Source organism: Neopsephotus bourkii, unplaced genomic scaffold, assembly GCF_033783945.1.
Source record: "Neopsephotus bourkii isolate Nb327-2 ecotype Australia unplaced genomic scaffold, CSIRO-AGI_Nbou_v1 NB_1824, whole genome shotgun sequence".
In the NCBI taxonomy this organism is placed as follows: Eukaryota; Metazoa; Chordata; class Aves; order Psittaciformes; family Psittacidae; genus Neopsephotus; species Neopsephotus bourkii.
The window spans coordinates 9,805-79,260 of NW_026902297.1; the positions used below are offsets into that span (position 1 = coordinate 9,805).

The 69,456-nt window shown below is 44.9% G+C and overlaps 2 protein-coding genes across 4 annotated transcripts in view; both read left to right on the forward strand.

Moving 5' to 3' along the window:
* Window positions 1-15,151, forward strand: part of LOC133206929 (carbonic anhydrase 5B, mitochondrial-like) — a 22,389-nt gene extending 7,238 nt beyond the window's left edge. The window contains exons 1-7 of one of the 3 annotated variants that reach the window (XM_061343263.1): window positions 1,058-1,271; window positions 2,662-2,859; window positions 7,745-7,863; window positions 9,584-9,679; window positions 9,846-9,908; window positions 11,761-11,916; window positions 14,779-15,151. In XM_061343263.1, coding sequence (XP_061199247.1) covers window positions 1,169-1,271; window positions 2,662-2,859; window positions 7,745-7,863; window positions 9,584-9,679; window positions 9,846-9,908; window positions 11,761-11,916; window positions 14,779-14,958 — 915 coding nt within the window. In that variant the 5' untranslated portion in view covers window positions 1,058-1,168 and the 3' untranslated portion in view covers window positions 14,959-15,151. Of the gene's footprint in view, window positions 1-1,057; window positions 1,272-2,661; window positions 2,860-7,744; window positions 7,864-9,583; window positions 9,680-9,845; window positions 9,909-11,760; window positions 11,917-14,778 lie in introns of those variants that run through there. The other 2 variants (XM_061343262.1, XM_061343264.1) reach the window with 2 other exon arrangements.
* Window positions 15,152-23,107: 7,956 nt separating this feature from the next.
* On the forward strand, window positions 23,108-60,543 carry SLC7A5 (solute carrier family 7 member 5). The gene is made up of 10 exons (XM_061343261.1): window positions 23,108-23,980; window positions 37,126-37,251; window positions 49,244-49,349; window positions 50,084-50,128; window positions 51,458-51,581; window positions 52,691-52,794; window positions 53,552-53,648; window positions 54,001-54,150; window positions 55,269-55,446; window positions 57,333-60,543. The coding sequence occupies exons 1-10, from the start codon at window positions 23,380-23,382 to the stop codon at window positions 57,386-57,388; spliced, it is 1,587 nt and encodes a 528-aa protein (XP_061199245.1). The 5' UTR covers window positions 23,108-23,379; the 3' UTR covers window positions 57,389-60,543.
* Window positions 60,544-69,456: the final 8,913 nt, after the last annotated feature.

Here is a 69,456-nt window from a genome sequence, read left to right on the forward strand (position 1 = left end):
CCTGAGATTACAAGCTGTTTGCACATCTAATGATCTGTTTTCTCATCATGTAGCCGCTAATTGCCAATCACTTGCCAGATTTCAACCTCTTACTCAACTCAGGAGTACTCTACATACATTATACTGTGAATGCAATGGAAACTTCTTACAAAACGTTGTAAACTAGAGCAATCACTTCTTTGTTGACTGTATTTAGTCTTATCCCCACTTCAACAGAACATTCTCAGTGCTACATCAGGTTCCTCATGAAAATTCAGAAGTACTCACCCTAAAACACCCCCCGAGGGTAAATGCAAATGTGCAAAGTGATTTTAAGAAAGTAACCAAGAAACAGGATTCACCGGAGGTGGCCAGATGAAGGCCAGGAGCTGAGGTGTGGTGTTTGCTCCTGGCTGCTCAACAGCCACAGCAAAACTGAGGACTTCCATCTCTGCACTTTCACTCAGTCCTCTTCTACAGGCTTTCCTTTGTGTTCCTCACTGGGAACTGTAACAGAGAAAAAGGGGCAAGGAGTAACCAAGGTTTTAACCTGTTTCATCCACCTGCCTCAAGCGGTTTCACACAAATCCCAGTTGAATCTGCTCCTTTTAACCATCCTGGGGTGGGCCTGTTTCGGCCTCCAGCCTTTGGGGCAGATGCAGTTGGGTAAAATGGCTGTCATGTTAACCTTCCCCAGCTTTCCCGTGTGCAGTTTGGACAGGGACACCCGTATCCCTGGGGGAGAGGGATCGCGCTCCAGCCCACCTCCAGCAGGGTGAAACCAAAACCTGCTTGAGTAAAACTAACTAGACAAGAATAAAAGCTAACTCCCACTGAGGTGCGCAAGCAAGCTGTGTCGCTGTCACCCTCAGGGCAAACGCATTTTTGAGGTGAGTCAGGCACAGGGATCAGCCTGACCACGGGAAATGGCGAACACACTCACACAGAGATGTACTATCTCCTCCATAGCGTTATCACTGGTAAAATGCCGGTGGAACCCAGTCCCCGCCTCTGAAGGAGAAGCAGCCGCCGGGTCCCCGCCGCCCGCACCGTCTCCCCTCTGCCAGCGACACCGCCCGCTCCCCTGAGGGGATTGCAGCGGCCGGGGGCCGGCCCGGAAAGGGCTGCGCCGCTCTGGGCCGGGCTGTGGTGGGCGGTGGCACCCGGCTGCTCCGCGGTCTCCTCAGCGATGCTGCCGCTGCTTCGCCGCGCTTGGGTGGCCGCCGTCTCACGGCGGGGGACGCGACGATGCAGCCTGGGCGCCTGCTGCTCCTACCGCCTGCGAGACGTCCGTGAGTGCTACGGCCCTCCCGAGCCCCTGCCCTCAGGGGGGAGCCGCTTCCCTCAGGGGGGCCGCGTGGCTCCCTCAGGCCCGCGCTGTCCTCGCCCCTCGAGCGGAGCAGCTCCCGCCTGCTGAGGGGAGCACGGTGTCCCCCCGCTCCCCTTGCTCTCCCCGCCCGGTTCATCGCCTCCTGCCCACCGCGCTGAGCCCCGTCGGGTTGCCCAGCGCTCGGGCATGGGCAGCGACCATGTTCCTCGGTCGCTTCCTGGTCCCGAGGGGGCTGCCGATGCCTCGAAAGTTTGGATGAGGCGGAGACACCAACTTCGGGTTGGCTTTGTCAGTGGCCGGTCCTCCGCAAAACCTGAGGAAATGGCAGTAACAGTAACGGGGATGTGAGGCACTTCTGGGGACTATTTTGTTTGCCTTACCTGTGTGTAGTGGCCTTTTGCGGGCCGATAAAGTTTGCTCCTGGCTGAGGAGACCGAAGGGGGGGGGGGGGTGTTTAGCCACCCCTTATGTGAGAGGTTTGTTAAAATATTTAATTTGCTTTTATTTTCCCCTTGCAAAAGACCACAAGCGGTTGTAGGTAATGAAGTAGGCAGTAATGCAGTGCCTGAAAGCCTCTCCAGTTTGGGTTCAGTGAGTGGGCATAGCACAAAAACCCTTTACTGGTGTTTCATCAGTGTGGGGCAGTAGGTGAACAAGTGCTCCCCATCCACACGGATCTTGATTCTGCTTTGAAATAGAATAAAATCCTGCAGAAGCTGTATTCATGCAGCTGTATCCAAGCAGCCCTCAAAATGTGTAGTTTGGAGTTTTACAGGTGTGGGATCAGCTGCAGGTCCTGATTGTATAAAACAGCCTTGGTCAATATGGGCATGGCTGCTTCAGGGCGCTACACCCTCAGCAGTGGTGTAACCTGTAAGCACATGTAGGCGAAAGACGAGCACCTTCAAGGGGGTATTTTTGCTTTCTCATCTGAGTTGTCCTGCGTCTGGCGCAGGCTGACGTCAATTGATGGTACTGGTGTATGAAGAAAGCTGAAGTGGTGTGCTGAGAGTCAGGCAAAGTTATAAAGCAGAAGCCACTTTAAAATCAATCTGCTGTAAAAGAAGAGTTTTCTGGGAAATAAGGGGACAGAATTTCTTTGAAAAGCACTTTGCAAATGCAGTAAGGTGTCATCAACACAGTTGTATGTCAGATTACTGCACTTCCCTGTGTGGCTTTGAGTCATGCAACTGGAATGTGTTATTGTTTTTACTTTTCTGTGCATCAGCTGACTTGAATTAGCTTTTGGAGCCAATATGCCAAAGCATCTTCCCTTGCCAAAAAGTCCTGAGGTATTCAGTTGGAAGTTCTGTATTGTGCATTAGAGCCTGACTCTCTTCATCATCTTCCAGTGCATCCACTCTGGCAGAGTCCGCTTACAATTCCTGGAGGCACCCGACAGTCTCCTATCAATATCCAGTGGAGAGACAGTGTTTATGACCCCTTCCTGAAGCCTCTGAAAATCAGCTATGACCCAACAACCTGTCTTCACATCTGGAACAACGGCTATTCATTCCTGGTTGAGTTTGATGATTCTACTGATAAATCAAGTAAGAAAAACTCAGAAAAATCTGTTTAATGTCTTTATTAATGCTTAGAGAGGAGAAATACTTGCAAGTTGTAAAACCTCAGGAGAAGTGTTGGAAATGAATGTATAGTGAAAGAATGTTTTAGCATTTACAGTGGTGGGAACTGTAATGCAAAAGTTCTATGCAGGCCTTACTCTTACTAAGTATGTACTACCATGAACCCTGCACAAACCCTGTGTTGCAGGTTAAGAGTTACTCACATTGCACAAGCCTTAATCCCCTACCTTTTTTATTAGGTCTCGTAATATCACAGCTTTGCTACATGAGTCAAGCTTCAGTTGTATGTATCTACTTAATTTTAAATGAGATTCCATATTACACTTTATTAAATAGTGAAGTATATAAAATTTTAAATACTAATCTGCCACTTATCTCTTTTGCAGTGTTAACAGATATATTTAATGCATTTGAAATAACCGGTAACAAAGTTACTTAAGTTTGGAAAGCATACACACTTATCTCAATAAGCTCTTGGAAAATTGAGTAATACTAAGTTGCTACCATAGGGAACAGAAGGTGCATGTGTTCCTGTTAATTTTAGCATAAGCAGGAGTTCATGCATGAAAAATCAAATTATGCATTCCAGTAATTTACTGTGAATAAGCATTCTGACCTGAGCAGCTACATCTTCTTTTAATGCTCAGCAGAGTGAAGCGACTTAAAATGGAGAGAATTCTACCAATTTCCAGATGTTTGTGTCCATTGTTCCTTTTAAAAGTTGACTTTACCAAAAGATATTGCTCGTGTGTATAAAGAAGTAAAGGTAGGTGAACTGGTTGCAGTTGGTCAGGGATATTGTGAAGCACACGATTCATGTTGATCACTTGTCCTGGAAGGAAAAATTGGGGGACTTGGGGGAAGTTTGAACCTGTTTGATTAGAACTGTTTATAAGGTGGCTGCTTACCATGAGAGATGCTGGAAACTTCATAAGGGATTTAGTAATGCTCTTGGGAGGGAAGCTTTCAGCGTGCTTTGTCTGTACAATACCAGTATTTTTGGTTGATGTTTTGAAAGAGGCTGATGAAACAATACAGCAAAAATGGTAGTGGTGGAATGCATGGAGCTTTGAGGCTTGTGTGATATTTGGGTTTTTTTTGTTTTCTTGTTTATGGCTGTTCACTCAGAATACTTGTTTCCAACCAGAGAGTATTCTTGCCCTTGTTCATTCGAGTGCTGTTGTATGTATGAAGAAATCAAGTATTGCTCTTGTGGTTTTTACAGTACAAACTGCTACTGCATTAAGTGAGGTAGGTCAGAGGAGAGACTAAGATGGAGACATCACTTGTTAGCTCATCATTGATTTTAACTAACTTTAGGTTGGTTTTCTTTAACTTAACAGTCTTTTTAAATTTAACAGTCTTTTACTTGATATAGCCATATCCCAGTATCTGTTGAGGATGCATTCCCGAAGTGTAATGGTTTGCAGTTTGATGGATAGCAAAGTTCCTTTGTTTTGTTTATTTCTTTGTTTTCCCTGCCAGGACTGATGTAATGGAGGGGAATTGCCTGCAGAAGTTAACAAATACACAGTGTTTAAATGCACAGAGACAGTGTTTTGTGACATAGAGGCAAGCCTCAGGACTGTCAGCCAGAGGGGTGCTGGCCTTTCAGAGCCTGGCTAATTGGAGCGCATTACAGCTCTGAAAAATCTTACCCACTTCACAGTATCACAGTATGTTAGAGATTGGAAGGGACCTCAAAAGATCATCGTCCAATCCCCCTGCCAGAGCAGGAACACCTAGATAAGGTTACACAGGAACGTGTCCAGGCGGGTTTTGAATGTCTCCAAAGAAGGAGATTCCACAACCTCCCTGGGCAGCCTGTTCCAGTGTTCCGTCACCCTCACTGAGAAGAAGTTTCTTCTCAGGTTTAAGTGGAACCTCTTGTGTTCCAATTTGTACCCATTACCCCTTGTCCTTTCATTGCTTCATCTGTAAGACTGAACATTTGAGGTAAAGATTTAAGTGTAAGCATTCTTGCTGCCTCTTTCTGAATGGCTGGCTTATCACCATCATCTCCCTCGAACTGAAGTCAGTGAAGGGTGATGATAGCTAGTGGAGGATGACATGAAATGATCAGTGACAGGTGACAGGACTGCAAAATGACAGAGAAAGAACAGATGTTGCTGTATAAATGACCAGGTTTTCAAGTGCCTACCACTCTCCTCTGTCTTTTCTGTCTTTACTTGCTATTTCTGATTTTTCTTTCTGCCAGCTTCTGTCTAACAATAATAGAAATCCAGAGAAGGAAGCATAGGAATAAAGAAAAGCAACAAAATTGAAACAGAAGATGAAAAACACAAAATGAAGTATGCATCCAAGATAGACAAAAATGCCCAACTCCTGAGATGAGGCAAATCAAGACTTGGGCAAAAAATGAAGGTAGTGCTGCCATGAGGTGTTTGATTATGAGCAGATCAGGAAGATGGAGAAGAAAAGAGGGTTTGGGAAAGGTATGTACTGAGTGTGGTCCTGTCTGTGTGCACAAATGCCATCTGCTGCAAGGAAATGAGACAAACAGATCCAGGGTTACAGTAAAAAGCTGATGTGATTATTTCTGCTGATTGTTGTTAGAGTTCCATTAGACTTCTGTTTTGTTTTGAAATTTTCAAAACTGGTGAATTGAGAAGAAATGAAATGGGAAAAAATGTTTGTAAAGGGACTGTAAATTCCTGTTTGTTTCCTGTCACTTTCTGGTGTCCACTACAGGAACCTGATTTTCTACAGGGGTCCCCTGTGCCTAACTTTACTCACGAGGCAAACATTCAAGTAAACATGATTATTAACATGAATGTAGTTGCTTGTGGGTTGGCATCCTCACAAAATCAGGAATGGGTAGTCTTAGTGCACAGAGACTTCTAATTCTGAAGGACTTTGCAGTGGGCCACATCTTCATCCTATCCCTTTAAGTTACGTTTCTGTATTGTGATTTTTCAGTGATGGTCAGTATTGCACTTCTGCTAAAGGCTCAGCAGCAGCAGATGAAATAAATGTCAATTAATTGACATTAGCTTACTCTTTTATCACAAACAGGCCTACTTAGTTAGAATTCCAAAAATACTGGCTGGTTTTCATTAAATAAAACCCAAAAAACAAAAACACCTGACCTGGGTTCAGCAGTAGCAATCATTTTTTCTCTTTCGTAGTAGCTGGTGCAGCACTGTGTTGTTGACTTTTGGCCTGGGAACAGCACTGATAACACTGATGTTTTTAGTTATTGCTCAAATGTTTGGTCTGGCCAAGGACTTTGTGAGCCTCATGCTCTGCCAGGGAGGAGGCGAAGCCAGGAGGAAGCAGAGACAGGACACCTGACCCAAACTAGCCACAGAGGTATTCCATACCACAGCACGTCATGCCCGGGATGTAACTGGGAGTTACCCAGAAGGGCACTCACTGCTCAGTTGTGCTCGTTTTGGCAGGTGGTATCGTATTCTCTTCCCTTGTTATTTCCCTTATAATTATTGGTGGTAGTAGCAGTGGTTTGTGTTATACCTTAGTTACTGGACTGTTCTTACCTCAACCCGTGGCAGGTACATTCTTTCAGTTCTCCCCATCCCTCTGGGAGCTGGGGTGGGGGCAAAGGAAAGAAAGAGGAGGGGGGAGAGAGAAACTGCATGGCTGACTTGCCAACAGGGCTTAAACCACGACAACACCCCCCCCCCCCAAAAAAAAACAACCAAAAAACAACCAAACACACACACAAAAAAAAAAGAAACAAGAAAAGTTCTTAATAGCTTCATTGTTTTTGCCTTAGCATTAAAGTGATTAACTTCTTCTCAAATAGTGTGAGATTATGTACTTTATACAGTGGTCTGCTGTAAAATTTAACCATGATACACAGTTAAGTGAAAATCAGCAAGTGGGACTTTACAGCTGCATATTTGTTGTTAGCCCTTTGGAAGTAATTATGGTCTCTCATTTACCAGGTGCTGTCCTGTAGTAACTAGGAAGAAGGCTTTGCAGCATGTTCCTGGCTTGATTAGGAAGAAATGAGTAAAACCCAATAGTACATAGAAAGACTATGCCTAGAGTTTTTAATTCATGTATTTGCAAAATGATGAGAGGCCTTCTGAAATCAGGAGAGCAGACTCAATGCTTACCTGTACTCTTGGCTAAAAAGTGCATTAAAGCTTCCAGAAACTCAGAATCTTGTGCATAGATACTTTATGGAGTGTAGCTTGAACAGTTCACAGTAGGCAAAATATTAATACATTTCTGGCTGTGCAGAAAACCTTTAACATTGGTTATGAAGCTGAAAGTTGTATTGAAGCAAAATAGTATATTTGGGCTTTTGTAACTTGAAGAACAGCAGAATTGAATGTTTGACACAGTGTACTGATTTTTCTGGCAAAACTTGATTTTTGAAGGCTTGTCATGGAAAATTTCAGTGTTTTTCATAGGTGCTGAGGCTTTGCTGGGATGTCATTTAGTAGATGTATTAATTGCTTTGTCATTAGACATTTTTCTTTGGGATAAGGCAGTTCTCATATGCCTGCTCAAAGAGGATAGATCATATCGTGTAATCATCACTGCCAAACTGGATGTGAATGGGGGAGAAAATTCCCTTGAGGGGAGATGGATGAGGAGACTATTTAGCTTATCTTCAGTTTGATGTGGTTGATTCATACTGCAGGGGAAACAGTGGTGTGTTTGCTTGTACAACTTTGTTGTATCAAAGTAAAGTGTACAAGTAGCCAAGCATTAGGGGACTGTTCCAGTTAAGGCAAATTGCTCCACCTGACCTTTTTACTGAGCAAGTTTATTTCAAGGAAGATCTTGCTGTGTTAGTTGTCTGGACAATTCTAAATCATGTTTATTAATATGTGTGTCTTGTTTTGGTTTTTAGTAATTGATGGAGGTCCCTTGGAAAACCAATACAGGCTAAAGCAGTTCCACTTCCATTGGGGAGCTATAAATGACTGGGGTTCAGAGCACACAGTTGACTGCAAATTTTACCCAGCAGAGGTATGAGATAAAATGCTGAACAATGCAAATGCTTGTGGGGACTGGAGGCTAGGTGTCAGGCTGTCTGTGACTGTACCGCATGCTACAAAATTCCGAGTCTTAAGCATTAAAGCTTACTGTTAAAGGTCAGACCTGATAGGTGCCAGAGCTCATCCACCATTTTATTAGTAAGTTCACATTCACTCTGTTTTCTGGAGAACACAGTCTTAAAATTGAACATTGGCCCCATTACTGAAAGTTTCAGTTAATGTTTTCTTCTCCCTGAATGGCCCTGGGGGTAGCTGCTGGACAAGCCAATGGCAGACAGTGAATTATCATTGATATTCCAGCTCTGTAGGGATGGAGTAGCACAACTCTGCTTGGCCTTCCCCCTTTTAAAGGAGAAAAGGATGAAACGGAAAGCAGACTGAGGATGCAATTGGGTCTTAATGAACTCCCACATCCTAGCTGATGTGATGCAGATCAGGTGGGCAGCAATTACTGAGGTAGGTGTGCAAGCTCAGATCTCAATAAAAAGAATGTAGGTGCTTTACCTCTGAGCTCTGCCATAAGCTGCAAGTTCACATTTTCTTGGGAGTACAGTGAATGCCCTGCATCTCAGCTGCTGTCTGTAGTGGGCCTCAAATCTTCAATCCTTACTGCTTTAAAATCACAACCATTACTAAATGCTTCCAGAGATACGAAGCACATACCGAATACTCTTTTAAAAATACATATTTAAAGAGAAAATGAAAGATTATTTGTCTCCCCCATACCTGTAAATCAAAAGGCCTAATCCTGCTTTCCATGTATACAATTGTCTTGTGTAGACAGAGCCTCAGCTAATGTTAAAGGTTATTTCCAGTTATCAACAGTTTTTTATGTGTTTTTTAAGGTGCTAGAATAACATACAGCAGAGTTCTACGGTAATATAGCAGTTACCATTAACACTTTATTTGTGTTTTCAACTCCTAAGCAATCATTAGAGCAGCACAACTTTTGTGAGTAAGTAACTACTGAGGCAGAAAGAGAGCCAATAAAAAGGACGGAGCCAGTGGGGATGAATATAGTTGCTCAGAGAGGAAAATACGACAGATATAAACACAGTAATATGCCAAAGATGAATTTTGAAAAATGGTGATTTTTGAGAAGGTGTTTCTCTTCTGTGAATGTGTTCAGAATTATGCCAAGGTATTTGTTAACAGCAAGTTACCGTCCCCAGCTTCTGAGGCTGGTTCTGGGTATCTGTTCAATAGACAAAACCCCTTAATGGAGTTCTTGCATTGGACTGTAAGTAATGGCTTATTATGTGCATGAAAGTGTTCTTTAGCAGAGTAGCATGCTCTGTACCATTCTTGTTAAGAAATGAGTGTCTTTCAGTTTCAGGTATACTAAGCCTTTTTTGTGCTTTTAACTAGCCTTCCTATAATTAGTCTCCCACAGACAAAATCCCTTTCATATTTGTGAAGTGCGGTTTACGGGTCTTTGGCTATTATTTAAAAAAGAAAGAAAAAAACCCAACAACCAAAAATAACAAAAAAACCCAACCAACAAACAAAAATAACAAATAAAAAAACCCACATTCTTTCCAAACACCACTTTGGTTCTCGTTTTTGTGCTCTATGAGTTCTGAGGTAGTTCACTGCAGTGTCTCAAATTGCCAAGGACCAAAGAGTAGAGTTTCTTGATGCCATTGCTGTGTTCTGTGCACGTGTTAATTTCTCATTCATTTATATTTCAGTTGCATTTAGTACACTGGAATGCTGTTGTGTACCCAACATTTGAAGAAGCTGTAATGGAAGGTAACGGCTTGGCTGTTATTGGAGTGTTTTTAAAGGTAATTTCACTTTGTGTAATAAGCTATAACAATGCCTTTTTATTTTGTTAAGACCAATTTAGGACTAAATACCTCTAGATTGTTGTTGTTTTCAAGAAATACTGGTTAAGGTAGATATGTAGAATGTCAGCTTAATGATTCTCTAACTCCTATCTGTCTTCTGCAGCTAGGAGCACATCATGAAGGGCTGCAGACACTGGTTGATGCCTTGCCAGCAGTTAAACACAAAGTAAGTATTTTTAAGTGTCCCACCCGTTGTCACTCAACATAGCTAATGCAATCATTAAACATAAAGAGTACTTTGAGAAGAGCAAAGCAGTAGTAGTAAAGGCTTTCTTCCTTAAATGTCAGTAGGGGGCCTGATTGTCACCTTGGATAAATTGTTTACTGTCCTGAGGTGGGAGGAAAGCTAATTTTTAAGGAAGAATTGTACACTTTAAGCTTTCCAAACTCTTGTTTTAAGAAATTATGCTCCTCAGATTTTATCTCCTTAGAATGGCAGGCACATGTTTAACGCTGGCCCTCACTGACGCTTCACTGATGCCTGCCCTTCCACTTCCATGAAAGCAGGTGCCCTTGGATTAGTTTTTATATGTCATTTAACTGGAAAGAATTTGCTGTGCTGTGTAAAGCAGTAGTCTATTTCTTGTGGAATTAAGGCTTTCTGATTTTTGTCTGGCGTTTGAGGAGATTATTGTTTGCTTATTTTAAACGCTCTTAAGTTTTCTGCAAAGGGGAATGGCACTCTTTCTTCACAGCTGATTTCTGATTCTGCCAGGAGAGGGAGCGCTGCGTCTCTGTAAGTGCTCAGTAGCAGCTCATGCTCTTCCAGGGGCCCGTGCGTTTTTGAAAGCACACGTTGAAAATACACATCAAGAATTTTGCTGGCTTGTAAGTGCATCCAGTTGAAGTCGCTGTGCCATTATTTATCTCAGGAAGGATTTTCCAAAATCCAAATAAACCGAATATTTATGGCAGTGACATAAAATTCTGCCAGATAAATGCCAAACAAGTCAGTTCTGGGCTTAAAAGACCTATGCCCATGATGAGAATATAGTATTTTACAGCATGCGAGTTTGAAAGAAACTAAAGCCAAGGTCTTTAAAAGAAAAATACAATATCAAATATAATGCTCTTCAAGACGCATGTGGGCTGCTCCAAAAGGGATCTAATTCCCAAAGGATCACCCAGCAACTCATCAGCACTTGGTTTGAAATGTATGAAAACCTTTGTTCCCTAGTTATCACTGCCTTAAGGACAAAACAATGAGGAACATTACCCAGCTTAGGAGGAGGAAGGTCAGATAATACCCATTCTGATGTATTTGCATCTTCCTCTCACATGCAGGGTGAAAGGTCCCATCTAAAATCTCTTGTCCAACACCCTATTGTTGAAAAATCCTATACTGTAGTATTTTTTCATTCTCAATGGGAAACTGATAAAACCTGTCACAGTCTTCCCTTTCTGCATTGCCTGTATATCCTGGAAGTATCTCAGAAGTAAAACATTCAAGTAGGAAATCATGGGCTCTGAAGCTCCTGCTGTCTGGTGTCTCACTTGTGGAGGTGAATGTGGAGACATGAATACTTGATATGATTTCAGTAAAACTTCAGTCATTCTCCTTTATCCAGCTGCCTAAAATCATGTGGTGAAAAAGGCACTATTGTTTGCAGTCTATTAAGCGTATCTGGCAGAGCAACCTGAACTTATTCCATCATTTATTCTTTTATTCTTTTTCTTGTTTGCTTCTAGCTCCCACAGAGACACAGTCAGTTGTTCCTTTGCACTCCTTGTTCTTCTGCCCTGAATTCCTAATGGCTTGTGGGGACAACATAAATACTTAAATTTTGTCTACTCAGTAGCTGCCTCTAGCACCTCAAACCCAGCTTACCAATTTTGCACAAGTTTATGGGGGTTTAAATTATTATGTTATTAGATAATTATTAATAGTCACAATACCTATTTTTGCATATGCATACATAACATGTACAGTATTTAATATTGTTTTGAATCATTTAATATTTTTAAGTTTCTTTTTTTGCCTCAAAATACAACTTTTAATTTTTTTTTTCTTGGATTAGGACACTGTTATCGAGTTTGATGTCTTCGATCCCTCCTGCTTGATACCTTCATGCCCTGATTATTGGACCTATGCGGGCTCTTTGACTACTCCCCCACTTACTGAATCAGTCACATGGATTATTAAGAAGCAGCCCATAGAGGTTGATGAGAATCAGGTAAATCTCATGCTTACATTTCAAATCGTACCATATACCTTTTTACCTCCCTGCCATGGAGGGCAAGGTGCACAGAAGTAGTTGCTTACCAGTACCAGTAATTCTCTATGAATACAGAGATTGGTGGCTGCTTCACACCCAGTATTTGAATAGGAATCCTGACATAAACAGCAGCTGATATTGAAAGACTTAAGATCTCTCTAGTAAGCAGTTGAAGATACTTCTCCAGCTTTCCAATACTTTTATCTTGATCAGTGATAAGCAATGCCTTATGGTGGAAGCTGCCCGTTAAAAACTTTGAAGGTTATTTGTTGTCACTCTGTTTGCTTTCCTTACCAGGTTGCAGCTCTTTTTATGGTAGGGAGTGAGAAGAAAGGACATGTTTTCTGAAATTCCAAAATCTGACCTTGTGTACGTGTTCTCGATAGTCATGTTGTGCATTTGCACAGGAATCTTGTGAAGACTGCAAGAGCTCATCTGCTGTTCTTCTCTTGTGTGATGTCTGAAAATACAGAAGTGATGGTGGGTGGGTGGCTCACATGCCATTCTGATGGCCATAGTGAGTTTCCACTGGATTTTCTCCTTTGCCTTTTGGACATGTTTTCAATATATTTGGCTATACCATCCTTGAATTCCCCCCCTTTTTTTTTTTTAATTCCTTTTTAAAATGGACAGACAAATTTTTCAGGAAACGTTTGTATTACGGAAGTTATTTCAAGTGTAAAAGTTTGTTTACAATTGCCCGTCCTTAGACTAACCCTAACTTGACACCATAGGCCTTCTGTTGCTTTTAATTTCACTACTTCATGTTTCAATGTGATGGTATTCCTTGGTATGAAGTAGATGTAGGGACACGTAGAAAATGATCAGAAGGAGGACTCATTGGAATTCTACTACTTTTGTGGGTTTTGTTGGAAGTTTTCAGGATTTTTTTTGTCTGTTCAGAGTTGTGCGGTAATTGGAAGGGCATTACAGCATAGAACAAGTCTTGGAGATTGTTGCGAAGCAACTAAAAATTAACAACCCCCAAAAATCTACTGTTATTTAATGGTTTAAGAGGCACTGAGAATTATGTGTGCAATCTCAACGGGATTCAGTGCACCCTCAGCAAGTTTGCCGATGGCACCAAGCTGTGTGGTTTGGTTGATAGGCTGGATAGAAGGGACGCCATCCAGAGGGACTTTGCCACGCTTGTGAGGTGGGCTGATGCCAACCTTATGAAGTTTACCTATGCCAAGTGCAAGGTCCTACACCTGAGTCAGAGCAATCCCAGTCACAGCTACAGGTTGGGCAGAGAATAGATTCAGAGCAGCCCTGTGGAGAAGGACATGGGGTTGTTGATCAATGAGAAACTGAACATGAGCCAGCTCCAGTGTGCACTCGCAGCCCAGAAAGCCAACCGTGTCCTGGGCTGCATCAAAAGGAGCGTGACCAGCAGGTCGAAGGAGGTGATCCTGCCCCTCTACTCTGCTCCTGTGAGACCCCACTTGGAGTATTGTGTGCAGTTCTGGTGTCCTCAACATAGGAAGGACATGGAACTGTTGGAACAAGTCCAGAGGAGAGCCACGAGGATGATCAGGGGCTGGAGCACCTCCCATATGAAGACAGACTGAGAAAGTTGGAGCTGTTCAGCCTGGAGAAGAGAAGGCTGCATGGTGACCTCATAGCAGCCTTCCAGTATCTGAAGGGGGCCTATAAGGATGCTGGGGAGGGACTCTTCATAAGGGACTGTAGTGACAGGACAAGGGGTAACGGGTTCAAACTTAAACAGGGGAAGATTAGGTTGGATATAAGGTACAAGTTCTTTACTGTGAGGGTGGTGAGGCACTGGAATGGGTTGCCCAGAGAAGTTGTGGATACTCCATCCCTGGTGGTGTTCAAGGCCAGGTTGGACAGAGCCTTGTGTGACATGGTTTAGTGTAAGGTGTACCTGCTCATGGGGGGGGGGGGGTTGGAACTGGATGATCCTGAGGTCCTTTCCAACCCTAACTATTCTATGATTGTCTCTAATTTTTGAGGCTTTGGTTAGCAATTGTTAAGTGCAATGACATGAGGCAAATTGTGAACTTACTGGGGGGGGGGTTGATACAATTTTGTATGGAGAGTCATGGTCCAAGCTAAAACTCTGAAGAATAGTCATGTATGTGATCTTAATATTTTAGTCTACATAAAGGAACAGGACAGGACAAACTGAGGACTGTTAACAGAGCAGAGAACTGAATGCATAATGGAGCATTATTATTTTCAATTGAAACTTTTTTCATTTCTGTTCTTTTTTTTTCTTTTTATTTTTGTTCCATGGTTCTTTTTCACTCTTGTTCTTTTATGGCGTAGAAAGGCTTATAGTTTACTTGACATTGTAATGCCCTTGTGAGCATTAAAGCCTGACCTGCTGCATACTTCATTTTAATCCCCAATTAGAAACCCGTGAGTATAACAGCTACGTAGGTTGTTGCTTACTGAGCTTCCATTTCTTCTGGGCGCCAGCATACGCACGTCAGTATAAGCTAAAAGAACTCCAGAAAAGGTGTAAATTAAGAAGGTTGGAGAGGTTTATTTAAAGACAGCATATGTTCCATCTCTGGAAGTCAGTTTCATCTCAGATGTGCCACATTTCAGATTTAGTTTGCCTAAAGATAGCAGATGACTGACAGTTCATCTTCTGCACTGGTATGGCTGATGGTATATCTTTACCAGCAGGTGACAAAGAAGTGCCACAGGTCTGTGGTAAAAACTTCTCAGAATGCAAATGTAATAATACCTTTGATTTTGTTACCCAAGCATGAATGATTGTGTTTTGTCGTGAACTTCAATAACTCTCCAGTTAGTAAAGTCACAAAACCGGACATTTCTCATTCTCAGCTGGAGGCGTTTCGGATGCTGCTCTTTACTTCAGATGGTGAAGAAGAAAAGAGAATGGTAGACAACTTTCGCCCTCTTCAGCCATTAATGAACCGAACCGTCCGTTCATCCTTCCAAAGCAGGCATCTCTTGAATGCTGAAGAGCAGCCCAAGGACCATGCCGAGCAGATGAGGCCATAGATGGCCCATGAAATGTCAGTCCAGACTGCAGTACCTGGTTATAACAGACTTATTTTTTCAATTATTTTTCCTTTTTCTTCAGTATATGTCACAACAGTTCCACAGCCAGACAGCCAGCTTCAGTTCTGCTAAGTGCCATTTGACTTTCAGTAGAGAAGCTGTGGAGTTTTTTAGTTTTGCTTTCTTTTTTTTTAAGAAGTAATATTAACCTGTAACAAATTGACTTGCTTTAAAACAGGAATCAGTAAGGAAGTATTGACAGCTAAAGGAAGAATAAGGGCAGGAGATCTTTTCTGAATTGTTCTGCCTCTTTTCTGAATTGCTCTGTCTTTCTTTAAGTGCTCTTTCAAGTGACTTGCACAAATCAGTAATCCCAACTAAAAACATGTAGTCAAGCAGGAAGCGTGAAGAAGTGAAAAGTATTAGGTTTGTGATCAGTGGCACAAAGTCTAATTGGGGACCTATAACTAGCAGTGTCCCCCAAGGGTCAGTACTGGGACCAATATCGTTCAGCTTGCTCACCAGTGGTTTGGATGGAGGGATAGAGTGCTGCCATGGGGAGGAGTGGCTGATACCCCTGAGTGCTGTGCTGGCCTTCAGAAGGGGACCTAGTCAGGATGGAGAGAGGAACCTTTCGAAACTCAGCAAGTGCAGAGCCCTGCAGCTGGGGAGGAATAACTCCATGAACCAGCCCAAGCTGGGGGCTGACCTGCTGGAAAGCAACTTTGAAGGGAGGGATCTGGGGAGTCCTGGTGGACAATGAGTTATCCATGAGCCAGCAGCAATGTGTCCTTGTGGCCAAGAATGCAGATGGTGTCCTGGGCTGCATGAGGAAGAGCGTTACCAGCAGGTTGAGGGAAGTAATCCTCTCTCTCTTCTCAGCCTTGATGAGGCCTCACATGGAGTACTGTGTCCAGTTTGGGCTCCTGGAGCAAGTCCAGTGAAGGGCCACTAAGATGATGAAGGGTCTGGAGCATCTCTCCTATGAGGAAAAGCTAAAGGTGCTGGGTCTGTTCAGCCTGGGTAAGAGAAGGCTCAGGGGGCTCTGATAAATGTATATCAGTATCTGAGGGCAGGGTGTCAGGATGCTTCTTGGTGGTATCAGGTGATAGGATGAGAGGCAACTGACAAACTAAACCACAGGAAGTTCCACCTGAGCATGAGGAGGAGCTTCTTTACTGTGAGGGTGACAGCACTGGAACAGGTGGCCTGGAGAGGTTGTGGAGTCTCCTTCCCTGGAGTTAATTCAAGAGCCATCTGGACACAATGTGAGCAATGTGCTCTGGGTGACCCTGCTTGAACAGGGAGGTTGGAGAGGATGACCTCCAGTGGTCCCTTCCAACCTTAACCATGCTGTGATTTTGCGATTAATACTGATCAGGTCCTTTTGTGGAACTGTTTGAGGTTTGGGAAGAGAATTAGCTTCTCTAGTCATATATACAGAGACATTTTATGTTCTTCCTTTTTGCTTTGTGCTTAGGATGGCAAGAGAAGGGAAAAAATGCCTTGCAGAATCTAACTTCTTTCCATTCTATTGACCCTATGATCCGTGTTTGATATGGTTGCCACAGAATGTCCATTCTATTTACGTCATAAGCCAGAAGACTTTTTTCTAAAAGCCTGTAACAAATGTCAAAGCTTTTAGCTTTGGCAGCTTTTTACTTTTCTGTATTACTAATGTACCAGAGCATAAGAGAATTCACCAGTATCTCAAGAATGGCAAAAATGTCCAATTGATCCCAGGAAACTGGTAACTTCAAAGGAAAGCAAAATTAAATATGCCTCAGCTGACCCTTCCAATGGGATTTGTGGAAAAAACAAAACAAAAACCCACAACAGTTTCTGAAACCTAACCCAGTGCTAGGAGAGCATGGACAAATTGCGGCATTTAGATACTTGAAAGATTTATTTTCAGTAACTCACAGAGCACCAGTGCACTCTTCAGTGTTTTGTCTTGATGTACTTTTATAAAAAATGCTACTTAGCTTCAGGACAAGTGGGGATCAGATTGTATTTATAGCACCTTACAGTAACGAAGTTAAGTGGTGGTTGAAATTTATTTGGGGATCAGACAAAATTATTGTATAAGCTGCCAGCTGTGCAGCCTGATTGAGTTACGGTCCAATTGCCACAAGTGTTACCTACCTCTAAAGCTTACTACTACTAGCCATAATTTTTTCTAGAGCACCTTTCTCACTGGCTTTTAATGCTTTACTGTGTTTAGCAGTGTGCCTGTGCATGAAGTTCATGTCCTAAATGTATGGTCAGATTTTCTGATGAGGAGCAAATCTGTCTGTAACCTTATGATGTGACCCTGATTGATTGTATCTGAGGAGTCTTCTTGGAGAACAGCTCTTATTGGTCTGCTTCTGCCAGTAAGCAAAGTCACTGCTTGCTGGTGTGATTCAGCAGAAGTGAAGCCAGGGCACCAGCTTGTCAATGCTAAATTAAGAAATTCAGAATCAATACTTTTCTAACTCCGAGTGTTCAGTTTAAAAGCACTTTAACACTTTCTAGTGTGACCCTGATGATTTTAAGTATTTTGAATATTCTTGTTTAAACAGTTAAGCGCCCAGTTCCTGCCTTTGCTGCTTTAATAGCTCTACCTCAGGCTGTTGTTAATGTTGCAACAGTTGCACCTTTCTTCTTGGCAATTTTAAATGCGGCTGCTTAACTTTAGAGTGACTCTACATGGTAAATGTAAGAAAATCTCCCTTCTATTCCAATCTATATTTACTGTGTAGTGTACCTTCAGTTTCGTTACCCCTTGCAAGCCCTTACTCTTCGTTGAACATTACCATCTTGGCTTAACTCTTGTCAAATGACACCACCTGTACCAAATGGTTGAACTATACAGTCTTTGGCATCATCAGACTTTTTACTATGTTCCTTGTCTGATGAATCACACCAGTGATGGTTTTGTCAGAGAATGACAGGTTCCAAAATAATTTTGGAAGGGATATTTACAGCTCTGGCAATAGGGAAAGAATTCTTTTACTTTCTTCCTGAATCTACATGATCTAGACATTGCTAAGCTTGAGGGTATTTTTCATCACTGTTCTTGCAAATGTTTTTCTGAGCAGGATCCTGTAAAAAGATGGCAGTGATTCAGAGCTGGCATATATCTTATCTATCTGTGAGATTTTTTGCTACTCATTATTAGTAGTTAGAAAAACTGTAATGTAAAGATGTCTTAATTTTGCTTTCCACATTTAAAAATACAGGTGACTCAGCAGCCCTAAGCTAGCTGTAGGTAGCCTGCATCAATATCCCTGTCATACATGAATGGGTCTTAAAAAGCTTCATGCAATTGCTCAAGAATTTTTAGTTGCCTTGCTAATTTCCAAAGTTTTTCTGTACCTTTTATCCACTGAGCTTGTTTCAGTGGTTAATATCACTTTCTTAGCACATGCAGATACAAAATACATACTTTGTTCTTAGGGAACTGCTACAGTGTGAATGTTTAATGCTTGTTAATGCTGTAGTTTGCTCACAACCAGAGTTCTCAATAGTTAGGTTTGTTCCACTGAATTAAATGGTGTGTAAATTTTTTTAACAACCTCACCACCATGCATCCATCAGAAATGATGTTGAACAGTCTATTTTCAGTGATCTGTTTAAAATGCTCATAGAGATTTGCTTTTAAACTATTGTGGATTTTTTTTATTTTTTTGGAGAATAGGTGCATTATCCAGTCATGCAGTTGATAAGCTGTTCTCCATACATAGTTAGAGAAAAATCACATCTGAGTATACTGACATAAAAGAAATCGATTTCAATTTCAACACAAATATCTGAATACAGGGACAACCTAGAAAAAGATTTACTGTGCTACAAAAATAAGCTTTACAGGGATTCTCTGTTACAATTATTTTGCTGGGTTTACAGTCTTTTGTTTGTTGGTTTGGTTTGGTTTTGGTTTTGTGAGTTGTTTTTTGTTTTTTTTTTTAGCTTTTATGTTCATTTATACAATGGCTGTATTTGCCTAGCAAATTAACTGCAAGAATTATATGTACCTGCACATGAGATGGTATAGAATTCTTTTGACTTACTCTCTCAGTTGTCTGGAAGGGACACTGATTTGGTTGTTGGACTGGAGCTGATACTTGTAATGATTTTGCACAATTAATTTCATCTCTGAAAGGTGTCTGAGTAGGCATCTCCCAGCTCTTCTTTTAGATGGTACAATACGAAAGGGTCAAAGCACATATATGTACTTGTCCTTGCATAGTAGTCACTTCATAGTAACTCAGTACTGTCTGAGAGGCATTCCTGTGGCAAGAAGTGCTAGGAATTAAGGAGTATAACATAGAATTTGGGAACAGCTTACTGAAAAGGGAGTAGAAGGTTTCTGAGTGTAGGTATGCCTCTCTTTTGGTCTGATTTCCAGCTGCCTTTCTGTTCAGTGTCATTCTTATCAGAAGTCTCGTTCTTAGTGACTTCTGATTAAACATTTGAACGTTTAATCCATGTTCCTGTGTTCCAGAATTTTCACACTGAATGTTTAATCCATTTAATATTCTGGAAGTTTCACACAGTGAAACATAGGTATACCACCAGCCTTTTTTTGTTATGAATGGCTTGCTTTGGTATTTTTACTGCAAGTCGGACAGGAGAGTTGTCTTTTGGCTCTGGAAGCTGTAGAAACAGAGATTGCTTTGATCTCATGAAAATATACTGGGGTTTACAGCACTGGAATCCCACATGGCTTACTTTTGAGGAAGGGTCCCTTTTTCTGCTCAACTTCATAGTTAATAGCATTTGCTTTGAAATGTGCATACCTTAATTTTGAATGTCTTAACTTGTATTTCTTGGCACATCTTTGCTTTTTTCTTTATGCGTCTTGTTTTCATGGCAGTTATTACATTGTGTATTGTAATGTATGTTACCTGAGTAATCACAATTTACTAAAATAATTGCCTTCACAGATGACATATGTAACAGGGAATGCCTTTTGTTCTCTTAGGATACAGGTCTTTTCCCTCAGTTTTTACCTGATGTAAAGAAACTTGTAGCTGCTGGATTTTGAACTGTTACATTAGTGTGCAACTGTGCAATAAAAACCACAAGAGAAACCTGTGCCTGCATCTCGTTGTGTAATTAAGATCTCCAAATTAAAAAGTAGATTTTCTGTCAAGAAAATAATACAATTCCCCCTGAGAATGAACCGGTTCATTAGGAGTGGAGTCTAATCAGATGTCAAACACTGTGATACTTAAAAGCTCTGAAAGACTCTGCTGAACTGTATTATAATTGGAATGAAAGAACAATGACCCCTCTGTTGCCGCTGTACTGATGGGAGCATATTTAATTATTTCTTACACTCAGCCAGATGCAGCATGCCATCTAAAATGGCATTCCAAATTTTGAGGATCTTTGCTGGACTCATTCATTTGCCACTGATCATTAAGCTCGACCTGTCAACTAAGCTCCTTCTTCCGTTGTCTAATCAGTCTTGATAAAACTAAGCATTGACTTGATGCGTGTAGTTTCATATTTAGTGATTGTGGCTACATGCATTTTAGCAAATAACCCCCCCCAAAACCTTTGAGTAAAAGAAGTTACTTTCAGTGATAAAAATTGGCTAATGAGGTGAAATGAGTGTTGTCTGTCTCGCTGCTTAGCCACGCTTGAAGTTTAGTTATCCTACGGATATCTTTAGCTGAATTCATTCAAATATGTTTTCACTTATTTTGATGTGAAAAGTAGATTACATTCCTGATTAGGAAATTCCCTCCTTAAAATAATTGTAGACAATACTATTATATATGGCCTCCCAAACTGTGCTGTTTGGAACCCTTTGTGATAGGCAAAGCCATTTCAGTATCAAAAAAAAAGAGCAGCACAGATTAATAGTGAGGCCAGCTCCACTTTTGTTGCTGTTTAAGGATTCTAGAAGCTTCCTCCTCTTCCATGCACTCAACAAAAAACCTTGTAAGTGCTTGTATTAGTATAGCTGAGACGTTTGGTAAAGAAATGGGTTATTTGGTTCCAGCAGGCTGTCTTATTTTGATCAAGGCAGCTTTCTGATAAATGGTTAAGAACATTCACATTACTTCTAACAAATGGCCAATTTACTTCTGATACTGGCAATTATTTGTCTTTCTGACAAATAATTCTTTCCTGCTTTCTTTTTGATGTGACAAACTTGAAGTGCCTGAGTATTAGCATATGGAGAACTGATTGTATAATCCAATAGTCTTCAAAGATGCTGCAGAATAACTTGGGGGCCTGAAGAGAGTTAATGTTCATGGTTAGAACAAATAATAATACTTAGCATTTGTGAAGAGCTTTGAAGATATAAAGCACTATGTGAACACACCCTAACACCGTGGCTGTATTTCCTCAGTAGTACAAATGGAGAAACAGTTGCAGAATTAACGCTGATGGGTTAATTTGCAAGACAGTCAAGTATGTAGTTGACTTTAAATATGGAAGTTCAGTGGCTTCTACTCCACTGCTACTTATCTCAGAATTTCCAGGTGGAAATGGTGGCAAAACTCTGAAGCTTGCAAATTCTTAATTGTCAGTCTGTTAAGAAACTCCCTTTCAGAAGAATTGGATGCAGGGAGAAAAAGGTAACTTGATCCCATTCTTGGGAAAGTTCATGCAAAGCTCTGTAAATTAGGTTACTATCAGGTGTAAAATGCCAGCCCTCAGTTAATTTGCCTTTGTAAGAATTTAGTCTAGAGGGCTAGTGAAGTAAATGCATTGATGAACAATTGTGTTCACCCAACTATAAAACTGAGTTTGAGCATTCATCCCAAAATCTCTGAAGCATACATCATATTTTTGTTCCAATCCTGTCTGCATCCTGGATATGGGTAGGTACCTGGGGTTGGAGTTTTTGGGGTGGGTTTTTTTTGGTGGTCTTGTTTTGTTTTGTTTTGTTTTTCCAGTTTTTATGGTCCTATGAACCTTTTCCCTAGGATAAAGTATGAAATCCAGTAATAAGTAAATGTTGGTAAATCTTACATTGAGAAATAATCGAATTAGGTTACAGCTGTACTGCCTCTGTGTTAAGGCTAATCTTAAACTTGCAAGCTAAAGAAAGGCTTTGGGAAAATGTTGTGATGAAGAGTTTTTGCTGGTTTTTTTTTTTTATTATTTATGGCATAGTCTTTGTCATTTCTTCAGAATCCCATTTATCTCCCTAAAAATTAGAAAAACGTGCTCTATGCAAAGTTAATTTTTGTCTTAAGCTTTCTTCCACAGTACAGATGCTGATACAACCAGAGAAGCAGTGAGCAGCTTCAGACCTCCGGGCTGTTGGGCCTACCAGCCACCAGGTGTCAGGTTCTGATCAGCGCTTCAGAGGTCCCTGGCATGGCTGGTAGTGGTCTTGATGCCAATTACTGAAAATGTTGCTAAAATGGATCAGTCTTTCCCCAGAATGTAGATCATGCATTTCTCCAAGGTATCTTGCAGGAAACCCACCGTGGTTTTGGTACTGAAGCACGTCTGAGGCTTGCAGGGAGGAGGATGGTCCAGGGAGGATGGACACACCAGCCTTGGGCTCCAGAGCTTGGGCGCATCTTGTGCGACACCAACTAATCACTTGATGAGAAACACCTCCTCAGAGGTAACCACTTCCACCTCTCACTGGGAACAATCGTTGAGAATCAGGGCTTCCAGCCTTTAGCCTCCGAATCCCACAAGGACAAAAGGGAGTTGAAATTTGCTAAGGAATTGGCTCCTTGGGCACTATTGTGATGCATCCAGTTAAGTCTCCTTGGATGCAGATCCTCTGCCTTCACTTGAGGTAGAGCAATATAAGTTGTTTTGCCTTCTTGGCAGATTGGTGAATTTATTTATTTGTATTTCTCTCTTTTGTGACCTTGGTGTTCAAAATCAGGCAGATTTATGCAGGTGATGCAGTGACAGTGCCTTGGCCTGTGACTGTGTACAGGAGGAGCTAGTACAGCAAGTGCACTGAAATCAGGTGGTACTGACAGGGTGGTTAATTGTGAAACATGGATTTTTCTGTATTCTAGGTTTACACACGCACAAACCGTTTTCCTCATAGGAGCACACAGCCCGGTCTGGGCAGGAGAAGGAATGGTCACAAACCTCCTCCTGATAGCGAGGAACCGCGGCGATGGGGGACGAGGAAAGAGGGAGAAGCGCTTTGACCCCCCCCACCCCGCGCCTCTTCGGTCACTTGGGGCGAACAAGCCCCGCGGCTGGCCGCGCAAGCTGCAACACCTCCCTTTCCCCTCCCTCTCCTCCTTCTCCTCCTCCCGGAAAGGCGGCCGGTCCCCGCTCCCCGCCTAGGCGGGAGGTTCACAGCGCACGCCGCCCACCGCCACCGGAACAAAAGGGGCGGCTGCATGGTGCCGGCGGAGCGCCGCGCCGCTCCGCCACCCGCTCCGCGTCTCGCTGTGCCGCCCGTCTCTGCTCCGCGTTCCGCACCGTGCCGCCATGTCGGGCAGCGGCGGCAACAGCAGCAACAGCGCGGTGAAGAAGAGGAGCCCGGCGGGCTCGGCCTCCTCGCTGGCGCAGCAGGAGGAGAAGCAAGTGATGGAGAAGATGCTGGAGGCGGCGGATGGCGGGGCGCAGGAGAACGGCTGCGCCCGCTCGCCCTCGCCATGCGCTTCGGCTGAGGGCGAGGGGGTGACCCTGCAGCGCTCCATCACGCTGCTCAACGGCGTGGCCATCATCGTAGGCACCATCATCGGCTCCGGCATCTTCGTCACCCCCACCGGCGTGCTGCGGGAGGCCGGCTCGCCGGGGCTGTCGCTGGTGGTGTGGGCCGTATGCGGGGCCTTCTCCATCGTGGGTGCCCTCTGCTATGCCGAGCTAGGCACCACCATCACCAAGTCCGGCGGGGACTATGCCTACATGCTGGAGGTGTACGGCTCCCTGCCCGCCTTCCTCAAGCTCTGGATAGAGCTGCTCATCATCCGGCCCTCCTCGCAGTACATCGTGGCTCTGGTCTTCGCCACCTACCTGCTCAAGCCCGTCTTCCCCACCTGCCCCGTGCCCGACGAGGCTGCCAAGTTGGTGGCCTGTCTCTGTGTCTGTAAGTACCCGCAGACCCTCTGCTCTCCTGCCTGCCCCACGTGGCTCTGTGCTCACTGTTGCCTTCACCAAGAAGGCTGCCAGAACAGCCAGCTGCCTTTAAGCACATCGCTTTGTAGGAGATGAACAATCTATTCTGCATTACACTGGCTCCCTGCCGGTTTTTTTTTTTTGGGAGGGGGGCTGTTTTGGAACAGCGTGAGTAGGAAATACGTCCCTATCCCAAATAAATTAAGTAAAAAATGTCCACAATACCAGTTACAGGCCGGCAAACCTCTCTGATCCCTCTGAATGCACTGAGCAGCGTGTGATAAATGCAACATGCATTTTGACTGTGTGCTGGCACGGGATTTCTCATGCTGTCCCTTGGGAATGTGTTGAGGCCGGGTAAAATAAATCCCCTTTCAGCACCACAGTGCTGAGGTGCTGCGGAAACCAGGATAGGCATTTATATGGAGAGGTAGGTGAGGATAACTTGCGGTTGGGAAATTATCTGTCGTGAGCAACTGGTGCTGAACATGGCCTGTGCTGCAGTGCCGGGCTGTTTTCAGCACCAGTTGTGAGATTAGATGATTCTCGGCTGTATGTGCACTGATACCATGCTTAGAAATTGGTTTGTTGGTGGTGGTTTTTTGCTAGCAAGTGTTTTATCTCATGGGAATTTGTCTTGAGGAGAAGTTCAGTCATGCTGTGATGCATTTAGGACCACTGCTATCTGCCGTGACGCACAGATAATCTCGCCTGCTGCAGTTTTTATCGTATTTCTGTTATTTTGAGGTCTGCAGTTTTGTCACTGAAGCCTCGTTTTCTGTACCTTCTGTTATTGCAGTGTCACCCCATCCAAATTCTTCATCCTTTAAATGCAAGACCATTTTCTGCCTTTCTTCCCTCATTTCCTATCCAGTCTGTGTTGTACTCCACTGGTAGTTCTTTGTGCCATTGTAAAGATGTATATCGGGAAAGGAAGTAATTTTTTTTGTGAGGGCTTTATACAACATATATTTGGTGTATGGAGTTACAGTCTGGTAATCTTTCTGGGTTTTTTGAGGTAATGTGGGAAGTTTGTTCGCGCTGTCCAAGGGGAGATTGTGTTAGATTCCTTCATCCTCTGAGGATCACAGGCATTCAAAAACTGCAGCACATGGTTGTTATGTGAAGATAGACTGTCTGTAAACGTCTTCATACACAAACCCCCTGAGTCTTTGGTAGATACATTATATGGCCAGCTAATAGACAGAGTAAGATAATAAAAGGTAGGGCAGCAAACTGCACTTTCTTTGGGCAAGAAGAAAACTTCCCTATTCCCTAAATCAATTTTCAGGAAGGTTTGGACAAGTAGACAGGCATGTGGACTTTCCAGGCAAGTTTTAATCAAAGTTTATTAAGGGAATACAGTCATCCAACTGTAGTTCTGCTGATTGGTTTCTTGCCTCAGGCAATGACTTATGAAAAATCTGTTTTTAGAGCTTTCCTGCCACTCTGCAATATGGTTTCCTCAGTGGCATGGAGAAAAGGGGCATCCATGCAGTGGCATTCACACTTTTTGCTGAGAAGCTAATGGAATTAGAGCATTGATTAGATGGACTTTGTTACTGCTTTAAAGTTTTGCTGTGAAAGGACATACTGCAGTTGAGAAAGCCTTTGAGAGCACATTTGTAATATTAAGTAACTTTTCATCTGCTGGATCTTTCCCAAAATAGGTAGGATGAGATCTCCTTATTCTCATTTTACTGCCCAGAAAACAAATGCAGGGGTAAAACAGACTTGCCTGTGGCGGGATGTGTTCCCTGGCAGGGCAGATTGCATCATGAGATTTCTTGATGCCATGGCTCATTCCCACTCCAATAAGTAATGCATCTCCAACTTTCTTTTGCTTGCAATTAGTAGGTTTCCTGAAGTGGGATTTGTTCTTGAACCTTTATCTTGAAAAGCTAAAGAAAGAATTGCCAGTTTTAGAAATCTGCGTCATTTCCATGTGTTTCTTCTTTAAACTTTACTCTCCCCTGCATTGCTGGCTGCTATTTTGTTTATGCTTTGGGTTAAGTTCTTGTTTGTGTGCTTTGCTACAAAAGGTTGGTTCATCAGGCCTTGCCTTCAGCAAGTTAGTTTTCTGTAACTTTGATTTCTGGACTTAGCCTTTCAACTGTCTGCTGCCAAAACCACATCATGAACTAGGAACAATAAATGAAGTCAAGCTGGTCCAAGGACTTAGCAAGTCACACAAAACTTCAATGGGCTAACAAGCAGCTTTGTTACATGGTTGTTGCAAACACACTGCTATCCAGTGAGATACTTAACTGTTTTTCTAGAGCCCTAGGGTAGGAAAATTGACCTATTTGTGCGTATGCTCTAGATCATCCATTAGTAAGTTATCTCAAAGAGAAGAACAGTTCAGGAAGCAACAGGGGAATTGGGGCTCTGGGCTGGAATACAGTTGACCTACAGCCAAAACCCAGTCATCTAGAACAGTACCAGCTATATTCTCTTCAGTTTGTATCTCCACATAAAATGCAATTGGCTGTGTGGTTTCTAGTAAGAGAAATGACAAAAGTTACTTGTTTCCATTTCCAGTGTCACTGGTGTTGAACAGGTCAATAAATAATGTGTTATGCAGTATTTGCCACCATGAAGTACAGAAATGGAATTCCTAGACATTAAGATAATCTAAATAAATCACAGTCTTGAAAGAAAGAAGAAATAGTTGGCGTAAGGAATTTTGTTCCCCTTAAGGTGCTGAGGAAAACAGCGTGGGTGGTAAGTAGAATCTAACTACAAATCGGTATTTTCTGAAATCAAGATTGTAATCTACAGACAGTTGGTATGCAAGACTACTCCTTCCATAAGGCAACATGAATGCATATTATGGTTGCCAAATAAAAGCATGGGAATTCTCTACAGGGAAGTCTTTACTGCAGCAAGATTGGTCAAGTTGCTGCTTCTTGTTCACTACAGACCAGCCAGTGCTCCCTAGCTGTAAGAGTTCACAGGTAATTTGCCATAATACTTTTTCAGGCTCTGGGTTACTTGGGTAACTCATAAATTTGAGCACGTTATTTTAGCTGTGAGATTGGAGAGCTGATACTTTCAAAACTTAAAAATCATAAATGCAAAAGCAAACACAAAGTGCACCTGGTATCCAAGCATTTTTGAACAGAAAAAAAAACGAGTTTGTGAAACTGAGTATTTTTCTATATGCATGAAAACAGAACAATAATTTGAATTCCCTGAAATATGATTTCATCTAAACCAGTTTTGTAAGGTCAGTAAATGGTGGAGGAACAGTTACTTGGTCCTGACATAGCATATTTGATGATGTCTGCATTACCATATCAGTAGATCTTTGCACATGGCAAAGAATTAAGCTACTAAGGATTCTGTACACGGTATCTCAAGTACACATTCAAGGCTATGTAGATAAATAAGAATCCATGATACTTGCCTCCCCTTTTTTGGTCTTCAGAAAGTGTCACAGTGAAAAATACACTCAAACTGCACTTCCAGCTTACTTGTATCTTTTTTCTGCAGTTTTCTACAGTTTATTTTGGCTTTGAATTAAAAAAATACATACTTTATCAGGATATTTAGGTGGCAAGTGTAGTTTTGGAAGAACTTGTTGATATGCAGGGCCATGTTCAGATAGCAGAAGCATCGTGTAGAAGTGTTTTAACCCTATACTAGTTTTCTTCCCATTGAAGAGACAGTGTCCAGGTAGTGGCCTGAGCAGTGATGAGGAGCAACAGCCAGTTGAGAGTGCATCCCTGGTGTCTTACAGCGCAAGTGGGTCAGATTCTCTTTCACAGCTGGCTGCCTCTCCCGTGTTAATGTTTCTTTAATTCAGACTGATAAATCTTAAGAAAAAATCACAGAGCACAACCTAATACAGAGTGTATGTCGTAGAGAAGGAAGGAAAATGTCAAATTGCCCATAGAAAGGTAACGTGCATATGCCTTATAATCACCTCTTAATTTGCAGATTTTCTACGTGTGAAATGCCTCTGAATTGTGGTATAATAAATTTCCTGTAGATAAGGGAGATGGGGGGGGTAATGCTGCTTCCAGACCTGAGGAGGTTCTTGCTCAGTGTTTTACGAGTGCCTGAACTGTTCTTCCTACACACATTCTTACACGCAGCCCGCGACACACCCCCTGTGTGCTACCTAACAGATTATAATTTACTTATTTCTTGACAATATAATCTGCACCATAAGCTTGAGAAACCCTGCCACTTGCATCTATTTTTACTTTTGATCTTCAGTGTCATATCAGTGATTTGACTGTTAGTGTCTGAAGCCTTTTCTCAGTTATTAATTATATATGCTAATCTGGCACTAATAACCCCCATATTGCTGCAGCAATATCTGCTACTTCCAAAGCAGCGGTATTTTAATCTTCTTTAATATGTCTTTAGACTTCCTTTGCTGCTTCTGAAACATTTTGGGCACTCCTGCTGCAAGCATGGAGTTGCAGTAAAACAAGCACATATTTCTCATTTGTCTCTTTTGTTATGAACAGACTAATAGTGGAAGAATTAGTAGCAGTCAGTGCAGAGTTGAGTCATATTTAATAGCTGTCCATGTCATAGAGATGTGTAAGTGCCTGACACCCCCCTGAGGAAATTGTGAGTTCAAGGAGGAGAATTATATTGAATCCAAGGATTGGCAAAAGCGTATAAGTAGATGCCTGGAATGCTTATCAGATCATAGCTCTAGCCCATAAGTGAATATTCAGTGTCAGCGTTTCAACTATAAATTGCCTATGTTGAAAGTAGGAACATCTTTATTTGGTATTAAGGTTTTGCTTTAAATATGGCAAGATACGATGTTTGACCAGCTGTTTCAAGTGAAGCTGTAGGTAGATTTTCAGTTCATCAGGCATTAGACGGTAAGCAAGGCCAACACAAAATACATCTTATTCTTGTCTGTTTGAGATGGGTTTATTCTGCAGCATTGCTACTTGGAATTAATCTGCCAGGGCAAGCAAGGTGTGAAGCTTTGATGATTTTTGGGTTTTCTGGTTTTTTCTCCTCCAGAAAGGTGGATTAAGTGATTAAGCTGAATCAGAGTGGAAAGAAGGGGTCTTTGTAGAATCCCTGCTGTATGGCTGATGTTGAAAGACTGAAGTTGTTGTTTTAAATCCGCATTTAATTAGAGTAGCATTAATGAAAACAGCTCTGACACTAGCAGGACTCCTCTGAAATGGATAAAGATTTGGAGGACATTTGAACCGCAGCAAGCAAGTACTGCATTTCTTGGCACCCTTCTCTTGGCTCTCACAACAAATGTCTCATTAAATTTTATTGTATTTGAATGACTTAAATTACCACTGAGATCTTTCAGAGTCATTCTGTTCCGACATGCTCAAATTGGGAAGGCTTTTTCAAAGAAACTCTCCATGGTCAGTTTAATTCAACCCAGCATCACTAGGTATTTCAAGTATTCAAATAGTTGCATAGTCCCAGTGTTGGATGTGTCCAAGAGATCAAATGTAATGGACGAGAAAGCAGCTTCGTGCCAACCAGCAAACAGAGCTGAATTCTGACCCTCTGCATGGCAGAGGTGGCGTGATTCAGACTAAGACTGTCTGGAATTTCATATAAGGGGACATGGTGGGAAAGATGTTTAGCTTGTGATAGTCATGGGGTCCTTTAAGTTTGCTGGGAACTGAAGAAAGATACCTCATTCTTCTTTTGCAGTCTATATTTACTTTGTCTTCTTATGGCAGAATGACTTGTCTTGAAGAACTGCTGCGTCATGTAATCTAGAATCATTGACAGTGAAAACACAAGCTTCTTTCTAAGGCGATAGAATAGTAACTAACTCCTACCCACTACCTGGGAGTTAGCTCCTCTAACATTGATAATTCTTCATAGTAGTAAAGTAAATTCTTTTTAGTAATAAGTTCACGTATGACGCAGCTTGACTAGTGTAAACTGTGTCACTGTTATTACAGAAACTAGGTACCAAAGTGATGGGTGCATTTATGTAGGCTTGAGATCCAGGCTCTGCAATATCTGCAGGCAATAGAATTCTTTAATGAGCTCTCTCTCTGGGCAGTCCTTGTTTTGCCTTTTGGCCCCAGCTTGTGCTGCAGTGGTTGGCACAGCTCTGGAGAGAGAGGTGGCAAGTAAGTGCTTGTTAATTTATTCTTGCAGAATACTGTAAACTCGAGGGTGTGGATGCTTCTGGGATCAGTGCTACACGGGGAAATATCACCATCGTTCCACTTTGCACTCACTGACTCCTCTGGCTCCCAGCTCCAAGCTGGTTTCAGCACCAGGGGCTTCCTGGAACGGCAAGCCAACAAAGGGATAGAGCTGTCACCCACTGAGGGTGTCTTCTGCCATGTGTTGGAGACATCCAGAGCCCCTGGTCTCAGTTAGGGTGTGGGTCTTAAGCTCTAGTGGTGGGGCAGCCCTTTGCCTTCTCCTTTTACCTGTTGTTTGTTGATGCTCTCATTCACCAATTCCTCAGCGCTGTTGTCTGCAAAAGAAGAATAAAAAGGAAACTGTAATCTGTTGCCAGGTATATTTGTTATTATAAGTTGATTTATAATATAGATGCATTTGCTCTGGGGCCAAGGGCTCCTTCGCAACAGCTTCATGTGCCACTGAGTGTTTCCGTTCTACAAACTGGTTGCCTTGTCTGTTAAGTTTCTCTAGGGAATTGTCCTTGAAAAAATAGCTGCAGAACGTTTCTCTCTCTTTTTTTTCTGTACGACCTTTCAGGGCATGAGTCTTCACTCAATTCCTGTCGGACTGAAATTTCCCCAGCCATTTTCTGTCTGTGTCCTTCTCGTTATGTCTCATGCTAGACTGTGCAATTAGAAACAGACATCAGAGACTGTTGGAAAACACTGTAGCATCACAGCCACCTGAATGTAAAGTGGGTTTTTTTTGCCTTAGTGGATAGTTAAGGCATTGATTTTCGCATTGGTTTAAATCACTGTAGTCAGTATACCTTAATTCCGTGTTTGTGCTATGTGGAGTAACTATTTTCAGTGTAACCTCTTTATTTTAGTCTAACCTCCTTTGAGCTTAGGTAGCAGTTCCCTGTAAAGCATATGGACCATTTTGTGCTTGTGCCATGTGGTGCTGTCATCTCTGTGGTTTGTTTCTTGGTGTCCATGGGTTCAGCTTGTCTCTCTGTGAAACCTGCTTGCACCATCAAGAGAAAACTCCTTATCTATTATCCGTACTTTATAAAGAGTGAAAGGAGCAGCCTTTGCTATAGGATTGGGAAATTGAAAGGAACTGAGAGCTGTTCTATGAGTAATACTGAAAAGGAGAGCAACATCATCCAGTGGCAGATGGTAAATGGAAGCATCATCTTACAATTGAGAGGGCTAAGTGCTTTGGAAATGCATGAGCTAGACAGAGGAATCATTTCATGATCTATCCTCTATCTGTGTGTGGACAGTGTCACAGTCCCTGTTTTCTTGGGAAGCTGAGGTGGAGGATTTCCTTTTATACTTTCCCTTTTTTTCCACAAGTTCCCTATGCTGCAATGCATTTTCACTCTGGTCTGTAATACAGCAATTAGGAATCCATGGCTAACTTGCACCAATTTAAGCTTACTTCTTTAAAGTAAGGTACTTACATGTGTGTATCCTTGTTGTAGAGGTGTATATTGAACTATATAGGAAACACTATGGTCAAGACCAGGGAAACCTACAGGAGATAGACTAAAGGACAAAAGTGACATTGCACAAGGCTCCCAAGGTATGTAAACTCACACTCGGCATGAATGTAGCTGTGCCAGTAGTTCAAGAATTCCTGCCTTCATTTCAGAAATGTTTAACCTGAAAAACTGCTGAAGATCTTGGATTGAGCAAAATCCCATCACTCCATCAGCAAGTTACAGGTGGTGTTGGGCTTGGATCTGGTCTTCCTCTTTGAATGAGGATGACCATGCAGAACTGTGTGGATTGCCTGCTTGTTTGTGTGCTTTTTTCTTTTCCAAACAAAGCTTCCCTGAGCACTGTCTTTACTCCATGTCTGATCCATGGCCACATTCCATTACTCCAGGAAAGCTGCAGCCCTGCCTTTTTCTGTAGGATCATTGCCAAGACTCTTGCATCATAAATGCCAAACCCCAGTTTACTTGTATTAGGGCTCCATTCGCATACTGTTTGCTTTGGGCAGAACCACATGCCCACAGGGCAAGTTTATTATATCCTGCCTTTCCTTTGTAGATAGAGTGTGTTTGTGATGGACTTGTTCTGTGTAGGGACTGTTACGATCCCTTTCTGTGCTTTGTAGGGATTTACTCCTCTTGTCATTTAGAAATCATGTTTGGGAGGGATTTTGGAACTTGAGTTCAAAGGAATGTTCCCATAAAACATGAATTGTGGCAGGGCAAGGTTCTGTATTGTGTTAGTCAGTTTATCCTTGGCTCCTATCAGTAATGGGGAAATTATCAGACTGTGCAGGTGAATGCCAGGGGAACAGGTTAAGTGACATGCCTGAAGCCAGCTGGAGCTACTAGGACATAGTAAATAATTGAAGCTGGACCTGTTGCTTTAGAAAACCAAGAATTCTCTTTGAAACACCCTGGCTTCCCCTGTGGCTTGAGTATCTTGAAATGATGCTCACCCTCCGTTGGCTAGAGCAGTCACGAGAGGAGGTGAAAGGGTTAATAGCACCCTGTGCGCATGTTCTCTCTTCAGCAGTCAAAACCCAGCATCTTCCCTGCTTCTGGCAGAAGTAAATAAATAGATGTACCCCTTTGTACATCTGCAGTCATGCTGCTTTGTAGCTCCTCTTACCCCAGTTATACAAAGCCTTTGCAGAGGGGCTGCTGGATCAGGCAGGCAGTGTCACATCAGGTTGTGCTGAAGTCCTTATTCCTAGAATGATTCCCAAGAATGGCCCCAACAGGTCATGCTAGAGGTCTGATTTGCTGCGTAGCTGGCTTCTGGATACAGCTACTGGCTGTAGCTTTACAAAAGGTGCTGCAGAAATTAGGGCAGTGCTGTCTGATATTTCCCTGCATCGTATCATGGCCCTGATTCATAGCGAAGCTGTGGCTGTCCAGCTTTCCCCTGTTGTTCATGTGGAGCAGTTCATCTGAGGTAAAGGGAGCCATGCCAGGAGGACTCCCACAGCCCCTGCTTCATGGGATAGCGTCTCGGATCAAAGGAATAAAACTCTGCTTTACGAAACCCAAGCCCTCTGGTCTCCTGGGAAGCAGCCACTGGAATTTGTCTTGGAATTTTATTGAAAAAGTACTCAGTCTGTTTTTTCATCTCGGTGTCTGTAGGAAAAAGCATTTAAGTGTAGTAACTCCACTGCACTCCTTTAGGAAAGACAAATATTATTACATGGTAGGAAAAGCAAAGCTGAGATTGTCACTTGGAGGGATCTGGATTATGACTGACGTGGAAGAATCTCTCAGCCCTCTTCAGTCTCCGTCCCTAGGTTTTTTTATGTTATTTACAGAGCCCATTTATGTGGCACCAATATATTTTTAAGGGCTGAATACAGACGCTCACATTCAGTCTGGGACTGTGTAGAAAGCTTTTGCCTTTTATGTGCAGCACTGCCTTCCTATGGCCCATCCAGCAGACTCTGTACAGAACCAGAACATGAAAAACAGCCCTGAGAACGTCAGTATTTAATGGGGAGGCTGAAGCAGCTATTGTCAAAGAAACCAAATGCCTAAATGGGGAAGGGAATGTCACTGTCACACCTCTAAGGGCTGTCTTCACTAATGGGAGAAGTGTGCTTTTAGATACGTTAGCTCATCCTTTAAATATCCCTCTGTAAACAAGGAGAGTTTTATTTTTAGCGTAATCACTGGTTGAAGTGAATCCTGGCTCCTCGGTTCCCTCCCTGTCCTCCCCATTAGGATTCACTATAGAGGTGCTTTTATTAGATGAATTGTGATCTGTAGTTTAGTGGTATTTCACTGTGTTTTCTTCTCTCCCCTTCACCTCCTCCCCTGTGGCACAGATGTGCTGTAAGTTGACCTTGCTAATTTCTGTTTTCTCCTCCCCTGTCTGTCTGGACAGTGTTCCTTTTAGCATGCTGGTTGGAGGCAGATATATCACAATCTTGCTGCAAGGTGTCGGAGCTGTGACCCTGCAAACCTCAGATAGCACTGGCCTCCTGCTTGATGCTGAAGAGCTTCCAAGCCTGGGCATGTTACATCTTTCTAAGGAGATGCACCGTATCTCCCCCAAGCAGCATGGCGTGGGGGGACCCAGGGACATGGGTTTATGCCTGGGGGTGGTGGTGTGGCAGGTTTGTTGGCACGGTTCTTCACTGCTTGCTTTTGGCTGGGTGCTGAAGCAGGTCACCCAAAGCCCATGATGACCTGTGCAGGAGCACATATAGTTCAGCAGTATGCTTCCCATTAGAAACAGCTCTTGGTCATTTCAGTTTCACCTGCTTCAAATACCCAGACACCCCCAAATTCTTATTTACTTCTGGCTTTCATTCTTGTGGGATGTACTGGATCACATGCAAAGACTCCTCTTTCATTTCTCAAAACTTTAAATGCTCTTGTATTGAGATGACACCAGATCCCAGGGGTAAAGGGGGGGGCATGTAGCCGATGATCCTGAAAGCAGGCATTGTATCCTGAGATGTGCACCGGGACTGGCTTTGCTCTTCTCTGCCTAAAGATCCCCCACGGGCAGCCTTTGGCTTATCATTAGATGGACATTTAAATCCTCTCAGCTTGATGCGTGTTGCTGTTGTGCTGTGGCTGTAGCAGGCTTTCACATCCCTCTGAATGAATGATGCAACTCCTGTCTCTTCTTGCCTGTGTATCACTGCTTCCTGGTGACTCCTGCTTTGCATCACCGGCAAGTCCTGTCACCCAGCAAAAACGGGAAGTCTGATCATTGTGATCGGACCCAGATACTGTGGTCACTGAAGACCGAGTTCTCTGAAGCCTGCCTATGGGTGCATCTGAGTCTGTCTGTGCTCATATGTCTCAGGAATGCTATTCCCAGCTCTGGCGCGGGATGTGGGATGTGTTTCCCTGAAGTCTTACCAATGCAATTGCTTCCATGGGCAGGCAGGATGCGGGGTGGCAGTGAACCAGTAAGACCCTCTTAAAAGCCCAATACTCCTTCCTCCTCCCATGGTTTTATTTCCCAGTCTGCAGTTTATTGTGCCTTTGCTGGGAGGCAGGGTGTGAGGCTGTGGGAATGCAGCTGATGGGATGCGAGTAGCTCTGGTGCATGGTCCTGATGCAAGCCGGAGAGCAAAGGCACTGCTGATCCCATGCAACCATCCCATGTCAGAGGGGAGGTGGTGAATGCACGGTGTGCTGCTGCCTGCATCCTTCATGTACATGTCTGTGATAGCTGGATATGGGTGTGTAGTTGGAGGTAACCTTGCTTCCTAACAGGGATGTGTTGTGGTTTTCCCTGTGATGCTCAGCATGTGTTGAGGGTTTTAAAGCACTGGGTGTCTTGCTGGGCAGTAATCAGGCCATATGACTGCATGTATTTCTGCCTCCCACCTTTATCCATCACCTTCCCACTCTGTTCTGAGCACCCTGTGCACCTCAGCTCCATAGGAGCATACCAGAGTGTCCACCAGCAATCCCCTGGAGAAGGAGAGTGGTGACCTGACAAAGGTGCTGCTGAGCCCAGTCATATCTCTGGGAGTTCTATTAGGGCTGAGATATCTACATCACATTCTCTGGGCTTTGAAGTGAGTGCATATGTAGCCCGTAGCCTCAGGAGAGGATGATCTGCATCCAAACTGAGTATTTTGGGGAGCAGCTGTTTGGCTCTCATTGAGGCAGCGGGGTCTTGTGAAAATACTCTGCAGGATGTGGGAAGCAGCCTTTGCACAAGGGCAGAGGCCAGCTTGGAGACGATCCCACAGGGAAAAGCCTCCAGCTCCAGAAGAAGGGTTGAGATCAGCTCCTTCCCGAGCAGCTCCAGGGGCTGTGCAAGCTGGCATGGAGGCACCGAGGGGTGCAAGGGAGACGGAGAGGAGGGGAAGGCATCCAGCATGTGGGGCACTGTCATTCTCACTGTGACATTTGCTCGTCTCTATAACAAGCAACAGTCTCTGGGAAGCAGGGAGAGAGCAGGGCATGAAAATAGTAAGTGATTTGGAAGAGCATTAAGGGTTTTAGCCACTGTTTTCTCTGAAGCAGGTGAAACTTGGCCAGTCAGCAGCTTCATGGCTTTAGACAAGCCCTAGTTCGTGCTGTCCTGGTAGGACTGTCACACTGAATAGTGGCAGGAGGGGGTGATACAGAGGAGGGTGATGGGGGAACAAGGCCAAAAAAGGTAGGAAATTAGGCTTCATTTGGTGCATTAACCACAGAGCAATGTGTGGGTAGCAGGAGCTGCTTGGCAATGCGTGGGAAGGCAGCATGATGGTGTAGAAGAGCAGTCGGAGCAGATGTGAACCGTAGCACTGTTCTGCTCTGTGCAGCCCTCTCTTCCATCGCTGTGGTGTGCAGCCCTGGAATCCTGCGCAGCCATCCTGGTCCCCACTGGTCCAGCAAGTCAACCAAAGGATGAGGGTTGCCTTTAGATCCGGCTTCTCTTTCAGTCTGTGCCACTGACCCATGTCCCACAGCTTGCAGAATGGGTCAGGCCAGGGACATCTCCTCCTTTATGTTTACACCTTCAATAGCTCTTTAGTTGCTATTGTTACACAAATAACTATATACCAGTTCTGGAAGCTTGTCCTGACACTTTATGGTGTTTCCACACAATAGCAGCATTAAATTGGATCTACTTAACAGGGACTGCAGCCAATGATAATGGTTGCAGCAAGTACTTGTATTTACATGCCCTCAGAAGTGTACTTCCAAATGCAGCAGGGCAGCTCCTTGTCCCAAGGATACTATTCAGACCAGCTGCTGTGAAAACAGGAGACAGAATAGGGAAGTGTGTGGCTGCAGAACCTTGCCTTTAAAAGTTTCTATTTCAGGAAGAGACTTTTTGTGTTTGCTTGAGCTTTAGCAAAAAGTAAATGTCCAGGGAAGTGGTGGACTTATCAGTTTTGGGCATTTCAAAGATTCAGCTGGACATGGTACTGGATGTAGTCTAGGCTAGATCTAGTTTTGTGTAGAAAGGTTTGATCCTTGAAGTCCTTTCCAGCCTGGTTTTCTATGATGATTTAAGTGTTTCACTGAAAACTGACCTGTCTTTTCTTGCCTGCTTCCCTCAGTGCTCCTCACAGCAGTGAACTGTTACAGCGTGAAAGCTGCCACTCGTGTTCAGGATGCCTTTGCTGCGGCAAAGCTGCTGGCGCTGGCTCTCATCATCATTCTTGGCTTCGTGCAGCTTGCAAAGGGTAAGTATGTGGTTCCCTTTTTCTTATGAAGGTGGTATGCAGTTAAAGCAGAATCTGGGAATTAAGGATAAATCCCCAGAGTCCTAACCCAAGCATTTCAGAGCTGGCAGACGTGCTTTACAAATGTCTTTTGTCCTCTTTCATGCTTGGGTGATATTTCCAGCTCGTGCTTTGCAAAGGGCTGAGTGCTTTCATACACTTTATTTGTGAAATTTCATATTTACCTTGCTGAAATTATGCTTGGTACAGGCACCCAGCACATACGACCCAAGGTCCTTTCCACTTACTGCAGTCACTGTGTGGCCTCTGCCTTTGGGATACCAGAGCTGCCGAGTCTACAGGGAATGAAAATGGTGGTGTTACTTGCTCTTGGAAATCCTATCTGTAACCAGTGCCTGGTTGGGGCCATTTCCGAGTAGAAAATTATCTGCATGTGCAAACCAACCCCCAGTAGTTTTAATTCTTTTCACAAAATATCCCTGCATGTTTCTCTTGCTCATGTATGGAATAACTCGGTTGAGTCCATAGGGTTACACAGGGATGCCTGGGTCAGGCAAGGCTGCAGAAACTGCATGATAAACAGTGATATTAGGGCCCTCAGCTGCCACCAGCACACACGTCTGTCAACTAGCATCTGAAAAAGAAGATAAAAGTGGTGAGATAAAGCAAATTTTCTGGTGCTTGTTTTCTTCATGCACACTTAAAATTTTCTCTCAAACCCAGGGAAATATTTTATTCCAAACCCATCTGATTAACTAATCCTCACAAATAAGCATTTAACTGTGTGCTTTTTTTGTACAAGTTTTGTGAAAATAAACTCTTCTGGGGGAGCACTGCAGGCCCTAATTGTTAAACGTGCATAAAAGCATGCAGATAGTCCTATCTCTCTGTACTGGCAAGTGTGTGTGTGTATGTTTGTGTGTGCATGTGGGTCTTTTTCATTCCTGTCTCAGCTATGGGAGCTAGTGCTGTCTTTGCAGAATTTCTTGCTTTCTCAGAGGTTTTATTTTCCTTCAGCTCAGTGCCCATGCTCAACAGGAACATTGTTTGAGCCTTATCACAAAATATACCTCCTTCCTCTTTGCAGCTCCCCAGGCTGCCTTGCTGAACTTTTTCTTTCCCTCTTAGAAGGAAAATAATAAATAAATATAAATCTCTGTTAGTTCTTTAACTTCTTCCCATAAGTATTTTTACAGTTACTTTTTGTTTGCAGATTATAACCTTAATTTGCACCTTCAGAATCACCATCCCTCCCTCTGTACTGTTCTTTTGCCTTTTCGTGGAGGGTGAATCACTTTCTGCCCAGGTGTAAAATACACAATATTTCCACTGACTTATATCTGTAACCAGTCAGAGATTTCTATCTTTGTGTTCAAAAATACCCATCCTACACTCTTCTATCTCAGAAGGTTTTTACCTCCTATGAAGCCTGTTACAGCATCAGGTTTTTGTAGGTGTGGAGAGGTACAAATGTGCCCATCTATAAGTACAGGTAATTTCATGCGACATTTAGTTTCCTGTTAAACCACCCGGCCACTTCAAACAGAGTGAAGGGTAATAGGATCAAAAGCAGTAGTTAAATGGTAACATCTGAAGGTAAAGACGTCTTCTTCCTGTCTATGCATACAACACACAGTACAAAGCAAACTGGATCAGAGTGGGAACCTTGGGATCTACAGAGGACGCTCCTCTCAAAGCCCATGTTTACACATATGTCCTAGGTGGCATGCTACTAGGTGTCTGAGTTCCTATTTTACAACACACTAGCTGCTGGTGGTCTAACATGGATTTTATTAATCTCCTTATGGCAGTTGCAAGCTCTCTGGTAAGTTCTTAAGAACATGCAAGCTCCTTCCATACACCCTTCTTTAGTTTCCACCTACATTTTGCAACTTTCTCAATTTTTGTTTAAATCATGCCAAGTAACTCAAAGCTTATGTAGCAGGAATACATCAAGAGACTGTCTTTTTATCTTCAAGGAAAGCACACTAGCATTCATTAAAACATACTGAAAATGGGAGAGCGCTGCACTGTTCTCCATCTGTGTTGAGACAAGAAATGATGGGTGCAAGCTGTGAGACAAGGGAAATTTAGATTAGTTATTAGAAAAAACACTTCTAACTGTAATTCAGGGCTCAGGTGGATGGTGCAGAGAGGCTGTCTCACTGGAGATTCACAAGAGCAGGTTAATAACTGTCTCTTGGGAAGTGTTTTAAGTGAGTCAAACCTGCCCTGGAGCAGGGAATAAATCTGGAGCATCTGGACAGCACTGTATCCATGCTCTCTGAAGCTGTGCTGTGCAGTAGTATCACAGTACAGAGTTGCTGCATCTTCTCCAGGTGAACTCCTATAAGTCTGTTAAAGTACTGATGTTTTTAGATGGGTAACTTGCTTTTAAAAGCCTGTTTAACCTCTGAGGAGATGGGTGAGTCCATACAAAGTTCCATGCCTTTGCCACTCCTCTGTGTGCCCTTGTTTTCTGTTGTACCACAGAAGGCTCTTACCACCATTCATTGCAAGCCAGCAGCTATCAGTGGTATGAAATACCATCCAAGTTTATTGTCTGGGACTGCAGTTTCAGTGGTGATGGGGTTGTGTGTTCCTGTGAGGCTCCAGATAGTGCCTGAGCAGCACTGATTAACTGGCTCTGCTGATTACTGTCCCGTTGCTGGTTTATGTTTGCAGTCTCCATAAAGAGAGGAGCAACACCAAGTTTCTTGCTCAGATGTGGAAGCTTTTGAGACTTCACAGAGTATGACCTCCTCTGTACTGACCTCCTGCCTTCAGCTTCTGGCTTTTTTTCTTCCCCTTTTTATGCTTTCACTGAATATTTTCATTATTTTCAGAAAAGCAGTAACATCTCAAGACAAAGAAATATGTGGCAATATGACCACACAGAAAATAGGGTGTCCTTGTGATCTTTCTGTGGACAGCTGTTTTACATCACTCCTTTCGTGCTACTTCAAAAGGAGGGATGAAGTTGGTTTCTTACTTAGACAGCGTTTCAACTGTTTGAAAGTTGACTCAGTATAGCTGATGCAATTATTTTACCAATGAAAACACTTTTAAAAGCTGTTGTGGGGCTAGAGTTGTGTTGCTTTAAAAGTTGTGTCTGGGCTTGGTTTATCGGTGTGTAAAACCTTATAGATGGACACTCAATTGTACAGCTCACAGGCTGTAGCACTTAAATAGAATAAATAACTTACAGCATAGCCAGGATCAGGATTACTTTGCTCCAGTGTTGTAAAAACTAAGCTTATTTTTGGTTCTACTTGGTTATAATTCTAATTTGAATTGGTTATAATTCTAATTTGGTCTAATTTTGGTTCAAATTGCTGTCACCTCTGGGTATTTTTTGGCCATGTTCTTGACCTAGTGAGTGGGATGACTGGGATCAGAGTGGCTTGGATAGTGACTGTGCAGGTTTAAGGGATGTTTTCTGTGCTGGGTGTGATAGAAGAGGTCTGTGATTAGATCTGCAGCTGTGCTTTTCATACCCCATCACCCTGCACCTTGCAATGTCTTAAAAACTAACCTAGGTGTGAAGTGGCTGAAAAAGGTGCTAATCTTTAAGGACACGCTCATGCATTTTACATGTGAGGGGGTTCAGGAAAGGTTTGATGTCAAAAAAATCTAAGAAAATCCATATCACAGATGTGTTTCAGCTGTGTTCTATTCTGTGGTTGCTGTCCTAGGGTTTCTTAAATGTTTATGTGCCCTTGGGCAGTATAAGCAGGGAGGTGCTGTTCCTGGCTGCTCTGTGTCTGGGGAGTGCTGCAGTGCTGTGATTCCTGACCAGCAGCTCTCCTTAAAAAGTTAATAAGAATTGGGCGTTTGGGACTTGGGGAAATAGGATTTAACACTTGTTTTATTGAATTATTTTTATGGAACTTATTGTCCCTTTTCCCTCTTAACGCCCAGTTTCTGATCTTAAATTTCTCATCTGTGGCACCTCGAGTGCCTGTTTGGTGGCAGCGGCATTATTCTCTCTTAAGTCCCTTAATTGGGCTTCTCAGGGACCAGCATCTGCTGAATGAGTATGGAGTGAACTAAGGACACACTAAGCAGTTTTAACTCCAATTGTTTACCATGGAGAGCTTAGGCAAGGCAAGGGGGTTTTGGTTTAATCATGGTTTTGTTTCATTTGTCTTCAGTAGATGGGTACGATGTCAGCCAGCCCTGACACCCCCATCCCAGCATCGTTTGCTCTTTGTAAGAGGGTATTTAGAGGTGTACTTATGGCTGGGAAATTATGACCTCTACACGGGAGGGTTTCTGAGAGTACCAAAATGAGGATTCAGACCTTTAGTCATTGACATGTGCTTGGCATGTCTGTGAACCCTGCTAAAAACAGCATTTAAGTTCTCCAGGCAGCATCTCCACTATGGGGCTCTGTGCACATCTGGGTGCTGCTTCAGTTTATTGCATCTGTGCTGTCTGCTAGAAAACACCCGTTTGGACTCTCTCTGTGAGGCTTTGGGTTGTTTTGCTTGTTTCCTGTACAATTTTTCTGCCTCTCTTTTTGGTGAAAAATCCTGTGGTTAAGCAAGACCTGAGGGAGGGGGAGTTCACTTGCTCTTCCTTTCCTCCCAGATTTTCATCTCTGCTGCCAGTTGGATGCCCCAAAAAACCCCCTTGGGCCAGATCTGAAGCAAGACACAGGGGCTGAGCGGATGAGCTCTGCAAGCAGCAAAGGCAGGATAGAGCTGTGAGTGTGGGGAGGGCAGGGCTGCCATGGAGGGGTCCTGCTGACACAGCAGGAAAGCTTGATTTCACAAATCTCAGGCTCCCTCAGGTCTGAAAGCACAATGGCACACAGATACCGAGAGAAAACAAGAGTGGTCATTGTCTGAATTGTCTCCTACTTACATTTAATCCTGCTTGGCCATCCCGAGATGAATGAGCACTTGGCGTAGCTGAAGAAATCTGCCACAAGTTTTCCTTTTGACCTGGTCTAATCTCACCCGAGAGGGAACCTGATCAACAGGTCGATGTTCAGCGGTTTGCTTTCAGTTGATTTGGGGCTTCTTTTATTTCCTGCCATGTCTGTGATCTGCTGTTTTGCTAAGGTAGGTACAGCAGTGCCATTGCACACCCTGTGTGGGTTTATGCAGCTGAGTACGCATTGCAGCGGTGTCTGTGCTTGGGGGAACCAGCTCACCCAGGGGACTAGCTCTAGAATGCAACATGGGGCACAAGAATCGACTGGAGGTGGAACCGTAGGTGTCTGAGAAGAGTTTGGAGCCCAAAGCCAAACCAGAAGGGTGTTCACCCAGCCATAGCCCATGACTAACTCGCACTGTAAATCCCCTTTGGCAGACCGGAGACAAAACCTATGGGTAGTAAATGGCCCTCAAGCTTTTGAGTGCGTCCCTGCAAGTTGGGGCTGAAGCTTGTGCACAAAGGATTGCAAGGAAAGCGTGCCCTCCGGCTGCCCATGCTGTTTCTTGTTACGCTGGCATTCAGAAATGCCACTATAAAGTGTTTTTCCAGCAGTAAGCTGCAAAGGAACGTTATTGTGCTTCACTTACCCTCTTCTTCAGGGAGCACATGGAGAGTGGAAGACTGTACCAAAGGAGAGCATAAAAAAGCTGGGAAAGCTGCCAGCATCCTGCACCTCTAAATCACATCAACCACATGCTGGAGATTAATCAGGCATCTTAATGCTGGAGGGCTGATACCACACAATTATGTTTTATGGGCCTCTCACTCTCTAATCTTTGATTTCTGTTCCAGCCAAAGGTGGATGCAGATGCTGAGGCCAGGTGGGCATGGCAGATTAGTGTGCTATGCAGCTTGCCTGCTCTGGTTTGGAGTCAGCAGTGGTTCATTTCTGCTGAGACAACTTTTTTCTTGCCCTCTCTGCCCAGAAAGCTTTTGGCAATTACAGATTCCAGGATAGAGTTCAGCCTCCTGAGCCTCTTGCATTTTACAAGTGCAGAGTTGCCTGTGCAGAAGTAAATAGAATGTATTTAATAACAACAACATCCAGAAGCAGTTGGTTGGTGACCCTGTGTTTCTTGTTATGGTCACTGTGAGTTGCAATGGCTCTGTATGCAGACCTTTAAGGGTGATGAGAGCTGTGTGTCTAACACTGAGGATGGAGGCTCGTGGCTGGGGTGGAAATGTGCCTTCACATCTGAAAAGCTTTATCCAAGGAGTTGTGGATTGTAGCATCCTCCTCATTTTCAGTATTGTGAGTGAGCTGCCAAATGCGAAGCTGGGTCAAGGTAGGTGCATTGCACTGGAGGCTGTGGAATGCACCTCGAGTATGCCATAGGGAACGCTGTTCACCACTGTTGTGGGCTCTGTGGTTTTAAGGCAGCTGACATGAGAAACTCTGTTGGCTTCTTATTTTTCCAAGTGTGGCTAACTGAGCAATGCAGACATACCTAACTAGAGAGCTGCTAAGGCTTTGGTATTTACTGCTCTGCATCTCTGTTTGGATCCTGTCTCTCTGATGTAGAATAGTTCAGGCTGGAAAACACCTTTAAGATCGTCAAGTTTAACTGTTAACCCAGCTCTGCCAAGTCCACTCTCTATTTGGTTGCAGTCGCTCATGCCTGATGTGTGTCAGTGCAGTCCATAGCTCTGTGTGTGTGTGTGTGTGTGTGTGTGTGTGTGTACACACGTGCTTTTGCTTGCTTTATAAACTTACCCTTTTCCACAGCCTTCTAATGCAGGGCTGAAATTCATGTCCTTTGGAGTGTGGCTGACAGGTAGGAGGATCTGCCCTCCCCAAATGTTCTTTTGCATGTCAAGCTGGTTGGCTCCGTTATCCCCCCTAGAGCCTTGTCAGTTGGCTTGTTTGTCATTCTCAATCACAAGCTTCTGTGGACGTGAATGGAACTTGTTGTGCAGCTATGAAAAGAAGAAAGAAGCTATGGAAGTGGCTGGAAACCTATTGGGTGGAACATCTTTGCATGCTGTGCTAAGGATCAAAGGGACCCTGTTCATCCAGGGTCTCTGCTTTCTGGCTCCCAGACATGATGTTTCCAGGTCTGCTTCTTTATTTCTCATCAGCAAATATTATGCTATCAGAGGTTGTGAAAATCAAGAGGTGGTTGCTTGGGGGGGGGGGGGGAAGGTGTTTTGGTGCTATCAGCAGGGTGCAGAGGAGGTGGAAAGGGCAGCAAAATGCTGTCTGGCCCGAATTGTGTCTTGGTGGACCATTGCAAAAGGAGGAGCTGTAAAGCTTGAGTCTTGTGTGGGGTGGAGTGAGTTTGTGAGCCCAGACCCTTGGTTCCACCCTAAAAGAGAAATGTTAGCTCTTTGTAAACAGTATTGACAGAGCTTCCCAGTATTGGGAGGAAAGGAACTTCTGTATAAAACAGAAGGAAGTAGTTGAAATAAGGGGAAGTGTCATCGCCTGTCTGCAGCTGGTGAGAATCGGGATGTAACCCAAGAGCTCTGCCTCCTCCTTGCATGCCCTCCCTGCTCCTCCATGGTTCCCATGGGGTCTCTCAAACCCATAAACCCATCTGCTACGGGACCCAAGTTTAACAGCTGCTGCTCAAAACTGCTTAATGCAAAGCTGTCTGCACAGTGGCAGCAGAGAGGAGCAAACCGCTTATGTGGCTTCTGAGCGTGTGTTTCATGGGTTGCTCCAAGCTGCCCAAGAGATGCTCTCCGAACCCTGACCCCTGTTTGCTTCTTGCCCTCTTGTTTTTCTGACTCAGACGATTGAACTCTTGCTGCTGTTCTTGGGAAATGGCTCAACAGCTGAGTGCATCTCCTCCTCTGGGGGGTTTTGTATGTACAGCACATTTCTCCCTGGCTCCGTCTCCTCCGTGAGTGAGACGTGCTGCGGGCCCCCCCCTTCTCTTGCTGAGCTGTCTGCATGGCTTCGTTCCCTCTGCTCGCTGTTTAGGCAAGTCAGAAGTACTTAATTATCATCAGACGCCTTCTGCAAGAGAAGATTGCTGTGCTGTTAGAACCGGAACGGACATGACCGGGGAGCAAATGGATGTTTTTCAAAGAAGGGGTCTGAACATGCAGCGCATGGACCTGAAATAGGTCCCTCCTGCCGAAAGGCCCCAGGTGACCCATCGCTTGCCGGCGCAATTACCCGAGTCTTGGCAGCTGGCAAGATCAGCAAATGGGGTTTATGTCAGAGCTTGTTACCTTAATTTGGTTAATTGTAGAGCAGAGTGCGGCTGAACAGCCAGTTCAAACCAGGTTCCAGATCTCCGGGGTGCCGGGCATGGGCAGGGCATTGCCTTGAGAGTGGCTGTGTCTGCATGGGCTGGGGAGGATGAAGGATCCGGAGGGTGCACATAGCATGGTTTGGGGATGCTCTCACATAGAGACCCCTCTCTCCATGGGAGCAGTTGGGCTGTGCTTGGCAGCCTCACCTGTGCATTTGTAACCCTTGATTTGATCCAAAGTCAGCAGTTTAAGGCTGGAGGCTCGAGAGATGCAGTGTCCAGAACTGAGGTTCACACCTCCAGTTTGAACAGCAGGTGCTAGTGAGAATTTGTGTTAGAGGAAGGAGGTCAGAATGACCACGCTGGACCATCCACCCAGCATAAGAAAGATGGGGAGAGACTTCGTAGCAGGGCCTCTTACGGTAGGGTGAGAGATGATGGTTTTAAACTAAAAGGGATTCAGGCTGGACATCAATGAGGTTGGTAAGACACTGGCATGGGTTGCCCAGGTGCAGCATCCCTGGGAACATTCAAGGCCAGGCTGGATGTGGTTCTGGGCAACCTGTGCCCATCAAGTTGAAGATGTCCCTGCTCATTGCAGGTGGGTTGGATTAGATGAGCTTTGGAGTTCCCTTCCAACTCAGACTATTCTGTGTTTCTATTCCCAGCATCCAGCTGGGAGCAGTAGAGTGTCTGTGGATAAGTGTAAGAACAAGAGGGGCACGTGGTGCTTCCTGGGCACTTTCACATCCTCCAGTGCACCTGTGGGACTGTGGACACTTAACAACATGAGCTTGTCCCCTTGCAGTGGGAAGAGATAGACCTTGGCTCCTCTGGTTATTTCAGTGTGTTCTGGCAGGTTGCATAGGGATGTGAAGTTCAGCAGCTCACTGCAAGCGATGGAGAGGTACAGCTCAATAGATGAGGTGTCACAGTGAGGTGTTAGCTCCTCAGGTGCTGAGGAGGAACAAAAAGCCCTTTCCTTCCTTCCTAGTCTCTCCTGGCTGCCTCCTCACTGACCTAACTTGCCACTCCTTTGCCAGTAGCTGCATTTTGGTGCTGATGCTTCAAAGGGATGAGTTAGGTGCATGCTGCAGCGGGTGCAAGGAAAAGGTGTGTGAGTAATTACTTATGTCCCACCCATCCATCACCCTCACCTGCAGCATAATGAAATGCCAAGGCTTTGTTCTTTGCATCAGTGCTGCTCCCTTTGCTGCCTTTCCCTCTTTGTCCATGTACCCTGGAGGGCAGGCAGTCCTGACACACAGCCAAAGTGTCTGTACAGCCCCAGCAGGACACCAGATTGGGCTTGGACCCATCCTTGCCTGGAGGCTCATGGTTCCGAAGCGGATGGCACATCCTGAATCCAGGCTATATGGTTTGGGGCTGGGGACTACTGGTGGTCTCCTCTCATCCTGGCCAGCGGGCTGAGGGCAGCAGCTCAGCCCTTCCTCAGCAGCACTGGTGTATGGTTTCTGTGTGAGGTTTGGTTTTAGAGGGCACAGAGTGAAACCTGCAGATGCCTCAGAAAAAGGAACATTGGGACTGGGGGCTGTTGCCTGTGATGGGCAGAAAGAGGCTGCTGATGGACGATGGTGTGGAGCTGTGGACAACAAACGGAGGTGCATCCTCTTGACATGGTAGAGAGGTGGTCCGAGTAGGAGCCATTGACAGAGCATGGGCAGACCTTAAAGAGACTTCTCGAGGGGTGTTTGTAATGCTCAGAGAGCTCTCCTTGTCCATCGTTGTGCAGTTCTAGTGGCTAATTACAGTCACTGTTAACAAAAAGTGTATCTTATTCCCATAACAAAAGACCTGGAAAGCACTAGACTGGTAATTATCTAGGAGGGGCAGAAAATTAACTCAGGAAAGCTGAGCCCAAGGGATGCGGCAGAATGTGATACTGTGCACACCCACCTCCGGATCAGGCTTTTTATTCACAGCCAGGCCAGGGCATTAATGCTAAATTAAGATTATATGACTGAACCGATAAGACAAGGAATTAAGGTTAAACTTGCAGCATTGTATCGGTGCCTTTGAATTTCCTGGCTTTCCTATTGCACTTTGATGTATGTTTTCTACCCTCACTTTAAAACTGATTGGTGCATCTTGCAAAGGAGATTCCCTGGCTGAAGGGGCATTTAATACAACCAGGATACATTCAGAAGAGAGCTTCCTAGTGCAAGGAGGTGCTTGGAGATAGAAACAAGGCAACACCAGTACAGAGCTGTAATCTGCAGTGGAATGTGGACAAGTAGAGCCTTGCAAACCTGTTAGACATAAGTGCATGGGGCTCCCTGGACATGACTGCCCAGTGCATGAGCTGCTGCTATGGTTCTGGCTCTTTGCAGTTCATATCTGGAGCATCCCCTCACAAATGGGATAGCAACTAGCCAGGAAAGAAGGCAGGGGGATGCTGGTTTCCTGGGTACTTTGTGAGCAGAGAGCATTTTGCATGCTGTGCTAAGGAATATCTTTTTGCTGTGGTTAAGATTCAGCCGGAGCAGGAGGGAGAAAGGAGGTAAAAGGAGCAATGGCCAGGATGGAGAGGGTCGGGAGAAAGCTGGAGGGTCATGTAGAGAAGGGGAAAGACAAGAAAGACTATTCCATGCACACAGGGCAGTTCTGTGTCACTGGCACTGATGTGGAGCAGTTCCTTGTGAAGCCTCATGAGTGAAAGATGCAGCAGCAGAACAACAGTGCTGTCAGAAAAAGTCCCTCTTCCCGCCACTATAAAGATGAGTGTGAGGTGTTAAAAGGTTAATGCATTTGTTACCCAGCCCCTGCAAAAGAGGTCTTTGGTGACATAAGGGAGTGCAAGTTTACAGCGTGAGATGAGAAGAAAGGACATCCAGAAATGCCTGGCTTGTCGGCATCCCTCTCCACTCCATAGAAGCACATCGCAGGTACCTTGTGCTAAGAGATGAAGGGTTAAGCTCCAGGCCCTGCTGACTGCCATGTGATGTAGGTGCTGGGGTGATTAGTAAAGATCTGTGCCCTAAGAGGAATCACATGGGCTTCGACGGGGCTCCCTGGATGCAAACCTGCCCTGCTGAGTCCTGCCTTGCTCCTTGCTTCTGTCCTCTCCCAAGAGGAGCGCTGGATGCAGGGAGGGGAGCGTGGCTTTGCCATCCCACAGCCAGGCTCCACATCAAAAGGCAGGGAACAAAACAACTGCAGAGCATTTTAAAGCAAAATAAATAAGCCCTTTGGTGTGAGTGAGTTCTTAACCAAAGGTACAACCAAGTCTATTTATGGCTTTTATTTTAAAAGTAAATAACATAACAGAAACTTTTGATATTCAATCCCTACAGAACCTGACTTCCCACAATCAAAGGCATTGCCTTAACCCTCTGCTTTATCAGGTGGCTGGTGGGACTAGAGGAAATCCTGGGTTTCTGCTTTATTGGGTGGCTGGTGGAAGTGAAGGAAATCCTGGGTTTTTATCAAACGAAAGCAGCTTTCAGTTGAGAGGACAATGTGACAATATCTGTTTGCATAGCATCTTCCAGCAGGAAGGTCCCCAGAGTGTTTTCTTTGCAGAGAGAAGGTATCTGAGAGGTTACCTTAGTGATGGCACATTGTAGTGTGAGAAAGTTTTGAGTAATGGCCATTTGCTTGAGAGAAGTGTATTTGGTGCTGATTACTTGGTGCATGATTCCAGGTGAGTTAAGTACTGTAAAGCTGGAGGTATCAGTCCAACACGTGCACATGCTCTGTAGCATAACCCAAAATGCATCATCATGATAATTAAGAATACTAAGAGCAGCTTTTGCCTCCAGGTTTCTCTGTTTCAAACGCCACAAAGGGTCACAATCCATCTGCATTGGTTTTGTTTTCTGCAGGTGATGTGACAAACCTGACTCCTGAGCACTCCTTTGAAGGCACGAAAGTAGATGTGGGGAACATCGTGCTAGCTCTATACAGTGGTCTCTTTGCCTATGGAGGATGGTAAGATTCAGCCCTCTATCTTTCTTTCAGTGCTAAATGCTGTAGTCCATTCGTTTTGTCCTCAGATTATGTTTGAAGGAAGAGCGTGGTGGAGGACTTCCCATCTTTCTTGTAACCAGGTGGTTTGGGTTTGCCTATTGATGTTGGTAGTCATACTTCACACCCTGTTTCCAGCCAGGACATCAGAGCACAAAGAAGTAGAGATGATCATGGCATTTAGAAGAGGCAGCAGATGATGGGTGATGATCCACCATGATGCTGGGTACAGCTTCTAGGTGTGTTAAGGGACAGCAGCAGGATGGGGTTAGCTGGAAGGGAGATATGCTAAATGCCAGCAGATTACTTTGAGCACCAAACTGAAGCTCCTGAAGGGCTTCTTCATCAGTCCCTTTGAGCACTTGCAAGCACAAAGAGCCTGCTCAATTTGCTGTGAAAACAGGCCAGTTGCAGCCTCCCTTCTTGCTTGGAGGTGTGGCCCTGTCAGTCCTGGGTCCAGATCTTCACCTGCAATCACCCCTCCTCTTGCACAAAAGCTGGTCTGTTATATCCACCATCACCATCCAGGGCTTGTCCTTTGCTGCAGCTCTCGGACTAGGCATTAGCCTCATAACTTTTACTGCAGGTGCCAGTCTCTCTACTCCTCTTGAAATTCCCTTGCAGATGAGTGTAGGATGAAAGGCTTCATTTATTCCATGGGCTAACCATAAATAACCACTGCTCTTTTCAAATTACAGGAATTACTTGAACTTTGTTACAGAAGAGATGATAAATCCCTACAGGTAGGTGTGTGTCCTGTATTGGTTTCCCCTGTGGGGAGAGCCTGTTCTCAGGAAGCCTTTTCCTTGTCTGTGTAACAGGGGTTGCTGATCAGCCCAGAAGGGGAAGTAGAAAACAAGTTAAATTAATGGCATTGTTCCTCACTGGGACAGGGGAAGGGGGAATAATAATCTCCTTTTGAGAAGAGCTGTTGCTTACACTGCTTTCCTGTACTGCTTGTATTACCGTTGCTGTTGGAAAGTCCTGCTTCCTTGGCACGGCACCTCTCTGAATTACAGGCAAGGAAGAAACACTCATGGCTCTATTGCTGTCTTGTATAAACTCCCACAAGAGTACTTGTGTGGACATATGCTTGTCACATGCTCTTCCTCTTCTCTTGAGCAATAGCTGCTTTCTGCACTGCTCATGCCTTTCGGGGCTGAGGTAAGGGTGGGCAACACCAAAGCCAGGACATGGCTGATAAATCACTTCTGCTCACAGACAAGGTAACGATGAGGCATTGTCAATACAAGCTTCAGGGTCACTTGTGCAAGAACCCATTCCTGGCTGACCCTGGCAGTGATTAGTGCCTGCTGGGAAGCGTATGATTTGATATGAGCTTTCCTTCACAAACACAGTTATAGAAAGTGTTTTTTTGACATTTTGCAATTATTTTAATCTCTTCCTGAATGCAGTCACAGTATTTGACTCTTTCCTCCTGTGGCTTTGAGCTCCACTTGACCAATTATACACGGTATCAAGCAGGGTTTCCTTTTTCAGTTTCCGTTCACAAATGAAGTTAGGCTGTTTGGAAAGGCAAATTTGTACCAACACAACCTCATCATTACAGACAGACTCAGACTGTGTCTGAACTCGTTTTCATTGAGTTTCATCAGTCCAGTGAGCTCCACAGTTAGAGCCTAAAATCTGCCCACTAAATCTCTGATCTTTCCATCTCCCACAAGAAACCCACTAGCAGGAATGGTTCTCTGCCCAGAAGAGAATAAATACGCTAATGCCACTGGCACTGGAGGTTATTTTTAACTAATGGCCTTTGCAGTGATCCTGGACTACTGCTTGCCCAGACAGTCAGAGTCTCTCTGTGCATAAAGTTCCTTCTGCCATAATCCTTCACTCTACATGTGTCAGGCTTCAGTCTGTTCCCATGTGGGCCATCGTCTCCTTTCCTATGGGAGCAGTGTGTGGCTTGGAAACGGGACATGCTAAAGAGCCAAAGGGCAGAATGGCTCAAGCAAACTTCAAGCGAGCAGTGGAGGGCTGTGGCATGAAGACATCAACAACCCTCTTCTCTGAACTGCAGCACCCCATTGCAATCTATGTTTTCTTCCTAGAAACCTGCCTCTGGCTATCATCATCTCACTACCTGTAGTCACTTTGGTTTATGTGCTGACAAACTTGGCTTACTTCACCACCCTGTCAACAGAGCAGATGCTGACATCCGAAGCTGTGGCTGTGGTAAGCTAGGTGCATTTCTGATGTGACTCATCTGTCTTCTAGGGCTGGTTAAATCAGATGTACAATCTCTCCATACATCTCATAGTTCCTTCCAGGCTGATCATGGCTGCATACATAAGAACTGACGTTTGACAGGAGTAAAGAGCAACTGTGACAGGAGCAGGGAAGAACAGTGTGATACCAAGTGGGGTTAATCACAGACAATAGTAAGGGTGGGCAGTCAGTTACCACTGCTCTTGATTTGGTCAATATGCAAGGTTACTGCTGGCCCCATGACTTCTCATCAGTTACCAGCACATGATACTTATGTGAAAAGGTCATGCATTCAATACTGAACTAGGTTGTTCTCTTTCTGTATCTTCTTTGTTTTAATTAAGAGAGGAAAATAATACTTGTATTAATTAAAATGCCATGGCGGTCAGAAATCCTGACTGCTTTGGAAGTAAGCAGCACAGTGTGATCTTGCAAACTGAGCGTGACCAGGATTGTTCAGTGCTTCAGAGGGAATTTCGCAGTCCCAGGATGAGGGATGAGCTGGTCTGGGCAGTTCTGATGATGTGCTCCATCCTTTGGGTTAGTAGCAAGACCCTGCTCCAGCCTGCACCTATTCAGCACTGAGTTATTCCACTAGCTGTCTGTCTGGTTGTCTTGCTTGCCTTTGCAAGTCTTGACATCAGTGTATTAATAGCGTTGGTGTAAAACTGCAGGGAAACAGCATGGGGTCAGTTTGTGATGTGAAAAAACAACTCCAGGTCAATGCCTTTAGAAGGGAATGCATCCCAGGTCCTTACTCAGCAGCTGGCAATAGCTGTGTGTCTGAATCTCGTCACAGCTTCCCTTTGGTCTTGAACCTTTGGATAACTATTGTGATAAATATTGTGTCCTGACTCTGAAGGAAGGGCTTATTGCTGATGTTTTTTTGCAGTTCCACAATGTGCTTTGCAGGGAAGGAGGAGCAGCAAACAGTAATATGGAAAATCCCATAACAGCTTCGGCACTACACTATGTCACTTGCTCAGATTTCTATAAATACTAAATCTTTGTAGGCAGCTGTGATTTCTTCTGGGCATTTTGGGTTTGAAATGTCTGTCTTGTTGCCCCTCATTTAGGATTTTGGGAACTATCACCTTGGCGTCATGTCCTGGATCATACCCGTCTTCGTTGGCTTATCCTGCTTTGGATCCGTTAATGGATCTCTCTTCACTTCTTCCCGGTAGGTTTCTTACTTAATTTTGTGGGTTTGTTTGCAAGCTGTGCTCAATCCCTCTTTGCTTGGCATTGTCCTCCAAAGAATGGCTGTGTTCAGGCACAAAGTCTGAAGGGTCCGGAGGCCATGTGGGGAATGAAGGGAAAACCAAGTAAGACTTCAAAACCATATCCAGTTTAAAGGAAGACTTTTGAGTGGTCTTGGTCTTCTGTTTCTCAGGCAAAATCCCATTGACGTTATCAGAACGTAAGCAAACACATGCTTGGGGCTCAGTGCTATTGCCTGAGAAAGTGGCTTTAATGAAAAGCAGAAACCTATGAAACCTCAGGGCTGAAAATCCCTCAAGAAAGAACGGGTCAGGATGGGGACTGAGACGGTTCCAGCTCTGACACACATCTCCCAGGTTGTCTTAGGAAAGTCACTTAATTGCTCTCTTTGGAAAGGAGGATATAAACACATCCTTTCCTGCATTCCTTGGCTGTCTCCAGCCTGCCTTCCGTAAGACAGGGACTTTCCACTCTCTGTGTTTAGAACACCCATGCTGTGGTCTGATCCTGGAGGGCCTCACTCCTTTTGCCTTACTAGCAAAAGGGTGCTAGTCTTGATTATGCAAAGCACTGCTAAGGTAGAAAACCTGCATGTAGCCTGAGCCTTTCAGTCTAGGCTGAGCTTGAGCTGTCCCCACTTGTTTTGTGATGAAGAGAAACCCCAGCCCAGGACTGAAGGTTGCAGAGGTGATAACTGCTCTGTCTTTCCATCCCAGGCTGTTCTTTGTGGGATCCCGAGAAGGGCATTTGCCTTCAATCCTGTCTATGATTCACCCCAGGCTCCTCACTCCTGTGCCATCCCTCGTCTTTACGGTAAGCACCTGGCTCTCTGGTGATGAGGATCAATGTGGTACTGAGGAGTGGGTTAGGGTAGGATCCCATCAGAGTGGTTGGATGGGGCTACTTGGGCACCACTTCCAGACAGAGCCATTCCTGCATGCACCGACAGGAGAGGATAGACCTTCTCCCTCTCATCGTATCCTCATACTCCACTTCTGTTTTGAAATCATTGCAGGCACCAATTGCAAATAACCTAAAAGAAGTGAAAAATAATCAATACGATTTTTTCCTGGGCAGATAGTTCTGAAACACCTGTGTTTAGTGCTGTAACACACTTGGGTTTGCCTGCTCCCTTTGCTAATGGCTTTTTTTTTTCTGGATGCAGTGCATCATGACCCTGCTCTATGCCTTTTCCAACAACATTTTCTCAGTCATCAACTTCTTCAGCTTCTTCAACTGGCTCTGCGTGGCTCTGGCCATCATCGGCATGATGTGGCTGCGTTACAAGAAACCAGAGCTAGAAAGGCCCATCAAGGTGAGAACAGCGTGGTAGCTGCATGGTGGTTCCTCCCCGAGTCCCTTCTTGGCACCAGGGAAGGTTAGCAAGTTGGTTATCCTCTATGGAAGAAGACCTGGGATTGCAAGCGTGAGGAGGAAATGTTGTGTTGTAAGCAACCTGCTGCATGGGAATCTGCTGGATGCAAATCAGCGCGGGAGGACAAGGAGCTACCAGGGGACATCAGAGAGCAGGAGGTTCTGGGTGTCAGAGATGCGGGGTGCTCTGGTGGCGTAGCCCAGTGGGAAGCTCTCAGTGACTGACATATTCCCCAGGGCAAATCCTATGCTGTGGCTCGCAGTGAAACGCTCTGCGACATCATGGAATTCAATTAAAATAGCTTTTTAATAAAGCAGGCAAACCCACGCCTGCAGAGAGGAGAACTTAGTTCTCTTTGTCCTTGGCCAGCTTGGCAGTGCCGTATCCCATCTGGGACGAGCCCAAGATTGTGTCAGCCACAAGCATGTCTGCCTTCCTTAAAGGCATGTTTCTCAGTCGTCCCCCAGCAGGTCCCTGCCAGGCCACAGGCAGCCAGAAAGAAGCAAAACCCACAGACCTGTACCAGTGCCTTCCCAAAGTAACTCTTGCAGGGTGTTTCCTTAGGGTTTGGGCTTTGACTCTAAAAGCCATGCTGCTCTCAGTGGGTGCCCTGCTCAGAACCTAAGAACTGCCGTGAAGAAGCAGTGCTGCCTGTGCTGTGGTTGCTGCTGAATTTGATGCTGTTGGTACAAGTGTTTTTCATAAGGAATCATCCAAGTATGGAATTGGGGTCAAAAAAAAGGGTGCCGAGAAAGGCTCTTGGCAAGCCACATGTGCATGCTTTGTTTTGCTGGTTTTAAGTGTACGTGGTAGGTGTTAGCCTACGTCTGTTTTCTCCAGGATTGAGGAAGAGCACTGTGTAAATCAATACCTTCCCCATGGCAATTCGAGGCCATGGTCCCCTTATTCAGAGCACTGAGGCAGACAGGAGCACTGTCCATGTAGGCATCCATAGGAGAACATGAGCTCCTTCCCTCCCTGGGCTGTACAGCTAGACTGGAAAGCGTACCTTGTTCCCCTGATACAGCTTCTAACCAGTTCTTTGGGTCCCTGTTCAGGTGAATATCTGCCTGCCCGTTTTCTTCATCCTGGCCTGCTTGTTTCTCATTGCTGTTTCCTTCTGGATGACACCGAAGGAATGCGCCATTGGCTTTGCGATCATCTTCAGTGGGATCCCTGTTTACTTCTTCGGGGTCTGGTGGCAAAACAAGCCCGAATGGGTTGTCCAACTCATCTGTAAGTATTACCAGTGAAAAGCAAAGGTGCAGCCTTGTCTTGTGCTCCAGAAATAGCAGCTTCCTGGTGAGCATGCTACAGCTGGTAGCACTGGCTCTCCTTTGCAGAATGGAGACTTCCAGCGTCTTAGTTCTGATTAATTCTTCTTTAATGGAAACAAGTTTTAACCTGATGATTACCTTATCTACCAAGCACCCAAAACGCACTCTGCCTTGTGATAATTGCAAAGTTTGGGCCAAATACCATGGGTATTCTTTATCTTGGCACACTGGTGGCTGTTACGCAGTGGAGCGTAATTTGCTGAGCGCATTGCTGCCTTTCTTCTACCTCCTGTCAAAGCACAGGGTCAAACCTTTTGTCAGCAGAGAATCCTTCTCCAGTGGTGTAGGAAGGGAAAAGAACTAACAGTGTCACAGTGTGAGCACAGTTGGCCTCAGTTTGATTGCTGAAACTTCATAATTGGTCCCAATCCATCTCTTAGCCAGTGCTAACATTTCTGATCCAGTCAAAGCTCGATTTGGCATCAAAATGGGGCAGCAGAGCAGAGGGAGGGGAGAATCCCCTGGATGCTTTCTCTTACAAGGTTTAAAGTATCTTCATATAAGGTTTTCCAGCAGCTGATACTACCCCGTGGGGTGTTTTGAAGGGATGGAGGGGCTGTGCTTGGCACATGGAACCTCTGCCTGAGCACCTGAATCAAGACAGTCACTCCATGTGTTCAAGTAACTGAACTGCACCATCGCCCCCCCAGCTCTCATGCAACAGCCTGACCTAGAAAAGCAGACAAGGAGAAATGCCCAGCCTTAGCTGGATGCATTTTATGAAGAAGAAAAAAGCCTTTCAACAGTGCTTAGCGCTTGTTATTATTCTCCCCCTCTGGTCTCTCTCTCCCTCTCACACACTCACTGTTTTATTCACAGTGTTAGGCTCAGTTCCTGGAAAAGCCATTTCTGCAGTGCCTGAGTGGTGAATTACCATATTAATTGTTTTCTACCCACTCAAAGGTCTGTTAGGAGAATATAGAAAATATTCTGGGAACACCAGGTGATAATGCTGCAGATGCCCAGTTAGGAACATAAGAACTCCCATCATGTGTATATTCATATATTGCAAAGAGTTTGGTCACTTCCAACTGATCTGGCTGGACTTTGTGTGCATTTAGTATTAGTGTTAGCTCTACCTGGCTGGACTATCTTGTGATCTCCAAACACACGGTGAAGCAGCAGAAGGCACAGGTGTGTTTGGACACAAGCTGCCTAAACTAATGGGTGGAAAAATAAAGTTACTTCAGGTTAGAACCTTTCCTGTGGAAACTGGCACCTGAAATGCTTCCTTTGCTCTCCACCTGCTCTGTGCAAGGCAGTGGGCTCTGCCTTGGGTTCATAGGCAGAGTTGGCTTTGTTGTTGGTACTCGAGCCGTTAAAGAAGCTGTGTTCACATACAGCCAAGGTTTTCAAAATAGGAAGTAAAAGCATCAGTTCCTATTTTCTATGGTAATTCCTGTTGCTGTGCTTGACTCAGTTTTGGCTGCTTGCAATTACGGCATCCAAATGCAGTTACCATATCACCATGCAAGTAGAATCTGGTGTCAAGAGGTACTGGAGCCTCTCAGGGCATTACTGCAGAAGCAAAGTTCCCTGTGTTCCGTTTTATATGAATGTATATATTTTATATGTCCTGTTTAAGTTCTGGGCATGAGTCAATAATAACCTGCTGCTCCTTTGCTTTCAAGTCTTACACTGTATTTGGACTAAACTTGCTCAGAATCATGGTGGGGAGGCAAAAGGATGAGCCCTTTTGAGGCAGAGTATCATGAACTAAGACCAAGATATATGTTGGGCCCTTACGTGTGATCTGTGACCTGTACTTTGCTCTCTTCCCCATAGTCTCCGCAACAGTCCTGTGCCAGAAACTGATGGAAGTGGTTCCACAAGAATCGTAAGCAGGAAAAGCAGAGACATTCAGCTTGAGGAAACGCACAACATTACTCTTAAGACGACACAAGGAGAAAACGCTTCTGATCCCTCGTAAACGAATCCTAGGCACTGGAGCACCCCATCGGAGCTGCTTCGTGTCTGACACCGTGCCACCAGCTCTGCCTTGTCTCCACCAGCCCCTCTATCACCACCCTTTAGCCTGGCAGATGGGCAACCCTGTGGTGAGAAGTTCTTGGTACAAATGTGAGCCAGAAGGAGGAATTCCAGCCAGGAGCTTCCAAAGGGGTCCTGCCTGTCCAGCAGCAGGAAGTCTGATAGCATCCGTGTGTGTGTGTGTGTGATACGGAGGGCTGTATTCCAATTCTGTGTAGACTTACTTGGCTTGGGTTTGGATCTGGGATCCCCCAGACTAGAGCAGATCTGCTCCTGAGCCCAATTTGAGTGTTGCCAGCCCTACAAATGTGCCTGTACGTGGGTCTGGGGCTGTCACAGAACCGCAGGGTGGTCCTGAGCCCCATCCACCGGCCTTCCCTGGACAACAGGGGGTTGTTGGGAAGCGAAGGTTGGCTGATGTTGGCTCACAAACACACACAAAGTCATACCAAAACACATGCTGCTGGATGCTTTGGATTCTGTCCGCTGGCAGTGACTTAAGTGAGACAAGGCAGAGCAGAATTAGTGTCAGAGAAACAATGTGGGGAGGTCTTGTCTGATTTTCATTGCATTCCTGACTAGAGCACTCGGGGATCCCCTGCCGTTGTCTGGCTTTGAACTCTCAGATCCAAGCCATCTCCCTGCTGTTGAGTCAGCCCTCTGGGATGCTCTTCACCACAATGCCCATCCCGTGGCCCTGTGAGTTGTACTGGGGCAGGTACAGGCCCGAGGGTGGAATTTCTCCTGATAAACCAAGGGAATAGCACTAGCAGAAGGCCCAGTCCTTGGTTTGCTCACTCCATGTTTCTCTGTAGGCAGGCTATCATCCAGCATGGGATGAGCAGCATCATGCTGTCCAAATGGCCCTGTTCATTGCCCGCGGTGTGATTCATGTTTGCCCATAAACCATTTGCAAAGAGAAAATTAAGCGTGGAATTCCTTTAGCTTGTTCCCTTCGGGCTGGCTTGTGCACTGCCTGTTGCTGTGCCCTGTGTCTCTGTATCTTCTACAACATGCAGTGGAGATGGGACCAGCTGGGACTGGGGGTGTAGAAAAGGGCAGATGTCCCCAGATGCTGGAGCCTGGGTTTAATCTTGGTCTGCTGTAGATGGTCTGTTTTGCTCTGAGAAGCAGGGACTGGGGCCCTGCTCCTCCTTTGTGCAAAACGGCATCATCAGGTTTGGCTTGATGAGATGCTCCCACCAACACCCTTGTGCTCAGGGAGCAGTCTCTGAGCACAAACCATGTTCTGCATGTGAAGTCTTGTTTTGCTGTTGTGGTGGTGCAGTCCCATCCCCTGAGCGCACCCAAAATTCCTCTACTTCTGAGTAGTCAAAACTGTCCTCTAAGGAGCATGTTGCTTTATTTGGTCAAAAGCATCACCTCAAAACTGCAGTTGTGAACAGTTTGTTCATGACACCTCTGCACTTGAGGTGATCGTCACTTGGAAATCAAAAGCATCTTTTCCCTGCAAGTGAGCTGCTTCAGTCTCTATTACAGATCTTTGTGCTTGTGCTTTGTGCAAATGGGTTGTTAAACTACCTTTTTTCTTCAATATTTCTGTAAACTGAGCTGTTTGGAAACCAGGATCCTCCAAGAGCTAATGCATTCTATGGATTCTCCTTGTAGTAGGCAGTTATTTGGGATGACAAGGCATTAAGAACACCAATGGTACTAGCTCATGCTTTGTTCTTTTAAGTTCTTTAGCAAAAAAAAAAAAGGGGTTGTGTGTTATAGCAGGTTGCAGCTTCTGTTCAAATGTGTGAGAGCGACTGTGGCTATGTCAGCAAGTGTCTGCATGCTGCTCTTTGCTATTGCTTCACCAACCATTCGTCTTTGCTTTGAGGCAGTGCAGGAGGAATAGGTGAGACAATCATGACAATGAGAACCTTTGCTGTCAGGTTGCTTATTCCATGGCAGCACAATGTAGAGATACCCAAGCCAGCCCTGTGCCTCTCTGCATGTGTTAGCATCGAGCTGTCCTGGAGCTCAGTTAACCTCTGGGGAGCTGCAGCTGGTTTGGGTATATCTACAGCACAGAAGAACCCAAAGTTCATGGCCAGCGCCTGGCTGTCCAGGGGACCTATGTGCAATGAATTGGAGCATCTTGGATCCAGTGCCTGTGGAGAGGAGTTTGCATAAATAAGGTCATGAACCATAAAACCTGAACTCAGTTTTTGGGATCCTCTTGCAGCTGAAGGCTGAGAGGTTTTGGCAGGGGGGGTGATGGGAAATCACTGCTTATGCTGGACCTGTTTTATGGAGAGAGAACCTCAGTCTGTCACCTTTCACTTGGTCTGCAGGCTTTTTTGGCTGTACTGGTCTTGGGGCCAATGCCCGGCAGGGCCTGGGTTCAGCACAGGGGCTCTTAGTGCTAACACATGCCAGCAGAACCACTTGCAATGCAAAGGAAAGAGATTATAACTCTCAGCCACCTCAATCCAATGTAAATTAGCACTCGAGTCCAGTCCATAGAGAGCTCAGAAATGGGTCCAAATCTTTCTAAAACATGGGGATCGCTTGGTTTGGACACATCTTTAAATGAGGTTTCAGTGGAGACCATCACGACATGATTGCCTCTTGGTGAACCTTTTACACTGGTTTTAAAGAGGAGATGTCACACTGAGAAATATTTTTTTATTAATTAACTGATCTTAATTAAATCTTTCACTCGCTTGCTCGCTCTTTATGAATTTTCATGATTTTTCACTTGCTGCTAAAGATCTTTCTCTTGTACTAACCTGCTGGCTCTGGCATTGATACTGTATGTTTCATGGTGATCTCACCAGCATCTCTCTAGCAATAGAGGTTTAGGAAGAAACTGAGCCAGGTATCAGCACAGAATGACAAAAACGTTGCATTTGGTCAGTCACAGTTCACATTGCAAAGTTTACCCTGCAAAAACCTGATTTCTTTTATCCCTGATTCATTGACCCCGATAGTCTCCCCCCCACCATGGTGACATGGCTGTAAGAGGCTGGCTTATTTTTCTTGGGGATTAAGGAAATAACAAGGAAAGGGGTAAAACTTAAAAACACAAGAAAGTAATTTCTCCAATGGTGAAACTAACAGGATCTACTCGTGTGGCAGCCTGTAACTTAAATCAGCACCCAGGAGCGTCTGCTTCTCTCAGGCTTGCCATGCTCAAATGCGTGTTGAGAGCGTACATCCCATCAAAGACCTCCTTGCTTGGTTTCCTCAAATGTGGAATGAGGTGCAAGGAGGAACAGAGACTTCACAGGAAATATCTCACCATTCCCAGTGCCGGATGTGGGAATTTTCTGTTGTTTCTGTGTTTGCTTGTGCTCTTTTGAGGCCATGGTCAGTCACGCCTGTTGTGACCCAGCAGTTGGAGAAACACCCTTCCTATAAAGTACATACACAGACACAGTGACCATGAATTGGCTTTCCTAAACAGTAGCTACAGTTAATCAAGGTGCCGTGTGAGTCTATTTCATGTGACAGTATTGTGCAAACACAGCCAGAGCATCTGCACCAGTGAAATCATGGAGGTTGGAAAAGACCTTCAAGACCATTGAGTCCAACTGTGGAGCCATGGCTGTGTGTTTCTGCAAGTGCTAGCTGTGCCACTAGTAGCCCCTTGGTCCTTGTACTAACCCCCCTTTTCAGTTATTGCTCTTACCTTGTTCTGAAGTGTTTAGAGTCTCAGGCAGTTGGGGTGTTCACAGAACAGCATCCCACAGGGACTGCTAAACAGGCAGGAGCCGGCCGCCAGGCATTTGCTTATCCATTGGGTTCCTCTTTATAAATGAGAAACCTTCTTCCCTACAGGCAGGGGAACCAGCCCTGCAGACTGCTTCTGGTCAAAAATGAGGGGATATATGTCATTCTGGGTGGATTTTTTTGTTAATGTTTTAAACTTCCTGTAGTATTTGCAGTGTTTTCTGTCTTTTTTGTTTTTAATAGCATCCTCCATGGATACTAAGTTCAAAGGGGTTCCGTCACTGTTGAACAAGCTTTAAAGACCCTTCAACTGATGGAAACTCTTACAAAGTGGGTTTTTCTGTTCTTCAAGCCCTCTCCTGGTATCTCAGACAGGGGAATGAATTGGGCTCCTCCACTGTGGTCTGACAGACAGCAGAGTCCTTGAGGGGCAGCAGCGTCCCAGCAGAGCTCTTCCCTATGGATGTGAGTTCCCAACCATGGAAAGATGCTTGCAGCTGCAGAGTCCTGCCACAGTGGTCTCACTGTGGAAAATCACAGGGAATGCTTCTGCTCAGTCTGGGAAGGTGCCCATCCCTTCAGTGTTCTTGGGCTTTAACAAAAAATAGAAGTAAAGTAATAAGGAAACAGCCAGATGTTGTTGTTTGTTGCACAACACTGGCTGTTTGGGGCTGTTCTTGTGGGATGCCAGCTTTTCCATCAACCGGTTGCGCAACTCCATTTATAATGATATCAAAGGGGAGGGCGGCCTTGGCCATTGGGAAAGGGCCGGAACAAAGCTTCCTACTGGAGCCTGGGAAAGGGCAGCCAGGGATGAGACGGCTCCAGTTCCCCCTGGGGCTCTTGTTAAGGTCTGCTGGCTGCTGGAGGGGCCAGCGTGGCTGGAGCTGGCGCCACTTGGCTCCTGACCAGGGAGTGCAGCAGCCTTTGATGCATTCCATTGCTTCCCTGTGGTGACGGGAATCTGCTCCCATGCCTCCGCCGGGGACCTTGGCATTGAGGGATGCTGATAGACCTCCATTTCTGGTCAGTCCTTGAGGAGTTACATTGGTTTTGCCCATATGTAAGAAGTTTCTTCCCAGTTTATTCGCAGTTCGAACTGGAACTGGTAGCTGGGGTGGGAGGATGTGCGTATGATGTTGCTGGGGTTGGTGGAATCAAGAGCTCTCAGTTTGGTGCAGATGCTCTCACCCACAAGATGTAGTGGTAGGAAATGTGACTCAGTGGCCCCTAAGGACCCAGTGTCCAGAGGATTATTTCTTTGCTTTTAGCCCCCTGTTCCTTGAGTGACAAGGGGTGTTGCTTCTTCTAGCTGTTGAAGTGTTAATGAGAAAAAACAAGTATTTTTTTAACTATTGAATTAATTTTTAAATGGCCTAAAAGAGACTTTATATCTACACCTAAATTGTTCCCATTGGGTGATGTTCATCTCGGCACAGGGGCTGTGCAAGCACTCGGATGCTCTCCCGCATCCTAGCCAGTGGTGCTGTGGGGTCTGGCTGCATCCGGAGCACTGGGATGAACATCACTTGTAGGGAAAAGCTCCTTAGTTCAGAGGACAGGATGAGGTCTGTGTCCCACTGAAGTCCTTGCAGAGGGAGAATATCAAGTGATACCCAGACCTTGTGCTGGCCTGCAGAACAAAAGGAGGGTGAGATTCACTGCCAGTGAATAATCTGACTTTTCAGAGATACCTTTCTTCTAAAGTTTGTATTTTTGTTGGGTTTTGTTTGTTTTTTTAACACGCAAAAAAAAAGATCTTAACATATAGAAGAAAATCTAGATCTGATTTACAATTTTGTTATATTTGGTTGCTTTAAAAATATTGTACTAATTTAAATGTTGCTATAGATAACATTCTATTTATTTTAAGGGGTAAATATATTTTAGTCTTAATACTTCTACAGTAAGCGCTGTCTATTTACACTGTTCGTGTTCCTGTCAACACAGCTATTCCACAACTGACGGAGTGCTGCTCAGCCAGTAGTAACTTAATCAAATTGCCTTGTAAAACAGGACGTCTCCTGCAATGTATTTTTTCAAGTATTTCTTGATTCTTTTATGTCTGTGGTTAACAAATCTGTTAAATGTTTGGGTTGTTCTATGTTTTGGGTTCTTGTTTTGTTCTGGTTTTGGTTGTTTTTTTTTTAACAAAGAAAGCTGAATTACAACTCTCTTGTTGCTGGTCTTTGTCTCTAAACTTTTATTTTGCAAACGGTTGCCTTGTTTATCCCATATCCACCAGCACCTGAGCCCTGGGATCCAAGCATTCCTCTTGTAGACAGGTCCAGGAGTATATAGATGAGCAATGACAGCATCCATTCCTCCATCACCGTCCTCCACTTTTTGAGTTCTAGTGGGCATTTCTGATTTTGCATGTGTTAAAACTAAGGGAATGGGAAAGTGGGTGAGCTTTGGGTAGAGCTGGGAGCAGAAGATGGATATCCCAATTCCCAAGGAGTATCCTCATGGTTATATGATGGAGGCGCTGCTCATGCTGCTGATAGAAGCTAGCAGCCAAAAGAAATGTCTAGCAGCAGGAAGGTGTCAAACACTGTAAGGGGAAAGTGATGCTCTGCTGCAGTCCTGCTTCCATGCTTGAGGAGAGGGTATTTCAGTTGGAAGGGGACTACAGTGATCATCTAGTCCAACTGCCTGACCAAGTCAGGGCTGACCAAGAGCTAGAGCAGAGATGCTTTGTGTGCAGGGGAGGGAAGCTCAGGCACACAGAGAGGTGGAGGCATGAGGGTTGCTTCAAGATCTGCACTTCTGAGTGTACATATGGCAGAGCTGAGAAGCTTTCCTTCCTAAAGGTGAGGATTGTGCTCCGGCTATTCTGTTGATACACACACCCCCAAAAAGGAAGAAATGGGCATGAAATGCTAGCAGAGCTTAGAAGGGCTGCAAGGAAAACCTGTTAGGAAAGTGAGACTTCAGTGATGCTGAACAGGTGTTATACCTAAAATTGAAGACTGAATTTTAGGTGCAACACTCAGTGACGTCTTGGACAATGAGAAATGCACAAGAAAGAGGCAAGCCTTGATTTACTCCCAAGCGTTGTGGCTGGTTTTAACACTGGAAGAGAGAATCTGCAGTGTTACATGCTCAAGCCCAACGTCCTCATAAAGCCAAACCCCGCCACCATTGTAACATTTAAACATATAAAGGAAGAAAACAGAGGTGCAGAATGCAGTCACAAGGATACTGTGTGTGATGAGGGGCACAGAGGCTCGCCAATACAGCATTAAGAGACTTTTAGTGGAGGAATTAGAGTAATCTAAAAAAAACATCTCTCAGCCAGCATGTCTGAGCAGCAGAGTAGCCTGTGCCATTAAGTGATTCAAAAGAGATCATTCAAAAAGTGACAGTTGTGGCCAAAGAAGGAAACCGGAGAGAATAAACTCTGGCAAATTAAACACAAAACCTCAATAAGTCAAGTCAACAGAACATTCACAAGTGGGATGCTGATGGCAGAAGAAGGAGAAGGCTGTGATGCCTGCAGGAAGCCTGCCAGGGACACGCAGGCCCTGTGCTGTACTGCAAAGCGCCTTTACAGACAGATACGGCAGTAGCACAGAGAAGAAATGAGTTACTTGCATCTGTGTTTGCTGCAGGCTCACTTGGAGAAGTTCCCATGGTGGAGGCTTTCTTCACAGCGAGCAAGCGCAAGGAACTGCTGCCAGATAACGCATCGTGTCTCGGAGCAAAGCTCCAGCTGTGGGATTCAGAGGCCTTCAGGAGTTGCAAAGGGTTCTTGATGAGATCAAGTGCTACCAGCAGGTGTGTGCAACCCACTGCACAACGTGGCACTGATGCTTGTGGTGTGGGTAATGGCAAATGTGATGCTGGTACAGGTAAAGGTCCACACAAGTTGCAGAAGCTGTTGTAGAGGATACAATGAGCAGAGAGAAGAGCATCCTGGGGAGAAACACATGGCTTTTGTACCAGGTCAGTCCTCAGCAGACCGCTGAGCTTCCAGTACCTTGGGTTTTCAGCAGGGTCAGGTCTCACTGAGCTTCCCACAGCGTGGTAATAATTGTTTAGGAGGGAGATGGTCTGCAGAGCTTGCCTATGAATCTTCCCTTGGTTCAGGTCAGCAACTACGATCTGGAGAAGGAGATGGACATGGATGGCAAAGTCTCTTGGAATCACAGAATCCTGGGATCATTTGGGTTGAAGGGACCTTAAAGCTCACCCAGTTCCAACCCCCTGACAAGGGCAGGGGCACCTTCCACTAGTCCAGGTTGCTCCAACCCCCGTGTCCAGCGTGGCCTGGAACCAATCTTGAACCCAACCTTTTAGAACAAGCATTTCAGGCTTATGAAATACAGTTAGGAAGTGAGAACAAAAACGAAGAACTCCAGTGACATGATGTAACGTTGCTCCATGTGCCTATCCCAAGCACTTAGCGGGTCTGGTCATCCTGCCGGGGCCCAGGGCTGCAGGATTGGGACTGGGAGAGGACTTGGACTCACTGTCTAGTGAGCACTGAGCAAGCACTCAAGCAGACAGCCTGAAACAAAGGCAGGAAGTGTTCTTTCACAGACACCAGTGTTCATCATGCACTCGGTGTCAGGGGAAGTTGTCGAGACAACTTTTATGTGTGCATTAAAGTTCAAAAAGAGCTCAGATAAAAGGGTTTGTTGCAGGAGCCCTGGTGCAGCCTCTGCCTCAGGAAGTGTATCTTTGTGAGCCTGAGGCTGGAAGGAACAAAATGGGACGGGATCACACCTCATGTTTCACGAGTCTTCCCTAAATGACCACTACTGATGGCTGCTTGGAGATGTGATCCTTTGGCCACATGCTCACTCTTGGCTCCCCTCCAGTTGTCCTTTCCTTTGGTGCCACTGCAGCAGTCATGCCTTCATCTGCAGAAGATGAATGGTGATTCACAGCGGTGACAAGGGAAGCCCCACAGTGGTAGAGGAAGCTCATGCTGGGTTTTGCCTGGGAAGGACTCACATCATGGGAGCCACACATGAACCCAGCATGGTCCCCAGGCAGCACTGGGCTGTCACGATGCATCTCCTCAAGCTTTGGTCTTTGATGGCTGGAGGTGATGGGAAGGGGCAGGCGTGGGAACTCAGCCCTTCTAGAAGACACACAGGCATCAAGATTGATGTTTTTCAACCCTCAAGCCAAAACCATTGCATTTTTCTCCCCAGACCCATGAGCGCCTATGTGTTTGAGAGGCACGGAGAGAGGCATGGGGGTCTGCCACCATAGAAGGGTGAGCCCTTGAAGCTGCAGGTAGAAAAGCCTCTCCAAACTGAGGGCAAGCCCAGCTAAAGGCAATAAAACTGTTGTTTATTTGAAGATTTGTGTGAAAGATGAAAGGCACTAAATATGTTTGGGTTGGGAAGAAGCCACTAAGGGTGGGGTATGACATGGGCTGGGAACTGCTTCAAGGGTGCAAAACAGCTGCCGAGGAATTGTGGATAGAACTAATAAAGGGATCCTCTGAGGCAGGTAAATTAATACACCCAAAATGAGATACAGGTATGAGGAAATTTAATACAAGGAGTATTGATGTTGACAAACTGCCCTGAAGCAAAATATACCCAACAACAAAACTGTCCCCTTGATATTGGGAGTCTTTATTTAAAAAATAAGAAAAGGAGTTGCTAATATTTCACCTGCTGTACAAAAGCTGTGAAATAAAGGTGTCTCTTCAGAATGTGCTAGTCCATCCTCATTTTGCTGGAGACCTATTTAAGGCGTCAGAGCTCAGCGGCACAGGATTTATAAAGAGTGAGCATTGTAGATCTTCAACAAAAGCATGCTGCCCTGATTACCAGACCTTGAAATATAACAGAGGGATTCTTGTATAGATACCTATAAGGTTTTTTCCCCTGCATATTTACTGAATACGCAAGTTTTGTCCCTATCTCAGATTGCCATCCCTTGCCCTGGGGATGGATGGCACAGCAGACGGTGGTGATTAAAAGCTCCGTCTGAATCAGGTGGGGTAAGAAATGCTGGCAAATTCCTTTCTCTTCACCTAAACTGCACAATGCAAAGATAAATCCACATTTGATTCCTTACATTGGAGACCAGGGAAGTTAGAAATGACAATTCCTCTTGCCTGAGACTCTCCTTCCTAATATAACTAACTTGTCCTTCATACACTATCCTTTGAAGGTCACTGTGCAAGGTACCTCATGTTCACATGAAGAGTTGTGTCAGCACCTTGCTGCTGAAAGCCAGCTCAGTCAAGGTTTGCTGGAGCAGAAAATGTACCTGTTGCCTTAGCTGAGTTAAATACATGCCTTGTAGAGCTTGTCCTGGATCTGGGTTAGCTGGAAGCACTTTCAGCACCATCCAATTACTCACCATGGCCACCAGGACCAATGGCAGTGGTGTTGGCCAGCAAAGAGCTGAGCAGCAGCACATTTCGGATGGAGCTGGCAAGGTGCTGAGCAGGGGAAGGATGCGGGGTGAGGGACAGTGCCTCAGACAGCGGAAACAGGCAGGATGACACATTATGTGAGAAAAATAATTCCCTTTTTGTATTAAGAGCTCTTTTCAACACCTCTTTTTTGGAACCGATTCCCTGCCTGCCCTTTGCAGCCAGGGCAATAAGCACTGAAATGATCCAGCTCGAGGATCCTGTCCTGCTCTCCCAGCTTCTCCATGGGTTGTCATCACTTGTCAGCATGGCCTTCAGAGCTAGACAGTGGCAGGGACATGCACGGCTTACAAAGCAGCCTTGGTGGGTCAGGATGCGTTCGTCTGTTGCTGCCTCAGAGCAGTCCAGTAAGTAGGTCTTTATATGTGCTCTGTCCATGCATTGTGCCAGGCTCTTTGCACAGTTCAAAGCAAGCTCTGAGAAGGGTATTATCAAAGGCTTCTCCACACTTCTGAAAATGATGTACTGCCTGTAATGCCATCAAGTTATGAATCTTGTGGCCTTCAGAGCAGTCAACAGCATTATCACAAAAACGAGTAACAAAAATAAAAGGCACAGAGCAACATGCACACTAAATGCCATAAGGAAATTAGGAGGATGTGGCAATACGCCTGTATAAACCCTAGAACGTAACTACAGGATGGGAATACGAGTGTGTTCTCTGCTTTGGACTAGTTTTCTGGCTGGTTTGGTCAATGTCTCCAGGAGCCTGGCTCCAGATTTCTGTGAGGTCATTTCTGCTCTAACTTGCCTGGGAAAAACACAGGCTCCCCCCTCTCCCCATGCATCTCCTTGCTTTGTGTAACCGCTGCGTGCCGAGAGCTCGTCCTTCTTAGCCTTTGGCTTTGCAGAGCTCATAAATCAGGCCTGGGCATCTCAGGTATTCAGGAGGTTTTGTGGTGTAACAAGCTGTGGGGAGGTGCTGGTGCATGTTCTACCTGAGAGCAGTGCTCTGCAAAGACACTGGATCAGTTAAAAGGAAAAAACCCAAGTGTCTGGAGGAGATGTGTTTGCTCTGCCAGGACAAGGACGGGTGATGAATCTCCTGCTCAGCTGATAGGGACTAAAGCTCTGCAAGTCTCTGTGTGATAAAGAACATGCAATACACACTTGGGCCTGCAAGGACTTGAAATGAAGTTGCTGCTGGTGCCGGCTTTTAGTAAACAGAAGTCAGCAGAACAATTGCACATGGATAGTAAAAACAACAGTACGTGTATTCTTTCTACATCGAGTCCTGAGAAACCCAAGCTGAACACTTTGGGGTTGCATCAACACCACTTGGAGAAGTGGTTGTGTGGCCACAGGGAGATCTGGCCAGCCAAAGACAGGCAAGAAGGAGCTCAGATTGCAGACATTACTGCAGGGACTGAAAAAGATGCCCAGACTTGACAGTCCTTGGCCCCTCTGCCAGTGAAAGCCGCCTGCAAGTCACTGGGGTGTGGGCACTGCTGGAGGAGAGCTGGCTGGGTCAAGGGAAAAGCCACCATACACCACAGGGACCCAAAGGGAACATACTTAAGCTGCCCAACATGCTGGGCATTACCACACTTTCACTGTTTCACTACTTCTTGCCTGTTTGAAGTCCCAAGCCTTTAAAAGATGTCCCAGATGTCCCGATGAACTGCAGGAATTGCAGGGCTGGAAACGGTGATGAGCTCCCTGCTGTGAACTGCAGCCTCCTAATGCTGCTCTTGTCCATCCATCTTCAGCTTTGCTCCTGCTAAATGGTACCAAGCCATTTGCCAATATTGTGTTTGCATAAGGGAACAAAAATAAATCATCCAGATTGACAGAGCTGTTTGAAATAGCCCTTTCCGAGAGGCGCTG

Coding starts and splice junctions, on each gene's coding strand:
- SLC7A5 (XM_061343261.1), top strand. CDS start 23,380: ATGTCGGGCAGCGGCGGCAACAGCAGCAACAGCGCGGTGAAGAAGAGG. Junction 50,129..51,457: donor GAGATGATAAATCCCTACAG/GTAGGTGTGTGT, acceptor TTTTCTTCCTAG/AAACCTGCCTCTGGCTATCA. Junction 55,447..57,332: donor ATGGGTTGTCCAACTCATCT/GTAAGTATTACC, acceptor TCTTCCCCATAG/TCTCCGCAACAGTCCTGTGC.